A 72,089-nucleotide genomic window follows, 5' to 3' on the forward strand; every position below is an offset into this window, starting at 1 on the left:
AACAATTATATGGCAACAATTCCAACAATCTAAGTGAAATGGACAAATTTCTAGAAACACATAGTCTCCCAAAACTGGATCAGGAAGAGATAGAAAACTTGAACACCCAATAACAACAGAAGAAATTGAAGATGTAATCAAGATTCTCCCAGCAAACAAAAGCGCAGGCCTGGATGGCTTCATGGGGGAGTTTTACCGAACATTCAAAGAACTAATACTCATTGTCCTCAAACTATTTCAAAAAATTCAACAAGAAGGAAGACTTCCAAACTCGTTTTATGAAGCCAGCATAATTCTAATTCCAAAACCAGAATAAGACATTACAAAGAAAGAAAACTACAGGCCAATATCCCTGATGAACATAGACTCCAAAATCCTGAACAAAATAATAGCAAATCGGATCCAGCAATACATCAAAACAATTATTCACCATGACCAAGTGGGATTCATCCCAGGGATGCAAGGCTGGTACAATATTCGCAAATCAATAAATGTGATACATCAAATCAATAAAATGAAAAATAAAAACTACATGATCATATCAATAGATGCCGAAAAAGCTTTGGACAAATCCAGCATCCATTTCTGATAAAAACGCTCAGCACTGTGGGAATAGAGGGATCATATCTAGACATGATAAAGGTCATATATAAAAGACTTACAGCCAACATCATACTCAATGGGCAAAAACTAAAAGCATTTCCCTTAAGAACAGGAACAAGACATGGATGCCCACTTTTGCCACTCTTATTTAACATAGTACTGGAAGTCTTAGCCACAGCAATCAGACAGGAAGAAAAAATAAAATATAAGGGATCCAAATTGGAAAGAAGGAAGTGAAACTGTCATTATTTGCAGATGACATGATACCATACGTAGAAAATCCCAAAGACTCCATCAAAAATTTACTAGACTTAACAAATGAATTTGGCAAAGTAGCAGGATACAAAATTAATGTCAAGAAATCAATGGCATTCTTATACACCAATGATAAACTCACAGAAAGAGAAACTAAGAAAATAATTCCATTTACTATTGTGGCCAAAAAAATTAAGATACCTAGGAATAAACTTAACCAAAGAAATAAAGGACCTATTCGCAGAAAACTACAGGTAACTGAAAAAAGAAATAGAAGAAGATATAAAAAAGTGGAAGCACATACCTTGTGGAAGAATTAACATCATTTACATGTCCATACTACCTAAAGCAATCTATAGATTCAATACAGTCCTCATCCAAATATCAATGGCATACTTCACAGAACTAGAACAAATACTTCAAAAGTTCATATGGAACCAAAAAAGACCTGGAATAGCCACAGCAATCTTGAAAAAGAAGAACAAAGTAGGAGGGATCACATTACCAGATATCAGGTTATACTACAAAGCCACTGTAATCAAAACAGCCTGGTACTGGCACACGAACAGGCAATATAGACCAGTGGAACAGAACATAGAACCCAGAAATGGACCCAAGGCAATATGTTCAATTAATATTTGACAAAGTGGGCAAGAGCATACAGTGGAGTAAAGACAGCCTCTTCAGTAAATGGTGTTGGGAAAATTGGACAGCTACATGCAAAAAAATGAAACTAGACCATCAACTTACACCATACACAAGAATAAACTCCAATGGGATATAAGACTTAAATGTGACTCATGAATCCATAAAAATCCTAGAAGAAACTGTAGGAAACAAAATTTCAGACATTATATGCAGCAGAATTTTTACTGATACATCACCTAAGGCAAGAGAAACAAAGGAGAAAATGAACACATGGGACTACATCAAACTCAAAAGCTTCTGCACAGCAAAAGATACAATCATCAAAATGAAATGGTAACCCACTGTATGGGAGAGCATAATTGCCAATGATATATCAGATAAGGGATTAATTTTTAACATATAGAGCGTGCTCATAGAACTCAACAAAAGGAAGACAAAGAACCAATTCAAAAATGGGCAGAGGAAGTAAATAGACACCTCTCCAGACAGGACATACAAATGGCTAAGAGACATGTGAAGAAGTGCTCAACATCACCAATCATCAGAGAGATTCGAATTAAAACAACAATGAGGTATCACCTCATACCTGTCAGAATGGCCGCCATCAACAAATCATCAAAGAACAAGTGTTGGCAAGGGTGTGGAGAAAAGGGGATTCTAGTACACTGCTGGTGGGAATGCAGACTGGTGCAGCCACTATGGAAAACAATATGGCTTTACCTCAAAACATTAAAAATTGAACTGCCATTTGACTCAGTGATCCCACTTGTAGGAATATACCCTAAGAAGCCTGAAACACCAATCAGAAAGAATATATGTACCCCCATGTTCATAGCAGCACCATTTACAATAGCTAAGATCTGGAAACAGCCCAAGTGTCCATCAATAGACGCATGGATAAAAAAGCAGTGGTACATATATACAATGGAGTAATATGCAGCCGTAAGAAAGAAAGATCTCTTATCCTTTGAGATGACATGAAGGGACCTGATAAGTATCATCCTAAGTGAAACAAGCCAAACAGAGAAAGACAAGTATCATGTTATCTCACTTATTTGTGGAATATAATGAACATAACAGTTTGAGGAATGAGGTAGTGCCAAAGACGTGGAAATGGGGTACAGACTGACAATCCCCAGAAGAGAGGCAGTCGGGGAGAGATGAACCACAGAACTTATATGCATGTGTGCATGAACAATGGGCATGGACAACAAAGTTGGGGACAGGGTGCGGAGGGAAGGGGAGGGGGGAATCAGTTGGGGAAAAAGGAGAAACATCTGTAACAAAAATAAATTAATCAATTTTTAAAAAGTCAGCAATATTTAAAACAGAGTCTTAAGAATAATAAGTATCGAGACTTCTGGTCAAGATGGCATGGTTGGTAAATGCGGTATTTGCCTTTTCCCACAAGCACATTAAAATTATTACTAAACTACAACAAACTATCATTCAGAACCACCTGAATTCAAGCTGAATGGAAGTCCTACAATTATGAAATTAAAAGAGCAGCCATATCAAGACTGGTAGGAGATGCAGAGAGGTGGACAGGCTTGTCCCACACCCACATGTGATGGATAAAAATAAGGAGGCTATCTCATTTGGGAATGTCTTCCCTGAGGAGTGAGGGGTCCCCGCCCTACATCAGGTGCCCAGCTCAGGGCTCCAGTGCCAGGAATAGAAGTTTCCATAACTTCTAGCTGGAAAAACCAGTGGGAACTGAGGCTGAGGGAAGGTGCATCTGCCGGAGCTTCAAGAAGCTCTTTTTAAATGGCCCAAGCATGGACTTCCTCCCTCTAAACTCAGAGGGGAGGCAGCTTGCGGGGAACCAGAGACATACAAAGAAGAACTGAGCTGTTTGGCCTTGGGACCAGGGCTGGAGAGGCGGATTTCTCCTGGATAGACGTGCTTCTGCAGGCCATTGTTCCTTTGGTGAGCCTTTCCCAGGGGCAGCAGACAGTCCCCATATGTGGGACTCCAGCAACCTGGCTCACACTGGTAACCCCACCCTGTGATTCCCTGAGGCCCCGCCCCACCCAACTTTCAGGCCCACCCAAGCTGTTGCCACTTGCTTAACCGTGGGATTGGCCTGTCTTGAATCCTGCTTCAGAGTTTCCTAAAATCTCTCAAACAAGCAGCATCTGGTCACAGAGAGCCCCATACCTCTCGTTAAGTGGCACCAGGCCTGGCACTAGAAGCAACCAGGCTTGATACACAACTTGGCTTTTGCTGGGCACCTCCAAGCCCAGCACAAGAAGCAGCCATCAGCAGATCACTTTGTAGCTTATGCCAGGTGGCCCTGGATAGAACACAGGCAGTGGCTGACCTTGCTCCAGAGCCAGCATACCTAGTGGACAGCTTCAGACCACATCGAAATACCACCATCCAACCATCTCCACAAGTGACACACTCAATGAGCAAACTCAGTGGGTACCAGAGCCCTGATAAAGTAAGTCTTGCTCTGTGTAGTGGGCCTCTACACAGCTGATCCTCCAAGGAAGTCAGAGGCCAGTGGCCAGTGGGCACAGCCAGTCCTTGCAGCTGATCAACCTGAGTAAATCCCTCCCATTGATGTGCCAACAGCAATCAAGACTCAATTACAACAATACTGCTTATAAGAATGTTCAATGAACTTAGTGAGGGCTTCAAGAGCATAAAAAAGGACCAGTCAGAAATGATGGATGCACAATCAGAAATGAAGGAGGCACTAACTGAAATAAAGAATAATTTACGCCCTGGCCAATTTGGCTCAGCGGTTGGAGCGTCCGCCTGTGGTCCAGAGAGACCCGGGTTAGGTTCCCGCTAAGGGCACGTACCTCGGTTGCAGTTTGTCCCCGGCCCTGGTTGGTCGTGTGGGTGGCAGCCACTCGATGTGTCTCTTTCACATCGATGTTTCTCTCTCTCTTCCTCTCTCTCCCTCCCACTCTATCTGTACAAAAAATGGAAAAATGTCCTCGGGTGAGGATAAAAAAAAAAAAAGAATAGTTTACACAGATTCAATAGTAGAGTAGGTAAAGCCAAGAAGCAAACCATTGATTTGGAACTTAAGGAAGCAAAAACACCCAATCAGAACAGCAAAAAGAAAAAAGAATAAAAAAATGAGGATAGTGTAAGGAGCCTCTGGGACAACTTCAAGCATGCCAACATTTGCATCTTGGGGGTGCCATGAAGGAGAAGAGAGAGAACTAGAAATCGAAAACCTATTTGAAACAATAATGGCAGAAAACTTCCCTAACTTGGTGAAGGAAACAGACATACAAGTCCAGGAAGCACAGAGAGTCCCAAACAAGATGAACCCCAAGAGGCTCACACCAAGACACATCATTATCAAAATGCAAAAGTTTCAACACAAAGAGAGAATCTTAAAAGCAGCATGAGAATGGCAGCTAGTTTCGTACAAGGGAGTCCCCATAAGGCTGTCAGCTGATTTCTCAAAAGAAACTTTGCAGGCCAGAAGGGAGTGGCCAGAAATATTCAGAGTGATGAAAAGCAGGAACTTACAACCAAGATTACTCTATCCTGCAAAGCTGTCATTTAGAATCGATGGCCATATAAAGACTTTCCCAGACAAGAAAAAGTTAAAGGAGTTCATCACCACCAAACCATTATTATATGAAATGTTGAAGGGTCTTTTTGAAGAAAAAGATAAAATATATGAACAAACAAAATAGCAATGAATACCTATGTATTGACAATTGAATCTACAAACAAAATGAACAGGCAGAACAGAAACATTCTCATAGATACAGAGAACATTTTGTTGGTTGCCAGATGGGAGGGGGGGTTGGAGGAATGGGTGGAAAAGGTGAAGGGATTAAGAAGTACAAATTGGTTGCTAGACTGACAAACCTCAAAGGGAAGGGGGTTGGGGGGTGGGAAGAAATAAACCAAAAAACTTACATGTAACCAATGGACACAGACAACAGTGTGGGAAAAAGCAGGAGGGGGGCAGGAGTGGGGAGGAGGGGGTTAATGGGGAAAAAATGAGGAATATCTGCAATATATTAAAAAATAAACATAAAAAATAAAAATTAAGAAAAAATTTAAAAGAATTGAAAAGGAAAAAAGAAAATGTCAACATAAGAAATTTCAAATCTGTGAAAATTTTTGTGAGTTTATTTGAGCCCAAACTGACAACAATTGCCAGGAAGCGAAACCTCAACAAATTGAGATAATGCTCTGGAGAATGGCAGTTTTTTACCTTACGTTACAATCAGGAGAGGAGATGTAAGTGGATTACATAAAATCCATTGGTGATAGATTAGGGAGTTGAGAGAATGCATTGGTGGGGCGAGAATCTCTGAGACTGAATAAAAAGTAAAAATGATAGACACATGCTTCTTTTACAGGGTAGTTAACAGTCAACAATTAACATGAAAATAACAGTGAGGGATTTGTGGTCTCTGCTCTGGTGCATTGGTTGTGCCCTGAGGGGTCTGGGAAAAGGGAAGTTACCCTGACATTCTAAAGTTAGATGCAAAAAGACAATAGGCTTAATTAAGGTGAAAGTTGACCTTTGTCAAGAAAGATGCCAGCCTAGGATATGACTACACACCATAAACTGCTTTTGGTTCAAAACTTTTAATTTCAGACGATCCTTTGTGGTTATTTTAGGTCTCTGAGTTTGTAAGGCCACCATGCAGGCCTCCCCTGAGATTGTCAGGTTTAGTATGTGGCCCCTTTTCTTCCACATAGATAAGAGAGGTGAAGCTCAGAAGGGGACAGTGACACAGCTACCAAGTGGCAGAACTGGGGTGGAAACTGCTTCTCTATCATAGCACCTCACAGTCCTCCAGGCCATCTATAGGGAGGACAGCAATTAGAAAGAGCAAGTCATGCAGTGGGCAGAAGAGCCCTGCCTGGCAGTAATCTGTGGAAAATAGCCCCCCACTGTTTGCATTTCTGCAAGAAGGATCTGAGCTCAAAGGCCAGGAAACAGAAGAGGGTCATTCTTAGAAATGCTGCAGGTGTGGCCAGTGTGCCCCACCCAAGGGCAAAGGACAAGGCTAGGCCTGCTCTTGAGCACTTCCTTGAACATGAACTTGAATCCTCCAGAGCTCCCATCCCTCCGAGGTCACTCAGAAAGCTGGGCCTTTGGGCAAAGTCCAAGGGAGTCATTAGACTGATCTGACTTTTCTGTTCCCAACCTAATGGCTCAAGTATTTATCTGATGGCTAATGGCCTCACCAAGGGATTTTGCTTGCTGAGAATAGTAAGGTGGACTAGTACTTTTATGCTATTTGGAGGGGGCAAATAAGAAGGGCTGTTAAAAAAAAAAAAAAAAAAAAGACAACTTTCTCTTAGGGTTGAAAACAAGAGTAATATCCTAACTGATGAGTTCCTCAAGGAACAGGTTAAAAACAAAGAAACAAACACATATTACCTGGGAGTGTGGAAAATCTTCAGTAACAAACATGGCATCGGCACCAACTAATCAGAATATTTGCTGGCCAGAAACACCCAGGAAGGAGGTACTAGCACACACAGAGGAAAAGAGCAACATGGGATTGAGCCTTGACCAGAATCGGAGTGTTCCTTTAGGCCTCTCCTCTGAGCAGAAATCAGATTTGCTTGTTGCCTCTAGAGGCTATGAGATCTCCTGCAACAGCTGTAAGTGTACGTGATATACCTGCTAGGGGGAAGACTGGTTGAATAAGGAAATGCTCCGAGGAATCCAGAAAGCCTGGGAACATCCTGTATGGATGCAGACAGGACCTGGCCGGGACTCAGAGCCAGCTGCTGCCCTTTGCAGCCACAAGCTGGAGAATATCACCCCCGGGACCTTGGATGGCAACTTATCCCTGCCCCCCTCCATTCCATGCACTAGCAGTAAGCACACCGACTTAATACAGTGCAAATGCACATACCTGCCCAGTCAGTGTTCATACATACAGAACCCACCTATGCCCATGACCTGTAGATGCACCCTCACCTCCTCTCAAGTCATGGGGCATAAACTCACAACCACAAATTTGCTCACAGACTTAGAATCCTGCACCAAAAGCAACTAAAAGAGTCTGCTTTGACTAACTTCAATTGACGCCCCTCCACATAATTCTTAGATTTTTTTCTCTTTCTCACACCTTCAATAGAATAGGACAGATGAGGTGACTTCAGAAGCTTCCTTCTCCTTAGTGGCCCACCCCAGATTTGGAGCAGGCAGTAAGAAGCCCCTGCAGTTTCCAGAATCCGCCAGCAGGCGGTAGCCTCTCACTCCACACTGACTCACCCAAAGACAGGCCTGGAGAGAAGAAAGGGAGGCAGAGCACAAGGAAAGTTGAACTAAGAAGCTCTCAAAGTGCCTGGCCAGTTTGGTGAGCCTGCTTCCTGTCTGTGAAATGGGTTTAAGAATGAATGACGTCTGCTCCCTGCCTCCTGGGTGCTTGTACTCAAACCCTGAGCTCCCTCTGCCAGGTCTTCCCTTTTCCTGCATAACCTCTACTCATACTAAGGTCTGGGCTCCCAGTTTTCAAGGAAACCTCTCTGACCCCCACTCCCAGCCTCACCAACCAGATGGTAGGCTTTCTGTGTAATAAACTTCCTAGAGCCCTCACCGCAGTCCTGGTCAGACATTGTCTTGTGATTTTTAATAACATCCAGTTTTCCTCACCAGGTGGTAAAGAATGTGGTACATAGTAGGCACTCATTAAGCATTTGTTGAATGTTGATAAATGAATTTCTATAGCCTCTTACAAGTGATAAAGCACATTCATATACAAACCAGACATCCTCTGAGGTAGGCATTTTTCTCCATTTCACACATACATCCAAACATTTTAACTTCAGAAATCACTTGAGCCTCATTACAATACAAACGTGTGAGGAACCTAGGGATTATTACTTCCATTTTAGAAACAAAACTGAGGCTCAATATGGTGAAATGATCAACTCCAACTTGGTACTTGGAGGAGTTAGGATTTTTAAGTCTCCAGATCCTGTCCTGGAAGGTATGATCTTTAGATTCCCCCATCATCACTGTGGGCGTCGTCACCTCTATCGTGGTTATGGCCATCTCAGTCTGGCAATAAAGTGTAAGGTTAGCAAGCACACGAGCTTTGTGAGGAGACAAACCTGGGTTCCCATCCACCTCCCAGTGACCTTCAAAGCCCAAGGCACATCTGGTAAGGTTTCATGGGGGAGATGGCCTTGGCTATCACTTGAAGGGCTGGGGGAACTAGGGGAGGCAGAGAGCCAGGGAAAGGAAGTCTGGGGAGACCAGAAAAGTGAGAGAAGTGCTAGGAAATTGGAGTTTGGGTAACTCAGGCTGAGGCCTTCCTAGCTTCTGCTTCCTGAAAGCTAGTCACTTCCTCATACCCCTGCTGGGGCCAGAGGAGCAACCATGGCTCTATAGATAGCACTGTGGCAGCCACTGGCAGCAAAAGCTATCACACCCTCACCACGTACCCTTCCCTTGAGTCTCCCGTAGGCAAGGTAAGGAGCAAGTCTTCTTCACTGCTCATGTGGTGTTCTATGCAGGGGTAGGCACTTTTTTGGTTGATGGTTTAAAACATTATTTTGATTTGGTCCTTATTTATGGGCAGGTAAAATGGACTTTTCTAAGGCTTGGGTTCTGAAAATATTAGCATAGGTTGAGGGGAGGTAGAGCTACTTGCACATGGCATGAGACCTGCAATCTGACAGGCAATTTGGGAGCAGGAATGGGGTGGAGAGGGCTGTGGAGCTGAGCTGGGGGTAGCCCAGGGTCCCCTTGGAGTGGGGAAGGAGGGGAATCAGATTGGAATTCCCGGGGAAAGCAGCATTTGATATCTCTTTAAAAAATACATATGCATGCATATTTTAATATTTTATATGAAAAAGCTAAATTCCCCTTTACTCTCATCCTTATTTTTTATTTATTTATTTATTTATTTATTTATTTATTTATTTATTTATTTTAATTGAATTTGGTGGGGTGACATTGGTTAATAAAATTTTATAGGTTTCAGGTGTACAATAATTCTATAATGCAGCATCTATATATTATGTAGTGTGTTTACCATCCCAAGTCATCTCCTTCCATCACCATTTATTCCCCCTTTATCTTCTTCTGTCTCCCCTCACCCTCTCTTCTCTCTGGCAATCACCATACTGTTGTAGATAAGTGGATAAATAAAGAAAGCTGTGGTACACACTGGAATACTACTCAACTGTAAAAAAGAAGAAAATATTACCTTTTGTGACAGTATGGATGGACCTGGAGATTATTATGCTAAGTGAAATAAGCCATTCAGGGAAAGAAAACTACCATATGATTTCACTCATATGTGGAATCTAATAAACAAAATAAACTAACAAACTGGAAGCACTTGAGATCTCTGATTGGATGGTGGAGGAAGGGGCTAAGTGGTGAGCCCTCCCTCCTGATACCTCTCCCCCTCCATCCCTATGGGATCTCTCCCCTCCCTGCTTTATCTTTCCTTATCTTTCCATACCCCTCCCTCACACCTGAAGAGAGAGGAACTCGAGGCTGTGAGACAGTTTGGAGCCTACAGGCAAGGGGAGGAAATCTCATCACTATGCCAGGGTCACTGGTCCCTATCTGCACACAAGCACTTCTGCTGCCCTGAGACCTAGGGCGCCAGAATAAATTGCTGCCCACAGTGGAGAAATGGCTGCAGCCCTTGAGTGAATATTTGGCATTTCAACAGTGCCTTCGTCTTTCTTTCTTTCTTTTTTTTTTTATCCTCACCCGAGGATATTTTTCCATTTTTTGTACAGATTGAGTGGGAGGGAAAGAGAGGAAGGGAGAGAGAGAGAGAAACATCGACGTGAAGAGACACATCGAGTGGCTGCCACCCGCACGACCAACCAGGGCCGGGGACAAACTGCAACCTAAGTACGTGCCCTTAGCAGGAACCAAACCCGGGTCTCTCCGGACCGCAGGCCGACGCTCTAACCGCTAAGCCAAACTGGCCAGGGCTCTCTTTCTTTTTTAAAGAATATATCTTTATTGATTGTTTTAGAGAGAGAGGAAGGGAGAGAGAGACAGAAACACTGATGTGAGAAACATAGATCGGCTGCCTCTCACACGCCCCCATGCTCCCTACTGGGGATTAAGCCTGCAACCTGGGCATGTGCCCTGGGACCTCTTAGTCTATGGGACAATGCTCAATCCACTGAGCCACACCAGCTGGGCAACAGTGCCTTTGTCTTTCTTTTTTTCTTTTTCTTTTTTTCTTAATTATTTCAGAGAGAGAGGGAGAGAGAGATAGAAACGTCAATGAGAGAAAACATCGATTGGCGGCCTCCTGCATGCCCCCCGCCTCTGAGGATTGGGCCCACAGCCTGGGCATGTGCCCTGACCGGAAATCAAACTGGTGACCTCTCATTGCATGGGTCAATGCTCAACCACTGAGCCACACCGGCCAGGATGCCTTTGTCTTTCTTTAAAGCAATGCCATCTTAGTCTTTTTGGTTTGTTTCCACATACCACAAACGATCCTCAGATGAATTTAGCCTCTCTGTGTCTCAGTTTTCTCAGGTATAAAATGGGATTGCGATGGGGACTATGGAAGTCTGGGCAGGTGATGTGCTTGGAACAGTGCTTTGCACATAGGAAGCACTCCCTACCAGTTTGCTAATATCATCTAGCTATGTCCCTTTAAGCCAGCCACTTTCCCTTTCTGAGTCCCACTTTCTTCATCTATAAAAATGAAGGGGGTCAGAAAACTGAATAACTCCCCAGGCTCCTGCAGCTCTGATCTAGGATGCTATATGTCTGAAGTAGGGAGAACAGAGAATATTGTTCTATGAAAATATATGAAGGGGACTGGGAACCCTCAAAAGATGAATTAGCCTGCTGAGGGTCACAGCCAATTACCAAAGTTAGGATCCAGAGCACTGAACGTCTAGTTTCAGGCCACTGGGCAGGCCTGGCTGTACCCTGTCAGTACTTTTAACACCCAGGGAAGATCAGAAAGCATTTGGTTTGCATGATGGTGAAAAAATGAAAGTTCCTGCAGCCTCTAGGGCTAAGTGAAGCTTGTGCATTCCCACATAACCCAGCCATGGCCTTCCTCACTGGCCAAGTCCCTGCTTCCTGCCATATGCCTATTTCTTCTCCCAGAGCACTGATTCCCTCTAGAGAGTGGCCTGGAGCATCCTCACTGTTTGCTGGGACCTCAGCGAAGCCCTGTTCATGAGCAGATGCTACAAACACACACACACACACACACACACACTTATCTTTAAGGTGGCCTGGGCAGGTGAGGAGGCTGAGGGCCAGAAAGGCCCAAGAAGACCCAGTAAACCCTGGGCAGAAGCAGACTCAGGGATGAAATTCAGACTTCTGAGCCCCTGGCCTATGTAAAAAGGAGCCTGACTTTACAATCCTAGCCCAGGTTCTTCCCAAGCTACTGCTGCCACAGAGTGGGGAGAAGGCTGAGGGCCTGATCTGTCCCTGCAGAGGCCCTATGGGTTGTTTAGGACACTGGAAATTTCCAGTGGTCGAGGTACACTGGGAGTAGGGATGCAAACCCCTATTGAGAGCATGGCAACAGACCTAAGCTGAGGATGGAGCCAGGTTTGAGGCTTGACTCACCAATTAGTGGCTCTGTGAATTTGAACAAGAGACTTGACCTCCCTGAGCCCGTTTCCCCATTTATAAATTGAGCGGGAGGGGGCCAGGGAGGAAGAGAGAGAGAAACATCAATGTGAGAGAGACACATCAAGTGGTTGCCACCCACACGACCCCAACCGGGGCCGGGGACAAACCGCAGCCTAGGTATTTGCCCTCAGTGGGAACCAAACCCAGGACTCTCCGGTCCGCAGGCTGATGCTTTAACCGCTGAGCAAAACCAGCCAAGGCCACATAGCATTTTAGCAGTGAGGCTTTGCGAAGATAGTATTAGCTCCCACTAGTGAGTTCCTATCGTGGATTGGGTACTGTGACCAACACTTTACCTGTATCATCATATTCAATCCTAACCACAGTACTGAAAAATAGGCAGAGTATCCCACCAGGTGTGGGAACAGGGTGATCAAGCCATTGAGATCAAGACACTGGCTTTCAGGTTTCACAGATAAGTAATTAGTGGTGCCAATGATACCATTGTAATTAACTAGTTATTAATAACAGGAAAGGAGCAAAGGGAAGGCCAGGCATTATAGGCACATTCCCTGCAAAACACTGGGGAAGGGGACTGGACAAAGGAAAGATAGACACATGCCCAGTAAAGTTGGGATGACTAGGAAAGGTACTTGCCTGTCAATCACACCTAGGGACAGAGACGGTTGGTCAGAATGGGCGTGGCCACTGCAAGCCCATGAAGATTTGGGATACTTAATTCCCCGAACAAAAAAGCTCCCTCTCTGGTGCTCTTGGTTCCTCTTGGCACACTTGGCTCATAGCTCACACTTGGCTTCCTGGCATTCTCCCATGTGGCCCACGGCCATTCAGACCCCCACGCACAACGGACTGAAACTAGCCTGATGCTGTACTGGACCTGCCTCCAACATGGAAAGGAAACTCTGGACACTGGCTCTGCTTCTAGCTTTACTGAAGCCCCAGCTACACTTTTTCTATCACTAGACTAAGGGGAATGAGACTTTGGAAATGCAGGGATTTAATTGCATGCAAATAAAAATCACTCATTCTCCTGTGCAAGTCTCAAAAAATTCCTTTTCTCATGATATCATAAGAAGTCCACTCCAGCAGCACCCAGTCAGGAAGAGGAACCTGCACTTTGTCTGATATCACAGGGATTGGAACTATGACCTGACTGTTGGACTTCTTATCTTGCGATCCTGTGGAAGAGCCTGATTTCCACCCACAACTCCAGACTTTCCCCTTCCACTGAAAGTTCTTTCCTTTGTTATTATCACATAGCATGGCCTGGAGGCCAGTTTATTAAATCCCTGTTGTTTTATACCTTGCTGCAGAATGTAAGTCTTCCCTTTGGGCCCTAGGCAAGAGTTCAAGGGCTGAGTTGAAGGGCTTTCTCATGCTTCATGTGAGACAGGGTTCAGCAAACTCTGTCCCAACACCTGTTTTTATATATAAAGTTTTGTTGGAACACATCCACACCCATTCACTTACACTTTGTCTATGGCAGCATTTGCATGACAACAGCTGACTGGAGTAGCTGTGACAGAGACCAAATGGCTCATGAAGTCAAAAATCTTTACTATCTGGCCTTTCACAGAAAAAGTATGCTGATCCCTGATTTGCAACATTCAAGGAAATGTTCTGGACGTAGCTCCGGCCTTTGGCTGAAGTCCAAGGCAGCAGCAAGGGAAGTCCCTTGCCAGGCTCTCTCTCTCTCTCTCTCTGAGCACTGGCCAGTAGGAAAGGAAAACTGACTTTTCAAAGGAATCCTGGAGAGGCCTTCCATTTGAGGGGGGAGGGGTGTCCAGAGAAATGCTGGCTGAATTAGCAGCCCTTTCTAGGGCTGGGAACAAAAGGTAGTAAGTCTTTCACCGCCATTCACATTGTCATTTAGCTGGCACAGGCTCACTCTGCCAGAAAGAAATTTTGGATTAAGAAATTTCAGTTAAATAAACTTTAGGCCTGAAATATAGAATAATATAAGCGTCTCAGAAAGGCCACTCTGGCCAGGTCCCATAGTTCCCTTTGTGGCAGAGAGCTCAGTCCCATTTGGGGATACCGAGTCAGTCAGGGCGTGTAGGAGAGTCTGAAATGTTAAGCTCCAAAGTGGCTATGGCTCATTTTACACCACCTCCGGGGGCCTGAGAAGCTGTGTGTAGTCTGAGTCTGCTTCCCTAATTTCTGTCATTTCAGAGGCCGCTTAATTTCCTGATGCATTTGAAGCACCATTGTTTTTTTAGGTTCTCTGCCTCCACTCCTTCAACCTCTAGGTCCAGGACTTATGATCCAGAAACAGTTAAGTGAGTTCCTTTTTTTCCTCTGCATTTTCTAAAACAACCCCCTAGTCTGATTCTATTGTATTTATTTGGTCAAGTCAAGATATTGCCAAAGGGTGGTAACCCATATGTCCTGCCTTCTTTTGGCATGACACCAGTTCTCTTTCCCTTCACCTTCTGCCCCAAGAAGCTCAGACTTTCAGTCCTACTCACTAGCATCCAGTTGACTACATGTGCCCAGAGGATATTGGTGGCTTCTTTCCCTTCAGGTCCCCACCTCCACTGCCCAGCATCCTCCTACCAACTTAACCAAATTCAATTGGGCCTTCAGGAGACAATATTACTTGGTCAGCCTCCATTAGCCTTTCTCTGATCCCACCAGTCCACACCATGCCATCTACTTCTATTGCACTTACCAAGAATACCAAATATACCTCTATTTAAGTCTGCTCTCTAATTAGGGGAACTTCTATAGTACCATAGAAAGAGTTTGCATTCTAGAATTTGAGGTTCACATTCTAGATTCTTTTGCTGGCTGTGACCCTTTGGGCAAGTCACTTCACTTTTCTGAGCCTGTTTTCTGATTTGTAAAATGGATATAGTGGTCTTTGTTACCCAGTTCTTAGGATGATAAAATGAGTTAAAGTTTTTGTGTTTTGTTTGTTTTTTGAAGAGAACTGTAAACTGTTAAAGGGCTACTCACTTATGGATGAGTATTAAGTTGTCCTGCCTTGCCACCTCCCCCTTCTCCTTGGTTTCATGTGAAACTAGAGCTTAGGGGTTGATTAGGGAGGTAACAGATGAATCAGCATAAAGCCAGCCCACCCAGAACCTCCTTGCCTAAAACCAATTACTTTGACAACCAGTTTGCCTAAAAGTCAAAGTAATAATTTTGAAAGAAGTCATTTTGTACCAATTTTCTTAAGAGGCACTTCCAACATAATGTCATTTTTAAATCACTCTGTCACAATCTGCAGCATTTCGTCGATGATGAGATCATTTTGTACACTTGTGGATGGCTTTTTCTATTTAATCTCCTATTGAGCAGTTTTATGACTTTTTAGCAAGTTTATTGAAAACCTTCTCTTAAAATTGTATATTTCTAACACGAAATATTTGTCAAATCTATAGCATTTCCTACAAGGTTTATCGAATGCATCTTTTTAAAAAAAATCACTCTTAGCTCTTTCTTGCATCCTATATGCCTGTGAGCACCAAAGGAGTTGATTAATCAAATTAGCATGTTCCCAATGTTCCTTTCTGTTCTTCAAGGTATTGCCATTTTGACAACAAGCATGAAGAAGTGAGACAGATGGAGCAGAATTGTATTGTACTCCTTGCATTTTATTTTTCAGGCTATCTCATTCATCATGCAATTCTACTTTATGAAACAAAATGATACATACAAAATCATTACCAAATGTATTTATTGCAAGAAACATAACATTTTTCAAGAAAGGCAAACTGGCTAAAAAGTCCCAAAAGTGTTCAAAAGTACATAAAATTAGAAGACACCCACCAAGGATACAAAACAATTTTTAGTAGAAATCCTATCTTTAACCAGAATGTTATTAAGTAAATTGCTTTCTAAAAATCCTTTAAATAACCTGCAAAAAATTTAGGACACCCAAATAGATGCCATAACACTTCAAAGTGGACTGAATTTTATGTCAACCAGCCATTAAGCATAGAGATTCCTTTTGTGAGTTTGTGGCAAATTGGTTTGTGGCCATTTGACCTAGAACCAATTTGGGTTGCAGGCGTACTACCTTGCATGTGCAATATATGGGCATGGGGACAACCATGGATCTCAGGGGACAGAAATGTCTCTCCTGAACATGACCTCCATGAGTAAGGGCAAATTGTCATCTTTAACTCTTTATTATAAAGACATATTTACACAAAACAATCTTTACAAACACAATGAACACAACTAGGGGAAGGGGACAATTTTTTAATGAAAAGGGTCTTAATATCTTTGTATAAATTAGTATAAGAATCATAAACAACCACATTAAATAAGATAGCCTCCCAGACCCCCACTGTCCTCTGCTGCCCTGTGCCATCCCCCTTGTCCCCTTTTGCCCCCTTCCTTACGGGGCTGGGCAGCTGATGAGGCAGGAGATGCAGAGAGGGAGGAGGGGGAAGAAGGTCCAACCCCTGGTGGGGGCATCAGTGGCAGAAGAGGCTTTCTGGACACTGGCCAGCCCCTACTCTGAGTCAGAGGGGTGTGGGGTGATGTGAGTGCCCAGCAAGGCTCCCCAAGGTGGGCTTTAAAGCAGCAGCAGCAGCAACAGTAACGTTAGCAGCAGCAGAGGTAAAGGTGAGAGGTGGGTAGGCAAGATTGGGGTTATTGTGAGACTCGGGGGTCCTGACTCCCCCTGCCCCCAAACATACATAGGTGACTATCAGGCTCTTGTCTCCCCTTTTCTCCCTCCTAGGAGGCTTCTGAGAAGAAAACCTACTCAGACTTACACTTCCACTCTTCCTTCTCTCTTTCCCTTCCTTCCTCCCTTCCTTCTGCTCCCCCTCTCCCTCCCACAAAGGGAAGGCCACTGGGAAAGTAGGTTCAGTCAACATGAAGGGAAGGCGATTGAGTCCAATTACTTAAGGCCACTTCCCAAGCTCCTGAAAACCAGTGTTAGGGTTGGAACAGTAGTCTCAGTGCCTGAGCTCCCCTATGAAAATACGGGGGATCTAGGAGTGCTGAAGGAATGGGGTTGACTGGCTAGTTAAGGAATTTTTCAGCCCATGTTGGGGAATGAACCAGCAGAGGCAGGCCAAGGAGGTGGGAGTAGCTCTGTCCCCACCCCACTGCCACCACGGGGCAGTTCACAGTCTGCTTTCTTCTCCCCTCCCAGCCACAACCCCGAGAAAAGGCACTTAATACATTTTGAAAAGATACTAAGAGGAAAGAGGACATCATCAAGTGGGAGTTGGGAGACCTAGGTCCTCATTCTGGCTCTTCAGTGACCCTCAACAGGCCACTGTCCCTGTCTAGGCCTCTATCTTTGCAGTAGTTTGCATAAGGAGGCAGAGCTAAGTGATCTGCAAGGTTTCTTTTGGCTCGAATATTCTGTGATTCTTGGCAAAAAACTATTCTGCCTGGCTTTTGCTCCTGGGAGGATATAGAGTCACCTGAGGCCCATTATCCTCCCCTCCCGAGCAAGAGCTTGAACTAGCTGGTGAGGGGGGCAGAGTAAGTTAGGAATCAGTGAGTTGAGAGTGTTAGAAGACACAGTAAGGTGAGAGAAGCGACAGGGTACTTCATGCCCTTCTCCTTTGCCTCTTCTTTAACCAGGCCAAATATGGGGACAAGGAAGTGGCCACGAAGCTTTTCTCCAATGCTACACTCCTCCCCTTCACTGTAGCACCAACCCCCCCCACTCCATTGCCCCCCTCAAGGCACCCTGTCTGCATCCCAAGTCCCCTGGCCTCTAACTAGAGTCTCTCATTGCTCATCTCTTTACTTCCTTCTGGATGCCTGCTGAAGGGTCCAAAGCCTGGGGTCAGCTGAAACCTATTGAGGAAGAAAGTGTTTCCATGCAACCCCCAGAGCAAACCTGAGGAAAGGAGGGCTGCATGAAGGGTTGGGGTATAGGTGGGAGAGGTGGAGACTGGAACAGGGGGAGGTCCAGAGATAAGAAGGATAAACTTCCAGTGCTGGGTCTTCAAAGTCAGTCCAGAGAAGGGCCAGGAAGAGGGACTGAATGGATCCTTGGGAGAGAAAGAGAACCTCAAACTAGGGCAAGACCACGTCATTCAGGGAGGCTGGTAGGTGAGAAGAGCTGGGACCATCAGCAGCTAGGACGAGTGCAAGATGAGAGGCGAATTGATGTTAGGGCTCCAGAAAAGCAGACCAATCTATGGAGTAGAGAGAATTGCAGGGGGTAAGTACTTGAGGGCCCCTTCAGTCCTAAAAGACAAAAATGACCAGAGAGAAATCATTGACATGTCCTAGGTCAAAATAATCACCCAAGGAAAGGAGAGGAGACAGCCTTCATTCTGTCCCCTCTGCACAACCCTGAACCTAAAGCCCAAGGCCCCTGAGTTGGTGCCACCCTGTCCCAACTACAGAGTAAGAGTCAATAGGCCGGGCCTCAGGGACAGGCTTAGTTAGGCCCTGATCTCTCTGCTGCCACCTTTGATTTTTCTCTCCTTCCCATGCTCTGGGCAACTCTTCCAATTCTCTGCCTGCTACCCCTAAGGCTCTCCACCCCCCTTCTCTCCTCCTCCTCTTTGGTGAGGATCCACACTGCATACCTGTTGGCATGCCCTGGGGCACCCCTCCTCAGCTCATCAAGGTCACCTTAGACTTCTAGAACTCTCCAACTAGGCCAGTTTGCCCAACCCCAGGGTGAAGGAGAGCCAACATCCACCTCCTAGAGACCTAGGAGATTGGCCCCCAAGTGTCAAGCCCCTCTCTAGGACTCAGTCTCCTCTTTTGCAAAATGGGAGGGCGGGTGAGATGGATATTCTGTATGCCCCTATGTTGTGTGTGGTGCCAGGACTTCTTAGGGCAGGTGTCTGACCAGTGATAAGCACAGGGTCACCCAGCTTCCAGGCTGATTGTCCCCCAGCCCTTCCACACCATCCACTGACCAGAGGCTCAAGTAGCTGCTTCAGAAAGGCATGGGGCCCTTATGAGAGAGGCGTGGCCGCTGGCGGCGGAATTTTCTTCGACCTCCCTGCCAGGGTCCTGGTCCATTCCTCGACCCTCTGGGTTTCACCAGGTGGCGGACATTGCCTTCCTCCAATTCCCTCCCAGCAGAAGGCTGCAGCAGGGGCCCTGCAAGAAGAAAGCCTGTTAGCAGGAAGGATGATTCAAATGAGCAGGGGACCGCAGACCTCAGGCCCATGATAGGGAACAATCTCTCCATGAGGTGGCATTCATCATAGCTTCTCTTTGTTTTGTCTCCTATTGAAAATTTTGCAATTTTTACACTGTCCTAGGGGCAAATGGAACCCACTCTTCACATCTTGAAATTTATGGAGCTGAGTTTGTGTTCTTTTGACAGTTCTGTCATGTTTCTGTCAGGCACAAATTTGTTCTTTGTTTAGAACATAATTGGACAGGTGCCGTTTGGGGCATTATGCCTGTACTTGGCTGGACACAGCAAGCAATAAAGCCCCCATTGCACCCTTGCAACCAATACATTTAAAATACTTTAAGAATACAACATTATCAGTGAAATAAATCTCTTCCACCACGTAGATTCAAGTTATCCAGAGGGAGTCACATATGCTTTGTGATCCCTTTTCTTTTTTTCTTTGCTGAAGTATTCAGAACATAGTCATTGAGCTCCTAGGTCTTTCACTATGTGGTGGCCCACTTTTGAGTACTGGAGATCTTATACCTCACCCATGGTATCTCATCAGTGTGCAGGCATCTCCTGGGCTCACTTCTCCTGTGGCCACCCTGTGGGAGTGGCTGGGGGGCAGTGTCCTCTGACTCTTATGTGTGCCTTATGCTGGGTTCTACTCGGCCTGTGACCAGATTTAGAGGCTGGTAAATATTATATGAACGAATGAATGAATGGTCCCCTGAAGCAGCAAGTCTGTGCATGAGGAGAGGGCTGGGCTGCTGCCATTGGCACCTCCCTACCAGATGTCCTATCTCTGTTCATCCTCTTGTCACATGCATATCCTGTATCTGATATAAATTCTGGCCATTTCAATCTCAGTTGGCTTCTCTTCTGCTCTCTTGGACCCTGCTCTACATCTGTTTACATTTGGCTTAGAGTAGAAGCCTTCTGATGCCAGACCAAGCCCTGGCAGTAGACTCCAAGTGGTGCTGGGTGTTCTTGGTTTCGATGAGAGAGAAGGCATATGAGCTCTCATGGAGGTTGCAGCGGCTGGAAGCAGGCAGAGCAAGGAGATGACAAGATGGTACTGGGCAAGAGGCAGATTGGCAGGGTGCTTGTGCAATGCCTAGTACGGGGCTGGCCTGCAGAAATATGACTTCTAAGGCAGTGGTCAAAAATCCTAGCCTCTCTTCCCCAACATCATCAGATTCACCTTTAGCTATATCCCTGTCTCTTGAGCCCTAATTCCATCCATCCAAGAATCCCTACCACTAGTTTACAGTTTTTATATAAAACCACCACCACCCCATTGGCTTCTAGCCCCTAGTCCTGCCCCTGACCACTTCTCCTTTCCCTCCTCCCTGCCTTCAGCATCCTTCCTTGGTTCCTTGGCTCTTGTGATTCCTCCTCCACTTGCATACAATTTTCAGGTGTTTATCCTCCTCTTGGGCCAAAAGTCAGTGAGGTTTGTCCATAGGGCCCTCCCTGCCCAGGCTCCTGGGGCCCACTGCTCTCTACTTAGACACACCCACCCACTGCACACACATGCACACTCTAGTCTGCCACCCTCCTTCCCTGAAAAAAGTCACAGGCCCATTAGAACCTGGCTGTTTACCAGTCTCACTTCTGTACTTCTGGTAGAGATGGGTTAGTATGTCAGCTCCTCCCCTAAACCCATCACCTAATGAGAATTAAAATACAAATTACATTTGCACTTTAGGGCAGTAGGCATGGACAGGGGCCAGGAGGCTGCTTCCATTGGTCATAGAGCTATCTACCCTCTTGGTGCCATTAGAAAAGGGTCTGGGGCCTGGGAGAGGGAGAAGGGAAGGACGTTCACTAAGCCCCCTACCCCAGCTGTTTCAGCTTCTTCCCTGCTGAGGCTGGTAAGAATGATGCTGATGAGGCGTCAGTACCAGAGAAATACTTGGGGCAGGAAGGACTATTCTGAAGGCATGGCCAGGCACAGGGAAGGGCTCTAGGAGCCTTAACAATGTGAGACTTTGGTTCTTGCATCCCTACCAATTACTGGGAATGGGGTGGGCATGGGGCAATGGCACAGACTATGGCTCTAGGGGTACAGTAGGCATGGAGAAGAGAGACACGGTGTTCAGAATGGGAGGGGGGCATCATATCTAAATGCTCAACACCCAGGACTGAGTGTTGGTGGGAGGGAGGGTAGGGGTGATTGGGTCCTAAGAGGTGGAGGGAGGCAGAGAAACAGGATGGGGAATGAGGATGGTGCCTCAGACTCTGACCAAGGAGATGTCTAGACTCTAAGCCCACAGAGAACTCTCTGAGCTGATTGAGCGCTCAGCCAGGCCCTGGAGAGCAGCCACTCAGAAGCCCCTGGCATCTTGCATCCCATCAGGTGGGGGAGCGGGGGAGGGGGACTCGCTGTACTTGTAGCCGGAAGTCTGCAGCTCTTCCCGAACCCTGATCCCATCACCCACCTGTTTCCTACTTTTGATTCTGAGTCTGGCTCACCCTAAGATAAGCTGACACATGAAACCCAGGCTTTATCTTGTCCAAAGAGACTTTTAGAGGCTGTTAATTCTCATCATTGCAGAGGTCCTGGTTATACAAAAGAATTCCCTTTTATAAATGGGGGCCATTATCAGTACACTTAAATAGTTTCTTCCAACTCATTTGCTACTTAAAGGGAGGATGGAGCAATCCTCCAAAGAATCTCCAGCCTAGGGGGACTGGAGCCACTGCTCTCCAAAGTGCCATCAGCAATGAAACCCCAGCATCTCTACACTGACAACCACAGTCAGCAATGAACAGGGCTTGATTTTCAGGTAGACTGAACTCTTGGCCTGCCAATGCACAAAGAGGTATTTGTGACTTTTCAGGAACACACCAGCCTTACCAGGAATGACATACTTGTTTTTCCCCTTGTTATCAAGCCTATCTTGTGATTGCTTTAAAAGCCCACATGAGTGCTCTGGTGGGGACCCTGCTGGATATGTCCCCTCCACTACTCAGGTCCTGCATGTGTCTCCAGGATGAAGCCTTCTTTGTCTGCCCAGCTCTTCCATCCCAGTGCCCTGAGTGATCTTTTCATGCCAGTTTTGCCACACTTGGACACGTTATGTTCTGGCAGCCTGCCCCTCCACTTCAATTGCTTTAGTCTTTTGCCACCAAGAGGCCTGACTCAGGTTACCTAGATGCTTAACATATAGTAATTGGGGAAGGAGTCATGATTCCCCTGCAGGAGGGGTACAGCAGGTGTTCTCATACTATCATTGTGGCTGCAGGCTTGAGCTGGGGCCGGGGGTGGGGGGGAGAAGGAGTGAGGTACTCAGACAAAGACCAAGGACGACTTGGCCCTGGCCCAACAGCTCTCAGACTCAGAAGAGCAAAGTGTATCCCAGGTCAGGAAGCAGTGGAGTATGTGTATACTGGGTGGAGTAGGGGCATTCCAACTCAGGACAGAGTGTGTTATGGAAAAAGCATGGTTTTCAGGCCTGGGACTTTGACTGGAGACTCTGGGCCAAGGGCAAAGTGGTTCTGGGATTCCTGTTTCTGACCCAAGACAGAAGGAGGAACAGGACATGGGTACCTGGATCCTTGGCTGGTTGCCAACTGTATGGAGGTGCCCTTCCTTAGCTCCAGGAGAGATCATAGGGTGGAGAAGGCTGTGGGAGCCTTGGAAGTTTACTGTGCTAGGCTTAAGCAAAATGTGAAGGTAACAATTTTACCCAAATCAGGATAGATGGAAGAGACATGGCCTAACAAAGAAGGGTGAATTAAAGCAAGAAGTGGTAGGGTCTGGGCCAAACACAGTGTTTCCTCCCTTTGAAACCAGCTCTCCTCTTTACCAGTACTGCCCTAACAGCTGGCTCCCAAAAGGGTTCTAGAAGTGGTCAGTTGGCCAAAGGTTTCCCCATAGCCTCTGGGAAGCACCAGGTATGCAGATCAGGCAAACCCAGCTTTGTCTGGAATGCCCTCTCTGCAGCCATTCTTTCTTCCCTGAAGGCATCACCTTGGACTATTTATTAGTAGTGGTGTCAGGTGGGTGTCTTGTCTTGCTAACTGTACTGGATGATAGGCTCGTGGAGGACAGGCCCAGGTGATGTCTTTCATTCATACCTTTGCTCTCTTCCAACCATTTCCTGCCTGATAGGAGTTCCTGAGGAAAAAGACTGCTCCCTTTTTACCAAGGAGGTGGCTTACCCAGAGCTTGGGCCCGGAAAGGAAGACCACTAGACAGCTAGCTGAAGGCAGGTGATGCCAGACCCAACCAATGCTCCTTTCTGAGAAGCTAGGCAATGCTCCCAGGGCCAGGCCAGCACCATAAGACAAGAGCAAATAAAGGAGGAGGCCTACAACGAAAGAGAGATGGAGCCTCATGAGGCCCCTCAGAGGTTCCTGTGCTGTAGGCCATTATCCTGTTCTGGAGGGTCTGGAACCAAGTGGAGCCCAATGCTCTTCCTCTAGGAAACTTGCTGTCCTGCCCTCTCCTTCCCTCTGCCCCCACTTCCTTGTGACTGCAGCCCTGGCACTGGCATTAGTCCACCTGCTCTTGGCCTTTCCTTCTGTGGTGCCAGGCAGGCAGCAGTGACAGCCAGATCACAGGACTATGGCAGCTGGAGGTGGGAGCTGGCAGTCTCAGGACATACTGACACACAGAGGACGGGCAGCCCAGGGTGGGACTGCTGGGGCTTGGAGAAGACAAGGGAGAACCAGTGCCAAATATGCCAGGTGGGGGATGCGGTGCAAGTGAGGGCAAAAAGATTCACCCTCCCTGAGCTGCATGGAGGTGTCAGGTTAGGCACTGTTTTCTGGTTTGGTGCCTGGAGACAGGGGGGCTAAGGTGAAACATGCCTACTGGGGCAAAGGGGAGGCCTGAACCAAGATATTAAAGAACAGAGTCTGTGGGCCTCCTGTGCAGGAGCAGAAGAGACCAAACAGGACCTTGGAGTAAGGATGGAGAAGACCAGTCTGGCCCGGCCCTGCCCAGCTTGCCAGGGGAGGCTGCCTCTGCTCACATTCAGGCTGAAAGGAGCAACAGCCGGGCTCCACTCCTCAGCCCTGTCCAGTCCTGCCTATGCAACAGAGTCACGTCTGCTTCTTGGCACATCATCTCCAGTGGCCTGCGCCCTCAGACCAGATGAACCGGCGGTTCCTAACCTCCAGGGTGCAGAAAACCTCCAAAGAGGGAGCCCCACCCACCGGGCTCAGGTCAGTTCCCTTTACTGACCCACGAGGGGAGCGGGACATGTCCCCCGCCCCCGCCACCCTCCACCACGTGGGATGTGGAGCACGGGACACACACGCCTGAGGCCCTGAGCTCCTAGGACTGAGTGGCAACCGAAGGAGCAAAGCGCTGGCTGGTCGAGTGATGCCCGAGGCCGCAGCCAGCCGGTCCCCGGCCAGGGGCACCCTGTCAGTAGGCGGCCAGCACGTGGCTACTCCTGCCTGGTGGGTGCTTGGCTCTGGGAGGTAGAGAGCAGAAAGAGCGACAGTGGCAGTGGGCGAGCGGCCAAAGGAGCACTCACCTCCACACACCGCAGTCAGGGAGAGCCAGAGCAGCAGGAGCGCCTGCACCCAGAGCCTCAGATTCATGCTGGTCCTCCGGTTGCTGTGCCGCGGGCCTGGCCGGGAGGCGGGGAGGCGGAGAAGTCAGGCGTCCGCAGGCCAAGAAAGGCGCTAGCCACGAAGTGTGCGGGCTGATGGGCGCGGAGCTCGCGGGGCTCCGGGGCCGCGCAGCAGGCTGGCCGGTCTCGCCTGCTTGGGTCTCGCCTGCTTGCAGCCTGCCCTCGCCTGTGGCCTCTCTTCCAGCGGGCAGCGCCGCCAAGCTGGCTTCAGCGGCTCCGGGGATGGCAGCGAGCTCTCTCCAAGTGGCTGGCTGTTCGGCCCGCAGCTCCAGCTGCCCGTGGTCCAGGCTGCCAGCAAGAATGCTCCCTGCTCACTCTAGGGGCTGCATTTTGTAGCTTGTGGATTGGCCGAGAGCCCACTTGGTCATGTGGTCATCCGGCTGGAGGGGGGGCCAGGAAGAGGGAAAGGGGGCGAGCCTCCCGCACCGCCCCCCTCCCGGCACCCACTCTGCAACCCCAGCCAAGGTGCTAGAGGGAACCTAGAAGTGGCCCCACAACAAAGGCTGCACGGCTGCTCCGACAACCCACAACCGCTTTCCTAACAATGCCCGCCTTGCTGAGGCCAGAGGGTTTGGGAGACTTGAAAGGTTTCAAACACAGGAAGAATTTGGGGTGGTGGAGGGGCACATTTAACCTTTTCTCACCTCGCTTCCTTAACAGCTGTCAAGTATCCTGGGCACTCTGGGAAGGACCCGGCCCAAGCTGCCCCAACTCACCGGAAACGTCTCTGACCCTCTCCCTGCCACTCCGTCCAATGTATCAGCAAGGGCTTGACAAAGACCCACACACACTGACCCTCCTATGTCTTCTCTGAAACTTCAACTGGGTTTGTATTGAGGATGACTGCCCAGGCTAGTGCCCAAGACTGATTAATTGACCAATTACCTGGAATGCCCCAACTCAGCCCATCCAGCCCTCCTCTCGCCCCCCCCCCCCCCACGTTCTTCATTCTTGCAGCAGCACCTCAAATCACATCTTATCCAGAAGACTTCCCAGGATAACAAATACTCCAGGAGGGACTATCCCTGGGTCCCTCCTCATTGCTGGGACATGCAGCAGCTCCTGTGGTGTCCCTTTTCCTGTTTCCCATCATTGTGAGAGGAAGGCACCTTACCCAACTCCAAACAGTCTAGACTGGATTCATTTTGTATGTCCTTGGGATTCCTTTGTAAGTGGGCTCTGAAGTTGTTTGCCTTCCCAGACTACAGTCAGCTCCTACAGCCTGGGAGCTCCCAAGGGAAGAGACTGCCTCATTCATGGGACTAGGAACCCTCTAAAATAGGACCCTGTCTTCTAATTCTTCTGCATCTCTCTGAAGTCCCCAGTATCGGACTCAGCACATAGGTGGCACTCAACACATGTTGAAAGACTAAATTGAAAGATGTTTCCATATTTCAGCCAGCCAGGCAGTTTGCTTGAAGTGCAAGTCCAGATTTACACAAAAAATACATTGGACAGTGTGTATGTGTGCCATCAGAGATTAACCAAAGAATTTATATACTTGTTTGCATAGCCCATGGACACAGAAAATAGTGTAGTGAAGGCCTCCGGTGGGGTGGGAGCTGGGTGGAAGAGGCAAAAGAGGGAATGGGGGCCATCTGTAACATTGTCAATAATAAAAAATATATATTTTTAAAAGGTGTGAGAGACCATGGTACGTGTAAAATATATTTGAAATGTTAAAACAATCCAGTACATACCCAATTTATTTTATTTTTAAAATATGTTTTTTATTGATTTTTTTTTAGAGAGAGAGGAAGGGAGAGAGAGAGATAGAAACATCTATGTGAGAAACATTAATCGGCTGCCTCCTGCATGCCCCCTACTGGGGATCAAGCCTGTAACCCGGGCATGTGCCCTGACCAGGAATCAAACTGGGACCTCTCAGTTCATGGGACAAGGCTCAATCCACTGACCCTCACAGCTGGGCCATACACAATTTTATTTATGATTAGTCTCCACTGTAATTGTCAGCTCCACAAGAGTAAACTCTCCGCTTTGTTCACAGCTGTATCCCCAGATGTAGAACAGTGCCTGGGACATGGTGCTCAACACATAATTTTGAATAAATAAAAATTTCAAAAACACCCCTTTTGTCTAAATCAAGGTAGTGGGAAAGGAATAAATAGGGTTCTTGTAATAGCCTGTGGCTCATTAGCTACAGTCCTGTAGGAAAAAGGCAGAGATATGAAGCAGAGCACTTCTTCATTCATAAGGCCCAGGCTGTGAGCAGCAGGCATTGGTATCTGAGATCATTTTCCCTGTGCTATTTCCCTGGAAAGAGTCTTCCCACCAGGAGGAAAAACACCTGGCCTCTAGTCTCCACTCTTGTCTGCTGTAGGGCCATACTGTCATCACCTAAATTTATCAGGTCACATGAGAATGATCATCTCTGCCTTCCCCACTTCAGTGTTGCTATGGGATTAAATGAGATTATGTACCTGAAGCCACTGTGCCAATAGGAATGAACCCTTGTAGCGTTATTTTTAGAAACCATAATGTTCCAGCCCCTAATTGAGTAAGCCCATATACCTCCAAATGAGTGTCCCCCATAATAGGTTAATAGAAGCATTTATATGCAGTTAAAACTTTACTAGAATGTATATGGGCTATTGCTAAGTGGTTAGAGCTGCGCTTTCCCTGTCTTAGTCCCCAAAATTGCCAATCTCTGTTGGAGCTAATCCGATGAATGCACTTGATCCAGGAAGTTAATGAGTAATAGTGGTTTGAGGTTTTGCCTCCCAGGTATAGTATTCATTTTATCAGGGTCTTTGGGAGACAATGTCCTACCCCAAGGTAATATCAAGTTCCACTCTTTTGAGTAAGGAGACACTAGTGACTTTCATTTCACTGCTCTACACAGAGCTCACCTTGCTTTAAAGCCAACTCAAAAAGAGATTCCCTCTGGCAATTTACAACCTAACTTTCAATCTGCAGATCCAGCCACTGACACCTCAGAGTGCAATCCTGTTGCAGCCCATTCCTCTCTGCCTGTTTGCATAGATGATGATGATGATGATGATGATGATGATGATGATGATATAGCTTAAATTTATTGAATATATGCCATGTATCAAGCCCTGTTATGAATACCCTACATGTATTAACTCATTTAATACTCACACCTATGAAGTAGTCCTATTCCTTATCATCCCCATTTTATAGATGAGGCAACTGAGGCTAACAGATTAATAATTTCCCCAGGCCTGCCTAATTTCAAGGACCACACTTTTCCCTTACTGGGCTTCCAGAAGCAAATTCTCACTTAGCTAGGTCCATATATTCCTTGATTTGCACTTCTAACACTTAACTTACACTGTCTTGAATCAAATTAGGAAGCAGTGAGGCATGGTGGTTAAGCACATGGGTTCTGGAATAACGCTGCTCTGCCACTAAATAGGTAACTTTGGGCAAATTATTTGACCTTTCTGAGCTTGAGTTTCTCATCTGAAAAAGATTAGTACCTAGTTTTCTGAGTTGTTGAAGGATTACAGAAATCAATACCTATAAAGTACTTGGTACAGTGCTTGGTTCTCCTACTAAGGCAAGCATTGTATAAATGTTACATATTCTTATAAGTATTTATGTATATGTCTTATCAATACAATGAAAAGTAAGTCTATGTGTTCTCACCAGCAGTACTGGTGCCCAAAGCAAATAAATACCCAATAAATGTTCATCAAATGCATAAAGGAACTATATAGTCATACTAATAATCACTATGGGTTTATGATACATATCAAGCGTCCTTATTTAGATACTTTTATTTGGGCCAAATCATTACAACTTGTCTAACAGGTTCTTAGATGGGTCAATACTAACAGTTAAAAATAACAAAATTATGAACTCCCTCCACTCCCAACTGTAGTGATTGTTTTTACTGGAGTAATGTAAAAATTGGAGTGGAAAGAGGACATCTGGAGAATAATGAGCCTGGCCAGTATTCAAAGAAATCTCACAATAGAAAGAGCCCCAACCCCTCATTATGCATATGGAGAAACTGAGGCCCAGAAAGAAATAATAAATTGTCCAAGGTCATACAGAAAGTTGGTGGCAAAGTCAGGACTGGAGTCTGGGTCTAAATAACTCCCATCTCCTGTTTTTCCCTCTGTACCTTCCCAGCATAGAGATCTTACTCATTGGCTGAGCAGTGCCGCTGTGAAGGCACTCAAAATGGCTGTAGTTGGGCACGGGACCCTTTATTCCACAATCCAGCCCTCTGGAGCACCTCATAAATAGAATCTTCCCAATATGGTTTATCCAATTTATTCTCTAAGACATAAGCTAAATTAATGAGCAAAGAAGTTCAGTAACAGCAAAAAGTGTTGAAGAAGAGCCTAAAAGTTGCCCCTCTCTGGAGCTACCTAACAGGAACTTGAAAAACAGCAAAAAAGGTCAGCTGCTTAGTTGATGCCTCAGTAATTAGCTCCATGACAAATGATCTTTGCTTGGTTAAGCACCAATAGAGAACATGAATTTTCACTGTTCCACTAATAACTATTTGTCTTTCTAATTCTATTGGCTGGAGTTGAGCTTTCTTTTATTTAATTAAATTTTTGATCATCTTAATTTATTATTATTATTATTTGGGCTAGATTCTTTTTGTTGTTATTGTTATTGCTCAGTAATGCACAATATTTATTTTTTACTTTTACTGTTTGACCCCCTTTACCCATTTCTCCCAACCTCCACCCCCCCACCTCTGACAACCACCCCTCTGTTCTCTGTATCTACGAGCTTGTTTTAATGTTTTATTTTTAGATTCCACATATGAGAGAAATCATATGGTATTTGTCTTTCTCTATCTGATTTATTTCAGTTAGCATAATACCCTCAAGGTCCATCCATGTTGTCACAAATGAGAAGATTTCATTGTTTTTTATGACTGAATAATATATATATATATATTTCTTGCCCTGGCCAGTTTGGCTCAGCGGTTAGAGCGTTGGCCTGCGGTCCGGAGAGACCCGGGTTCGGTTTCCGCTAAGGGCATGTACCTCGGTTGCAGTTTGTCCCCGGCCCTGGTTGGTCGTGCGGGTGGCAGCCACTCGATGTGTCCCTTCACGTCGATGTTTCTCTCTCTCTCTCCCTTCCTCTCTCTCCCTCCCACTCTATCTGTACAAAAAATGGAAAAATATCCTCGGGTGAGGATAAAAAAAAAAAAAACAATTTCTTTATCCATTCACTGTCAATGGACACGTAGGTCATTTCCATATCTTGGCTATTGTAAATGCTGCAGTGATCATGGAGGTGTATATATTTTTTTAAGTTAATATTTTCATTTTCTTTGGATAGATACTCAGAAGTACAATTGCTGGATTGTATGGTAGTTCTATTCTTAATATTTTTGAGGAACCTCCATACTGTTGTTTTATAGTCACTGCACCAATTTACATTCCCACCAACAATGCACAAGGGTTCCCTCTTGTCCACATCCTTGACAAACTTTATTTCCTGTCTTTTTGATGATAGGTGTGAGGTGATATCTCACTGTGGTTATGATTTGTATTTCTCTGTTAATTAATGATGTTGAGTATCTTTTCAAGTGCCTGTTGGCCATCATTATGCATATTTTGGGATACTTTGTAATAAATTAATTGACCATTTATGTGTGGCTTTATCTTTGCACTCTCTATTCTGTTTTATTGATCTACAGGTCTGTTTTTTTGTTTGTTGGTTTGTTTTTATCCTCACCCGAGGACATTTTTGCACTTACCTTCAGATAGAGTGGGAGGGAGAGAGGGAGGAAGAGAGAGAGAGAAACATTGACATGAGAGAGATACATTGAGTGGTCGCCACCCACATGACCCCAACTGGGGCCGGGGACAAACCGCAACCTAGGTACATGTCCTTAGCGGGACCGAACCCGAGACTCTCTGGTCCATGGGTCAACACTCTAACCACTGGGCCAAACCGGTCAGGGCTATGAGTCTGTTTTTAATGCCACTACCATACTGTTTTAATTACTATAGTTTTGTAGCATATTTTTAAGTTAGGGACTGTGATTTCTCTAACTTTGTTCTTCTTTCTCAAGATTGCTTTTGCTAGTCAAGATTTTTTGGGGAAAATGTCTATTTATATATTCTTTCCTTTTATTTATTTATTTAGTTTAATTTTTCATTTATTTTTGTTACAGATGTTTCTCCTTTTTCCCCCATTGACACCCTCATCCTGATCCACCCCCCATCCCCAGCATTGTTGTCTATGTCCATGGTTACACATACATGCATATAAGTTCTGTGGATTATCTCTTCCCTCCTCCCTGACCCCCTCTTCTGAGGTTGTCAGTCTTTACCCTACTTCTATGTCTCTGGGTCTATTTTGTTCATAGGCTTCTTTTGTTCATTATATTCCACAAACAAGTGAGATGATGTGATATTTGTCTTTCTCTGATTGGCTTGTTTCACTTAGGATAATACTCTCCAGGTCCCTTCATGTCATCTCAAAGGATAAGAGATCTTTCTTTTTTACAGCTGCACAGTATTCTATTGTGTATATGTACCACAGCTTTTTTATCCACTCATCTGTTGATGGACACTTGGGCTGTTTCCAGATCTTAGCTATTATAAATAGTGCTGCTATGAACACAAGGGTACACATATTTTTCTGATTGGTGTTTTAGGCTTCTTAGGATATATTCTTAAAAGTTGGATCACTGGGTCAAATGGCAGTTCAATTTTTAACTTTTTGAGGAAACCCCAATAGGTTTTCCATAGTGGCTGAACCAGTCTGCATTCCCACCAGCAGTGTACTAGAGTCCCGTTTTCTCCACACACTCGCCAGCACTCATTGTTTGATGACTTGTTGATGGCAGCCATTCTAGCAGGTGTGAAGTGACACCTGATAGTCGTTTAAATTTGCATCTCTCTAATGATTAGTGGTGCATTTTTTCATATGTCTCTTGGCTATTTGTATGTCCTTTTTGGAGAGGTGTCTGTTTAGGTCCTCTCCCTATTTTTTAATTAAAATTTTTGTTTTCCTTTTGTTGAGTTGTATAAGTATTCCATATATTTTGAAAATTAACCCCTTATCTGATGTACTGTTTGCAATTATGCTCTCTTATATACTGGGTTCACTTTCCATTTTGATGGTTGTTTCTTTTGCTGTGCAGAAGCTTCTTAGTTTGATGCAGGCCCATGTGTTCATTTTTTTTCTTTGTTTCTCTTGCCTTAGGCATTATATCAATGAAAATTCTGCTGTGTGTGATGTCTGAAATTTTGTTGCCTACATTTTCTTCTAGAGATTTTATGGATTCATGAGTCACATTTAAGTCTTTTTATTTATTTTTTCTTTATTTATTTTAGAGAGAGAGGAAGGGAAAGGGAGAGAGAGATAGGAACATTGATGAGAGAGAACATCAATTGGCCACCTCCTGCATGCTCCTCACTGGGGACTTGGCTCACAACCTGGGCATGTGTCCTGACCAGGAATCAAACCAGAGACCTCTTGGTGCATGGGTTGACGCTCAACCACTTAGCCACACTGGCCAGGCACATTTAAGTATTTTATCCATTTTTAGTTTATTCTTGTAGATGGTGTAATTTGATGGTCTGACTTTTTTTTTTTTTCATATAGCTGTCCAATTTCCCCAGCACCATTTTTTGAAGAGGCTGTCTTTCCTCCACTGTATGCTCTTGTCACCTCTGTCAAATATTAATTGAACATGATGTCTTGGGTCAATTTCTGGGTTCTCTGTCCTGGTCCATTGATCTATATGCCTATTCTTGTGCCAGTACCAAGCTGTCTTGATCACAATGGCTTTGTAGTATAACCTGATATCCGGTATTGTGATCTTTCTCACTTTGTTCTTTTTTTTTTTTTTTTTTCAAGATTGCTGTGCTATTTGGCATCTTTTTTGGTTTCATATAAACTTTTGGAGTATTTGATCTAGTTCCATGAAATATGCTGTTGGTATTTTAATGGGGATTGCATTGAATCTATAGATTGCTTTGCATAGAATGGACATTTTAATGATGTTGATTCTTCCAATCCATGAACAAGGTATATGTTTACAGTTTTTTATATCTTCCTTTATTTCTTTTTTCAATGTCCTATGGTTTCTAAGAACAGGTCCTTTACTTCTTTGGTTAAGATTATTACTAGGTGTCTTAGTTTTTTTGCCACATTGATAAATATAATTTTTTTTAAAGTTTCTCTTTCTGTGAGTTCATTGTTGGTGTAGAAGAATGCCATCGATTTCTTGATGTTAATTTTTTATCCTGCTACTTTACCAAATTCATTTATTAGCTCTAGTAGGTTTTCGATGGAGTCATTAGCGTTTTCTATCTACAATATCATATCATCTGCAATTAATGACAGTTTCACTTCCTCTTTTCCTATTTGCATGCCTTTTATTTTTCCTTCTTGTCTAATTGCTATGGCTAAGACTTCCAGCATTCTGTTAAATAAGAGTGGTGAAGGTGGGTATCTTTGTCTTGTTCCTGTTCTTAAAGAAAATGCTTTTAGTTTTTGCCCATTGAGTGTGATGTTGGCTGTAGGTTTTTCATATATGGTCTTTATTTTGTCGAGGTACGATCCCTCTAATTCCCACATTGCTGAGCGTTTTGATCAGAAATGAGTGCTGGATTTTGTCAAATGCTTTTTTAGTGTCTATTGATATGCTCATATGATTTTTATCTTTCATTTTGTTTATGTGGTGTATCACATATATTCATTTGCAAATATTGAACCCACCTTGCATCCATGGGATGAATCTCACTTGGTCCTGGTAAATAATGTTTTTTGTGTATTGCTGGATCTGATTTGCTACTATTTTGTTAAGGATTTTGGCATCTATGTTCATCACGGATATTGGCCTGTCATTTTCTTTCTTTGTAGTGTTTTTATCTGGTTTTCTAATTCTACTTATGCTGGCTTCACAAAACTAGTTCGGAAGTCTTCCATGTTCTTGAATTTTTTGGAATAGTTTGAGGAGAATGGATGTTAGATCTTCTTTGAATGTTCCATAAAACTCCCCCTTGAAGTCCTCAGGGCGTGGGCTTTTGTTTGCTGGGAGTTTCTTGATTACATCTTCAATTTCCTTTATTGTTATTGGTCTGTTCAAGTTTCCTATCTCTTCTTGGTTCAGTTCTGGGAGACTGTGTTTCTAGAAACTTGTCCATTTTGCCTAGATTGTCCAATTTGTTGGTGTATAATTGTTCACAATACTTTTTAATGATCCTTTGTATTTTTGTGATGTCAGTTGTTACTTCTCCTTTGTTTCTGATTTTGTTTATTTGGGTCTTCTCTTTTTGTTTCTTGGTGAGTCTGGCTAAGGTTCCATCAATCTTGTTTATCTTTTCAAAGGATCAGATCTTTATTTCGTTGATCTTTTCAATTTTTTGTTTAGTTACTGTGTTGTTTATTTCTGCTCTGACCTTACTATTTCTTTTCTTCTGCTTGCTCTGGGTTATTCTTTTTGTTTACTTTTTATTTCTTTATGTTGTGAGGTTAGAAAGTCAATTAGGAATTTTTCTTGTTTCTTGAGGTAGGCCTGTAGTTCTATGAACTTCTCTCTCAGGACTGCTTTTGCTACGTCCCATAGATTTTGTGTTGTTCTGTGTTAATTTTTCTTGGTTTCCAGGAAGTTTTTAATTTTTTTCTTGATCTCCTTGATAATGCATTTATTGTTTAATAACATGTTATTTAGCCTCTATGTGTTTGAATGTTTTTGTGTGTTTTTGTTGTAATTGATTTTTAGTTTTATGCCATTGTGATCTGAGAAGATGCTTGATATGATTTCAATCTTCTTGAACCTGTAGGGACTTAGTTTGTGTTCTAACATGTGGTCTATCTTTGAGAATGTCCTATGTGTACTTGAGAAGTATGCGAAATCTGCAGGTTTGGGGTGTAATTCTCTGTAGATATCTTTTCAATCCATTTGATCTAGTGCATCATTTAGAGACTCTATTTTCTTGTTAAATTTTTGTCCAGAATATCTGTCCAGTGATGTCAGCTGGGTGTTGAAGTCCCCTGGTATGATTGTATTGCTGTCAATTTCTCCTTTGTAGTCCTCCAGAACTACCATAGTGTTTTTAATTACTATAGCTTTGTAACATTTAAAAAAATTAGGGAGTGTGATTTCTCCAACTTTGTTCTTCTTTCTCAAAATTGATTTTGCTATTTAGGTTTTTTGTTTCTTTGTTTGTTTGTTTTGGTGTTTCCACACAAATTTTAGGATTATTTGTTCTATTTCTTTGAAAATTGTCATTGGAATTTTGATAGGGATTGCATGGAATCTGTATATTGCATTGGGTAGTATGGATATTTTAACAATGTTAATTTTTCTGATACATGATCATAGAATATCTTTTCATTTATCTGTGTCTTCTTTAATTTCTCTCATTAATGTGTTATAGTTTTCAATATATCTATAGGTCTTTCACCTCCTTGTTTAAATTTTTCCTAGGTATTTTTTTTAAAATCCTCACCCGAGGATATTTTTCCATTTATCTTCAGATGGAGTGGGAGGGAGGGAGGGAGGGAGAGAGAGAGAGAGAGAGAGAGAGAGAGACACCAATTGGTTGCCTCCCACCTGACCCTCACCAGGGCCAGGGACCAAACTTCAACCAAGTTACATGCCCTTGATCGGAACTGAACCCACAACTTTTTGATCTGCAGACTGATGCTCTAACTGCTGAGCCAAACCAGCTAGGGATAGGTATTTTATTATTTTGATGGATTTGTAAATGGTATTTTTAAAAATTTCTCTCTCTGTTCATTATTGGTATATAGAAAGACAATAGATTTTTGTGTATTGATTTGATTTTCTGCAACTTTACTGAATTTATTAGTTGTAACAGTTATTTAATGGAGTCTTTAAAGTTTTCTACATATAATATGTCATCTGCAAATAGTGACAGTTTTACTTCTTTCTTTCCAACTTGGATGACTTTTATTTATTTTTCTTGCCTAATTGCTCTGTCTAGAAATTCCAATCCTATGGTGAATAAAAGTAATGAGAGTGGGCATTCTTGCCTAATTACTAATTTTAGAGTGTGATGTTAGCTGTAGGCTTGTGATATATGACCTTTATTATGTTGAGGTACTTCCCAGTTATACCCACTTTGTTGACAGTTTTTATCATAAACTGATATTGAATTTTGTCAAATGCATTTTCTTCTTCTATTGAGATGATTATTTAATTTTTATTCTTTATTTTATTAATGTGATGTATCACACTGACTGATTTGCAGATGTTGAACCATCCTTGCATTCTTGGACTAAATCTCATTTGGTTATAGTGTATGATCCTTTTAATGTATTGTTGAATTTGGTTTGCTAATATTTTCTTGAAGATTTTTACTTCTATGTTCATTAAGGATGTTGTCCTGTAAGTTTCTTTTCTTGTGGCATCCTTGTCTGGTTTTGATATCGGGGTAATACTGGTCTCAGACCAGAGCTGCCAACGGAATGCTTGCCATAGAATACATGCTTAAGATATATACAGCAATCAACATTCCCATTTTGGGTGTGCAACCATTTTAATTAGAAAACATGATGTTAATTGTGCAGAACCTAGACTGGAACTAAGTCTATGAATCAAAAAATGGTCATAGCCATTTGGAGGAAGAAAAACTGGCTGTTGGGATTTGTTAGACTTTGTTAGGGTTTCTTCTTCATCTAGCTATATAATTCCCTCCTCTCCTTGGTGTACAATGTCTCCTAATCCTGGTCACAAACTGGATCTAGCTCTGGTCACAGATGGAGAGCTTGTCTTACAAACTTGCCCTTTCCCCAAGGACACAAATACTTACCATTAAAAAGTATTGCTTTTGAAAAAATTAGAGAAGTAGCCATTTTGCAACATAACCACAACTACCTTAATTCACATCCTTGATATTTAATACTATATCAGTCCCATTGAATGCTAAATCCTTCCACAGGGTAACTTTCAGCCACTTCCAAATCAGCTCCAAATTGCCCAGAAATGCTTATTCCACTTATATATTTCTTCCAAATTTTTTGCAAACTACATACATTCTCAGATTCTCTTATCAGAGGTTCCCTCACAAATATACCTCATCTGACACAATAATAATGTTCCTGAAAAATATGATAATGGAATTCACATAGTCAGTGATAGCTCAAATGTCTTCAAAGAGTTCACTGTTCACTAGTGGGACAGGTCCTAAAAGGGATCCTACAAGAAGGTGAAGAATTGCTCCTCTGTCCCACCACCATCCCAGCCCCATTGAGTTGCACCCTTTCCCTTATATCCTGCCAGCTTGCTTCTGATCCTTTGGCCCCTCCCAGAGCCATGTAGGTCTCTATTTCTTTTGTTGGTCTTTCAGAGCAGTTCCATTTCCTCTGCACACCCTCTATGACGTCTCCTAGGAGCCTCCATCCTTCCTCTCCTCTAGAGTCTATAAATACTTTGGTTCCCCAGGGGAGGAATGCAAATTCCTTCCTCAAGCAGCAAGGACCTGTGAACTAAGATAGCCACACCTGAATGAACAAGCTTATCTCCAAGTTTCAGTGGGATATTATACCATTCTTCTTGCTTTTCTGGCTAATCTTATCCAGGTGGGATGTTATATGATCTCAAATCTGGCACTTTTGTATGCTGAGCCAGAACAGATTGTTGGAAACTAGGTATTGAGTCTATGACCAGTTTCATTACAGGCTTAGAGCTCAAAAATAATGATGTTAAACTCAGAGAGATAATCTGGTGCAGCTTTGCTCCATCCCAAGTTTGTACCCCTAATGTATTTTTTTAAAAAATAAAGTATTCAGAAATTGTCACCAATCACCACATGAGCTCTAACCCTGGCCACAGACAGATCTTCTTGGCTTCTCACTTCTTCATTATTCATACATTTCGTGAACACATAAAGAGTGAATTCAGTAATATACTAACCTGAAAAAGGTAACATTTTTTGGGGAAAAAAAAGTAGCCATTGTACAGCAAAATCCCATGTATTAGTTTTCTGTGGCTGCTGTAACAAATTACCATAAAGTTAGTGGCTTTAAAAAACAGAAATTTACCCTCTCAGTTTTGGAGGGCAGAAATCTGAAATCAAGAAGGCTCTATTTTTCCTTGCCCCTTTCACCTTCTGATTGCTCCATGCAGCTCATTCCTTGTCTTGGGGCTGCATCATCTTCACATATCCTTTTCTTCTTCTCTTTGTGTGATCTCCTTCTACCTCTCTTTTCTAAGGACACTTGTCACTTGATTTAGGCCCACCTAAATAATCCAGGATGATTTCATCTTGAGATTCTTAACTAAGTTACATCTGCAAAGACCTTTTTCAAATAAGTTTACATTTATAGATCCCAGGGGTTAAGACATGGGCATATCTTTTGGGGGAGCCACCATTCAACCCACTATACCTCACTGCCTCCATTCACATCCCTGCCATGCTGAAATAGAAAGAGCATGAACTTTCTGTCAATTTTACTTCCAAATATCTCTCAAATATGTAAAATCTCTGTGTTTTTGCTGTCCTGTCCTCATTCAAACCCCATCATTCCCCACACATCATTTTCCATAGCAACCAGATTGGTCATGCCAGTCTCCTATGCTTGAAAGCTTTCTGTGGCTCCCCATGGCTCTGAGGATCAAGACTCAACTATTGGCCACAGGGCACCCTGGTCTGCAAGGCCCTGCATGATCTAGCTCCCACCCACCTTGCCAAACTCCTTTTTTGGTCTTGCCCCCTCTTTCTATCTTGCAAAGCTACGCCCCTTGTTGTCACAATGCCTTTCCAATACTTTTCCCTCTTCTTGGAGAACTCTCTTCCCCACACTATCTTCTCCTGGCTAATGTCTATCATGCATTGGTTCAGCTTTAAGTTCAAATAACTCTTCCTCAGGAGATGCTTTCCCTGACCCCCAGGCTGGCTGAGATTTCCCTGTAATAACATCTTTCATAGTTTGCAATTAGATTTATGTTGAATTAATGTCTCTCCCCACCCACCTAACCCCCAACTAGACAGAGTTCCACAAGGGCAAGAGCTGTGACTATCTGGTTTCATTACTATGTCTTCAGCATCTAGCCAGTGTCTGACACATAACAGGTGTTCAATCATTATTTGAATAAACATATGAATTAATTAATTAATCAATCCATACATCTATATTCTGATCCCTCAAGTTTCTCTCCTAAAAAAAAATAGAGAAGCAATGCCTATTTCACAGAATTGAATAAGGATAAAAGTGAGATAATGGAAAGGAAGGGGCTTCATAAACCATGAGATTCCTTACTAATTTAAGGAATTATAATATTTGTTAATGTAACCAGCCTTTTATAGGAAAGGGAGGTAAACTGCACAGGGCATGGGGCAGCCGGAGAAATGAGAGTAGAGGTGAGAAAGGATTTTGAGGTCTACATTTTTTCTGGATAAGAAGAGATTTTGTGGCTTTGCTGTGTAGGATAAAATTATAAGAACGCTCACTTCCCCTGCTTCAGACTTGAAGCTATGGCTTATCACCCTACAGGATCAAAAGAAAATGCCACTTCTCAGGTATAAATATTGCCTGAAGTCAATCCAGGCATTTAAGATTTTAATTGTCTTCCTTTAAAGCATATGCTCCAAGTGCTAGCTGAGGATAGGGTGACAGCCTGGGCTGGGCCCATCTCTACCCATGCTTCCCATGAGGTGATCTATCAGCCATGACACTGGCTTAAGGCACTGCTCAGGTGACAGATGACTTTGAAGAGAGCCTCTTGGCTTTTTATTCTTTCTCTTCCTTGCCTTCTTGGCTTTTACTGCTAACAGGTGGGGAGGGTATCACTTCCTTCCTCCTGCCCCTCTAGCATGTCCATCTAAAAGGCATCCCTGGGGGCTTGACATTCCAGGTTTTCAGTTTCTTACGTTGGTTTCCCCAGACCCCATCAAGTCATAATCTCCTTTCCTGCAGGGAAAAGACACTTCCACCTCTTCCTCCATATCCTCTTAGCTCCTTGCTTTGGGTCAAGAGACCTAAAAAGGCCATTTCTCATTTCCATCTTGTCTTTCATTGTTTTCCCCATGGGATGTCTGTATTCATGGCCCTGAGATGCCTCACTGGTCTGGAATGTCCATGGCGAGCCAATCCTCTGAATCATAGACTTAGAGAAATTGGAAAGAGCAGAGCTCATTAGGCTGTCATTTCCCCAGTTTCCTCCACTGACCTGGATGTCTTCCCACTGCCTAGATGGTGTGCTTCCCTGCTCCACCGTCCCACTGGGCTTTGAGGCTTTGTCTGTCTACACAGTTCTAGAAAGGTGAAGAAAAAGGCATGAATCTGAGCAAACCAAGCAAAATCCCCAGTATTGTCTCAATTATTTGGGCAGTCTAATACAAAACACTATTTTGATACAAAGCTTTAGGATAATTCCCTCTAATAGGTGCCACAGAACTGGAGCTGAAAAGGACTTTGCAGCTTATCTGTTCAAAGACCTGCTCCTTTTTGGTTTATATCTTTATTGAGATATAATCAACATACAGTAACCTGCACAATTTGCAAACTGTGTAAAAACACTGTTACAAGCCCTGGCCAGTTTGGCTCAGCGGTTAAAGCATCGGCCTGCGGTCTGGAGAGACCTGGGTTCGGTTCCCGCTAAGGGCACGTGCCTCGGTTGCAGTTTGTCCCCGGCCCTGGTTGGTCGTGCGGGTGGCAGCCACTCGATGTGTTCCTTTCACATTGATGTTTCTCTTTCTCTCTCTGTTCCTCTCTCTCCCTTCCACTCTACCTGAACAAAAAAAATGGAAAAATGTCCTCGGGTGAGGATAAAAAACAAAAGCCAAAAACAAAAAAACTGTTATAATTTGCTATGTTATGACATACATATCTCCATGAAATCATCACTGCCATCTAGTTTCTATCACTCCCTGAAATTTCCTTCTAGCCTTTTGTAACTCTTTACTTAATTCCCTCCTCACTCTCCCCAGGCAACCATTGATTTGCTTTCTGTTACTATATAGTTCTATATAGTTTTCATTTTCTACAATTTTATGTATATGGCATAAATTAACATGCATTTTTATGCTGGCTTCTTTCACTCAAAATAATTATTTTGAGAACCATTCATGTTGTTGTATGTGTTAATGGTGTCATATGTATTAGTAGGTTGTTTCTAATTTTGTCTATTGTGAAGAATGCTGCTATGAACATTCATGTACAAATTTTTGTATATGTATATGTCTTCAATTATCTTGGTTATATACCTATGGGTGTTTCCCTGGGTCATATGATAACTCTGAGTTTAACTGTTTTTAAATTAAAGTATCATTGTCATACAATATTATATTAGTTTCAGGTGTACAACATAGTGACTTGACATTTATATACCTTATGATGTTTAACCTTTTGAGGAACCACCAAACTATTTTCCAGAGCAGCTGTTCCATTTTACAACTCCACCAGCAAAGTATGATGTTCTATTTTTCTTCATTTCACCATTTTATTATTCCTTTTTTCTTTTTATCCTCACCCAGGGATATTTTTTCCCATTTATCTTCAGATAGAGAGGGAGGGAGGGGAAGGAGAGAGAGAGAGAGAGAGAGAGAGAGAGAGAGAGAGAGAGAGAGAGAGAAATATCGATGTGAGAGAAACACATTGACTGGTTGCCTCCCACATGACCTCAACCAGTGCCAGGGACCAAACTGCAACCAACATATGTGCCCTTGACCAGAATCAAACTCGCGACTCTTTGGTCTGCGGCCTGACACTCTAACTGCTGAGCCAAACCGGCCAGGGCTTGTTCATCTTTTTATTTTAGCCATCCTAGTGATGTGAAATTGTATCTTATTGTGGTTTTGATTTGTATTTCCCTAATTACTACTGATATTGAACATCTTTTAATGGTTTTATACATCTTCTTTGGAGAAATATCTATTCAAGTCCTTTGCCTACTTTTAAAATTGAGATAGAAGTCACATAACACGAAATATACCATTTTAAAGTATACAACTCAGTGGCTATTAGTATATTCACTAAGTTTTGCAAACATCATCACCATTATCTAATTCCAGAACATATCCATCACCATAAAACAAACTCCATATTTATAAGCAGTCAGTTCCAATTCACCCCTATTTATACCATCTAGCAACCATTAATCTACTTTTGGTCTACATGAAATTACCTCCTAATACATTTAATATAAATGGAATCACATAATATGTGACTTTTTATAAATGTTTTCTTTCACTTTGTTTTTGTAACTTGTTTTCAAAGTTCATCCATGCGGTAGCCTGTTTCAGTATTTTGTTTCTTTTTATTTGTTTGTTTAAATTAATTGTTTTTTTTTAAATTGTTTTTGTTACAGATGTTTCTCCTTTCCCCCCTATTAACAGCCTCTTCCCCAGCTCTCCCCACCACCTGCCCCATTCCCAGCTTTGTTGTCTATGTCCACTGGTCATGCATATATGCATATAAGTTCTGTGGTTTATTTCTTCCCTGCAACAACCCCTCCTCTGTGGCTTGTCAGTCTGTACCCTACCTCTATGTCTCTGGGTCAATTTTGTTCATCAGTTTGTTTAGTTCATTATATTCTACAAATAAGTGAGATCATGTGATATTTGTCTTTCTCTGCTTGGCTTGTTTCGCTTAGCATAATATTCTCCAGGTCCTTCCATGCCATTTCAAAGAATAAGAGATCTTTCTTTCTTACAGCTGCATAGTACTCCATTGTGTACATGTGCCACAGCTTTTTTATCCACTCATCTACTGATGAACACTTGTGTTGTGTCCAGATCTTAGCTATTGTAAAAAGTGTGGCTATGAACATAGGGGTACATATATTCTTTCTGATTGATGTTTCAGGTTTCTTAGGGTATATTCCTAGAAGTGGGATCACTGGGTCAAATGGAAGTTCAATTTTTAACTTTTTGAGGTAACACCATATTGTTTCCCACAGTGGCTGTACCAGTCTGCATTCCCACCAGCAATGCACTAGAGTCCCCTTTCTCCACACCCTCACCAACACTTGTATGATGATTTGTTGATGGTGGCCATTCTGACAGGTGTGAGGTGATACCTCATAGATTTTTAAAATTTGCAACTCTCTGATGATTAGCGATGTTAAGCATTTTTTAAAATATGTCTCTTGGCCATTTGTATGTCCTTTTTGGAGAGGTGTCTATTTAGGTCCTCTGCCCATTTTTTAATTGAGTTCTTTGTCTTCCTTTTGTTGAGTTGTATGAGCACTATATACTTTGAAAAGAAACCCCTTATCTGACATATCATTGGCATTTATGCTCTCCCATATAGTGGATTTCCTTTCCATTTTGATGGTTGTTTCCTTTGCTGTGCAGAAGCTTTTGAGTTTGATGTAGTCCCATGTGTTCATTTTCTCCTTTGTATCCCTTTCCTTAGGTGTTGTATTAGTGAAAATTCTGCTGCGTATGATGTCTGAAATTTTGTTGCCTGCCTTTTCTTCTAGGACTTTTATGGATTTACGAGTTACATTTAATTCTTTTATCCATTTTGAGTTTATTCTTGGTATGGTGTAACTTGGTGGTCTTTCTTCATTTTTTTGCAAGTAGCTGTCCAATTTTTCAAACACCATTTATTAAAGAGGCTGTCTTTACTCCACTGTATGCTCTTGCCACCTTTGTCAAATATTAATTGAGCATATTGTCTTGGGTCAATTTCTGGGTTCTCTATTCTGTCCCATTGGTCTATCTGCCTGTTCTTGTGTCAGTATCAGGCTGTTGGATTACAGTGGCTTTGTAGTATAATCTGAAATCTGGTAATGTGATCCCTCCTACTTTCTTCTTCTTCTTCAAGATTGCTGTAGCTATTCAAGGTCTTTTTTGGTTCCATATACACTTTTGGAGTTCTGTGAAATATGTCATTAGTATTTTGATGAGGACTGTATTGAATCTATAGATTGCTTTGGGTAGTATGGACTTTTTAATGATGTTAATTTTTCCAATCTATGAACAAGGTATATGCTTCCACTTTTTAATATCTTCCTCTTTTTTTTTCAATGACCTGTAGTTTTCTGTGAAGAGGCCCTTTACTTCTTTGGTTAAGTTTATTCCTAGGTATCTTAATTTTTTTGCCATGATGGTAAATGGGATTGTTTTTTTTAGTTTCTCTTTCTGTGATTTCATTATTGGTGTATAATAATGCTGTCAATTCCTTGACGTCAATTTTGTATCTTGCTACTTTGGCAAATTCATTTATTAAGTCTAGTGGATTTCTTATGGAGTCGTTAGGGTTTTCTATGCACAATATTATGTCATCTGCAAATAATGACAGTTTCACTTTGTCCTTTCCAATTTGGATCCCTTTTATTTTTTCTTCCTGTCTGATTGCTGTGGCTAAGACTTCCAATACTATGTTGAATAGCAGTGGCAAAAGTGGGCATCCCTGTCTTGTTCCCATTTTTAAGGGGACTGCTTTTAGTTTTTGCACTTTGAGTATAATGTTGGCTGTAGGTTTTTCATATATGGCCTTTATTATGTTGAGATATGATCCCTCTATTTCCACATTACTGAGCATTTTCATCAGAAATGGGTACTGGATTTTGTCAAATGCTTTTCTAGCATCTATTGATAAGATCATATTGTTTTTATCTTTCCTTTTTTTTTTTTTATGTGGTTTATCACATTTATTGATTTGCGAATATTGTACCAGCCTTGCATGCCTGGGATGAAACCCACTTGGTCATGATAAATAATTCTTTTGATGTATCACTGGATCCAATTTGCGAATATTTTGTTAAGGATTTTGGCAACTGTGTTCATCAGGGATATTGGCCTGTAGTTTTCTTTCTTTGTAGTGTCTTTATCCGGTTTTGGAATTAGGATTATGCTGGCCTCATAAAATGAGTTTGGAAGTGTTGCATCTTCTTGTTTTTTTTGGAATAATTTGAGGAGACTGGGTATTAGCTCTTTGAATGTTCGGGAAAATTCCCCCGTGAAGCCCCCTGGCCTGGGCTTTTGTTTGCTGGGAGAGTCTTGATTACATCTTCAATTTCGTTTGTTGTTATTGGTCTGTTCAAGTTTTCTATCTCTTCCCGGTTCGGTTTTAAGAAACTATGTGTTTCTAGAAATTTGTTCATTTCGCTTAGATTGTCAAATTTGTTGCTGTATAATTGTTCATTATATTTGTTCACAATTCTTTGTATTTCTGTGATGTCAGTTATTATTTCTCCTGTTTCATTTCTGATTTTGTGTATTTGGGTTCTCGCCCTTTCTTTCTTGGTGAGTCTAGCTAAGGGTCCATCAATCTTGTTTATCTTTTCAAAGAACCAGCTCTTTGTTTCATTGATCCTTTGAATTGTTCTTTTTGGTTTCCATGTCATTTATTTCTGCTCTGATCTTTACTCTTTTCTTCCTTCTACTTGCTCTGGGGTTTTCTTTTTGTTGGCTTTCTAGTTCTTTAAGTTGTGAGGTTAGATAGTCTATTAGAAATTTTTCTTGCTTCTTGAGGTAGGCCCGTAGTGCTCTGAACTTCCCTCTCAGAACTGCTTTCACTGTATCCCATAGATTTTGTGTTGTTGTGTGTTCATTTTCATTGGTTTTCAGGAAGTTTTTAATTTCTTCCTTGATCTCCATGGTAGCCCATTCATTGTTCAGTAACATGCTATTTAGCCTCCATGTTTTCAAATGTCTTTGCATGTTCTTGTTGCAGTTGATTTCTAGTTTCATGCCATTGTGATCTGACAAGATGCTTGATATGATTTCAGTCTTCTTGAATTTGTAGAGACTTAGTTTGTGCCCTAACATGTGGTCTATCTTTGAGAATGTCCCATGTGCGCTTGAGAAGAATGTGAATTCTGCGTTTTTGGGGTGCAATTCTCTGTAGATATCTATTAAATCTATTTGGTCTAGTGCTTCATTTAGAGTCTCTGTTTCCTTGCTGATTTTTTGTCTAGAGATCTATCCAGTGATGTCAGCGGGGTATTGAAGTCTCCTGCTATGATTGTATTGCTATTGATTTCTCCTTTGAAGTCCTCCAGAAGATTTTTAATATATGTTGGTGCTCCTACATTGGGTGTATATATGCTTACCAAGCTTATATCTTCCTGTTGGATAGATCCTTTCAATGTTAGGTAGTGGCCTTCTTTGTTTCTAGTTATGGCCTTCATTTTGAAATCTACTTTATCAGATATGAGTATTGCTACTCCAGACTTTTTTTCCTTTCCGTTTGCTTGGAAGATTTTTTTCCATCCCTTCACTTTCAACCTATGTGAGTCTTTTGTTGTGAGGTGGGTCTCTTGCAAACAACATAGAGATGAGTCATGCTTTCTTATCCAATCAGCTACTCTGTGTCTTTTTATCGGAGCATTCAACTCATTTACATTTAAGGTGATTATTGATATGTATTTATTTATTGCCATTTTTGTTTAATGTGATTATATTTTTCTTCCTATTTCTCCTGCTAATTACAGCAGTCCTTTTAACATTTCTTGCAGTGCTGGTTTGGTGCTAATGTATTCACTTAGCCTTTTTTGTCTGGGAAGTTCTTTATTTGACCTTCTGTTTTGAATGATAGCCTTGCTGGGTAGAGTAGTCTTGGATTCAGATTCTTGTTTTTCATGACCTTGATTACCTCATGCCATTCCCTTCTGGCCTGTAGTGTTTCTGTTGAGAAGTCAGCTGAGAGCCTTATGGGGTTTCTTTGTAGGTAACCTACTGCTTATCTCTTGCTGCCTTTAGGATTCTCTCTTTGTCTTTAATTTTTGGCATTTTGATTACTATGTGTCTTAATGTGGGCCTATTTGGATTCTTCTTCCTTGGGGCTCTCTGTGCTTCTTGAACTTGAATGCCTTCTTCCTTCACCAAGTTAGGAAAGTTTTCTGTCACTATTTATTCAAATATATTCTCTAATCCTTGTCCATTTTCTTCCTCTTTGGGGACTCCTATGATGCGAATGTTATTACGTTTCCAGTTGTCCCACAGTTCTCTTAAGCTGTTTTCCTCTTTGTTAATTGTTTTTTCCTTTTGATTTTCTGATTGGTTGATTTTTTTCTACCCTGTCTTCTAATTCACTGATCCAGTCCCCAGCTTCTTCAACTCTGCTGGTTAGTCCTTCCCATGTGTTCTTAATTTCTGCTATGTCATTTTTCATTTCTACTTGGTTGGTTTTCATTATTTCTCTATCTTTACTCATGGTGCTGATGTCCTTACTCATGCTGTTGAGCTTCCTCAAGATCATGGCTCTGAACTCTATCTCTGATAATTTGCTTAGCTGTATTTCATTGATCTCATCTTCAGTAGAGTTCGCTTGTTCTTTCATTTGGGATTTGTTTCTTTGTTTCACCATTTTGGCTATCTCAGTGGGTTTTGGAGCCTGCCAAATTTTCTCTGGGTGTTGGTGTTCTGCTGTTTGTGCCTCCCTCTACTGTGTTTGGATGAGCCTGGGTGAGTCCATGTTAAACACCACTGTCAAGTCTTTTTTTCCTGAGTAGATTTGCAAGCCCAGGAAAGGTTCAGTTATCCTCTAGCTTTTTCCTGGAGGCTAGTAGTCTCAGTTACTCGGTTCTTTGGAATGTAGCCCTGGTGTTCCGCATAAGAGGATTTCCAGAGGGTGGGATAGATGCTGATTGGTAATGAGCCTCAATTTGCAATTTTTTGCCTCACCTGGGAATGGCTGAATCTCCAGGGGGAGGGACGCTGCTGCTTTTCCCCACAGCTCGGGGATGGAGCACACTGGCCACTGCCCTTGGTGACCGCAACTCAGCAAAAACTCTGAGTGCCCTTCAAATCCCAGGTGACCCCACAGAGTGACAACCCAGTCTGCTCTCCCTCCGCCATAGCCCCCAGGTGAGTGGCTGTGGCAATTTAGAGCTCTGCCCTGGCTCTCTGAGCTGTGGAGCAGGCTTGGTCTTTATTCCCCAAGGGCACTTCTCATAGCTAAGATTGCTGCTGTGTGTGGGCTCCCAGCCTGCCACCCTCTCCCACCTCCACAGATCCTACCAGTGTCCCTGGTTATATAGTCTTGTCCTGCTGCTTTTCTGTTGTTGTTGTTTTTTTTGTTTTTTTTTTTCTTCGAGTATTTGTCTTTATTTTAGTTGTAATTCCCGTTTGGTCCTGGGAAATCATCTGCGTAGCTTCCATTCACTCTGCCTCCATTTCCACATCCTCTATGCCTGTCTTGTGCACAGCTGGGTCGCACAGGCCTCTCTGGTGTCCCTGAACCCTGCAGGTCCCTCTGGTAACTGGATCGCACCTTCCCTTTGGGGACCTGGCTCTATGCCTATCTTATGGGCTGCTGGTTCGCATAGGCCTCTCTGGTGCTTCATCACCAAACAAGTCCTGCGAGTAATTGGGTGGCACAGTCCCTGCTGGGTTGCACAGGTTTCTCTGGTGCTTCAGCAACCCACAGGTCCCACGGTTAGCTGAGTCACACAGGCCTCTGTGGTGCTTCAGCTCCCAACTGGTCCTGCGGGTAACTGGATGGCACAGTCCCTGCTGGGTAGCACAGGCCTCTCTTGTGCCCCCACACCCTGCAGTTCCCAGGGGCGGGCAGCTGGATGGCACCAGTCTCTCTTGGGCTTTGGCTTCCCACTCCTCTTGTGGGCTACTGGACTGCACAGTTCTCTGTGGAGCCCCAGGTCCCACTGCTGGAGCCTGGGGAGTGCTGCTGCCCCGTGGGGCTCAACTCCTGCTCAGCTTTTGCTGTAGTTTTTGGGGATGTATCTCAGCTGCTGGTCTGTGCTTCTGTTGCTGGGGATGGATGTCTGCTCCACAGCCTCTGTTGCTGGGGGTATATCTTGACTCTGATCAGGCTGCTACTGTGGGAGATGGTGCTGGGCTCCTGGCTGTCTGCGGGTTCTGTGACCAGCACCTTGGCAGCTCCACTACTGTGCAGTGGTCTGTGTTGACGCAGAGTTTCCACTGGTCCGATGGTGCCAGGTGCACTGGTGGGCTCAGGTTGCTGGGCCCTAGCCACTCCCACTGCCTCCTCCCAGGGAAGACCCAGGATCTTCCAAAATAGTGGGACCTCCCCGCAGTGCGGGGAGAAGCACCCTGAAGAGCTGCTTACCATGTTAGCCAGCTGCTCCTGACCACAGCACAGGAACCTTCTGCTTTGCGTCTCTGCACTGCAGGAGTTTGGTCATCCACCTTCACGTCCACTCACACTCTCTTACACACTAGCTCTCTCTCAGACACTCACTCTCCCTCTGGTCCTGCCCGTCGCCATCTTCTGATCTCCCTTTATTGATTTTTAGGGAGAGAGGAAGGCAAAGGGAGAGAGAGATAGAATCATTGATGAGAGAGAACATCAATTGGTCACCTCCTGAATGTGCCCCACTGGGGATTGGGCCCACAACCTGGGCATGTGTTCTGACCAGGAATCAAACTGGTGACCCCTTGGTGCATGGGTCAATGCTCAACCACTGAGCCACATCACCCAGGCTCTTGAGCATTTTTGATATCCCTATTGTTAATTAATTTAGTCCAGCTATCAATGACTGTCCAATTCCATTTACCATTTTAGAAAATCTGGTGAGGAAGTTGACATTTTCTTCCTGGTCAATGATGAAAAACCCAACAGACTGTAATACTTGACACAAAGGTTCTACTAGTTTCATTTTATCAACAGGATCCATTGCTTTATTTATAATTTCAAATAAACAGTCACATGTTTCTTCGCATAGAACTTCTATTGACATATGGCCTGGCAGCATATTTATAAACCTATCATTGACTATAAGGGATAACTATATCCAAGATATACATGCCCCAACTACTTCAAAGCACTGACATATCACTTCTGAATTAGTGTACTGATACTTTTGTAGGATGTGGTACCATGATTCCACCAAGTTTGGAATGCACTGTTCCCTCATGGTATCTTTTGTTAGAATATTTCTATGATGTATGCACCACATCATGATTCACCAACTCTGAATTAAGAGCCATGAGGATTTGGAGGTACAGATCTACTCCCCTTGAATTTAGGTCCACTACTGAGAGAATATATTTTTAAAAAACACAACTGAGGCCATTTAGTGAGATATTTTGTAACAAAGAGCAAGGTGAAGACTTGGACTGCTTTATTTCTTTTCTGGTTGAGGATTCGGCATCTGAGCTTGAAGCCAATATATGACCATCTCCCTAATTAGTTAATGTTGAACAGTAGTTAGTTCTAAATATTTACATTTAACTTGATGTTCTAATACTTGAAAGCAGAAAAACTTTATGTTATTATCACTGTAAGTCATCTGGCCTGGAGCTTCTGTACACTCCTGCCAGGCATCTGGGGAGATTTTTAACTGTTAATAGTAGGCCAGAGCCCTTGTCAGAGGTCTGAATCAGCATTTGGATTTAGCCCTAAAAGAGCCTGTTCATCCATCTTTGCTGCTATATTTGGGGTTTTCTGATTACAACAGACATGCCCTCTGACCCCACAGAAGAATCTACAAACATCTTAAAGTACTTGGTCTTCAGCAACGTGCTCATCTATCTGACTGAAAACCTGCCCAAGTTCATCAGGCAAGTCATGGGGTAGTGGGATTGGTAAAGAGTTCTTTTTAAAATTTTTAACAGAATAGCCCTGGCCAGTTTTGCTCAGTGGTTAGAGTGTCAGCCTGTGGACCAATGAGTCTCAGGTTTGATTCTGGTCAAGGGCATGTACCTTGGTTGGGGTTCATCCCTGGCCCTGGTCGGGAGGCAACCAGTCGATTTCTCTTTCATATCAATGTTTCTCTTTCTCTCTCTCCCTCTCTCCTACTCCATCTGAAGATAAATGGAAAAATATCCTTGGGTGAGGATATAAATAAATGAATAAATTTTTTAACATAGGATATTTATTGATTTGAGAGAGAGAGAGACACCAAAGTGAGAGAGAAACATTGATCAGTTGCCTCCCATATGTGCCCCAACTGAGGATCAAAACCACAACCTAGGTATGTGCCCTGACTGGGAATTGAACCCACAACCTTTTGGTGCACAGGATGATACTCCAACCAATTGAACTACTCAGCTGGGGCTAACTTGGATACTTTTAAATTTTTGAGACTTGTTTTATGGCCTATCTGTCTTGGTAAATGTGCTGTATGCCTTTGAAAAGAATATGTATTTTGCTGTTGTGGGGTGGAGTGTTTAGAAATGTCAAGTAGATCAAGTTGGTTGATAGTGTTATTCATATCTTCTATATCCTTGCTGAATTTCTGTCTACTTATTCTATCAATTACTGAGAGGTGAGTGTTGAAATACCCAACTACAATTGTGGATTTTTCTGTTTCTACTTTGTTTCTTCAGCTTTTGTTTCACATATTTTGAAGCTCTCTTACAGGGCTGGGGACTATCTGGCCTGCAGGCTGTATAAGGCCCACACAATCATTTGGTCTGGCCTGCCAAGGCAACCACAGGTGAGACTTGAAATTTAATAAATCTGGAAGTTTTTTTCATAGTAACATAAATTTATATTAAGTAAATCATAATAATAACAAATTTTGAGGGACAAGCAAAGAATGTCCATTACAGGATAGACAGGATACATACAAGTACATGACCAGACAGACATGTATGCTTCTTGTAGGCTGCCGGAGGCCTGTCTGCCTGTATTGCGGTGACTCAGAGGACAGTCAGTGCCAGGCAGTCTGGGAGTGTACATGTTGTGAAATTGTTAACACACTGTGGTGAAACTATGGCAATCCAGTGATGATGAGATAAGATGCAGTTCCTCATGAGGTTGATTGATGATGATGTTGTGGACTTTGTTGTTGACACAGATGAAAACTCCAAGTCAACCTTTATCCACACGTCCACAATCAACAATCCTTGAAAAAACTGAATCTCACATGAAGATTAAGGAAATCAAAGTATCCAGAAAAGACCTCAAGAGTCAATGATACAAACGTTGGCTATATTCCAAATCCAAGATGCAGGATTAGAACAGTGATCAAAGAAAAATAATCACATAATTGGCCACGCACACACTGGATAATTACTAAAACTTAAGTGGTCTGACATCCTACAAATGGCAACTACAAAGAAATGAAAAGTTGATGCAGAGTGTTGATCTTTCCAAGAAAATGGACAAATGATTATTTTTTGTTGAAGTCAAAGGGAAACCTGTGTACTTAGTTGATGGTGATGTGTTAGCAGTAATGAAAAAAGCAAATCAGGAACATAATTACAGCTCAAAACATGAGAAACTCAATGAATTGGGAAGCCAAGTGCATCTGGATAAAATCAATGCTCTTCAGCAGAGTTTGGAATCACAATAAGCCACTTTCACTAGGTCTCATTGTGACAGAAAACATTATGCAGACAAGTGATGTAGTGAGCAAGCTAATCACAAAGAAACTGAGGCCTCATGTAGAGGGAGAGTTTGTGAAAGAGTGCATGGTGGCTGCTGTGGAGTTGTTAGCAAAGTAGAATTGTTTCAGAGTGTTAGTTTGTCTGGAAGAACCATCTCAGATCAGATTAATGACTTAGCACAAGATATTGAAAAAAACACTGACTTCAGGAGATTTCCATTTTTCTCTCTGGCTTGTGACGAGACAACAGACATAATAAATAGTGCCCAAATGGCCTTTTTTGTTTGTGGGATAACTGCAGAGTTTGACACGTGAGGGGAACTGCTGTCATTGGAAGCCATGCATAGAATTACAAGAGGTGAGGACTTGTTTTATCAATGAAAAACTTGAGCTAACATTTGAAAAGTTAAGTGGCCTTACTACAGATGGAGCTACAGCCATGGTTGGCTCACAAAAAAGGTTAATTGCATTTGTCAAGAAAGAACTGAATCATTTCAGTCTTGATCTAAGTGATGTAATTATATGCCACTGCATCCTACACCAAGAAAGTCTCTGTGCACAGTCATTGTGGCACAACAATGTGGTGTCAACAGTAGTGTCATACATAAATTGTGTCAAAAGCAGAGGATTTAACAGCCACAAGTTTAAGGAGTTACTGAATGATCTCGACTCGGAGTATGGTGATCTTGTTTATCACTGTGAAATGTGGTGGCTGAGTTGTGGGAATATGCTCATGAGGTTTTATGAACTGTGGGATGAAGTCAAGCAGTTCATATAGATGAAGGGAAAACCTGTCAGGGAACTCAATGATAGCAAGTGGCTGTGTGATTTAACGATCATGGTGGGCATTACCAAGTATCTCTCAGAGCTGAACATCAAGCAGCAGGGCCTAACTAGCTTCTCAGCTCCCTGCTTTCAAATGTGAAATCATTTGAAGTTAAATTAAGGCTGTGGAAAGCGCAACTCAAAAGGAATAACAAGGTGCATTTCCCCACTCTGGAAGGACAAAAGCCTCTACCACACTTGAATATGCTGATGAATGTGTAAAACTAATGGAGACAGTTAATGAAAGATTCAAGGATGCGAAAAGTAAACAAATGGAATTGAACATCTTTGCTACACCATTCAATGTGGAACCAGCTAATGTGCCTGATAACCTACAACAGGAAATCAGTCAGCTGCAAAGTGATGATGAGCTGAAAGCTAGGTACAACAACCTCCCACTGCTTGAGTACTATAACCGTTATATAATCAATGATGAATTTCCCACTTTGAGGAGACATGCATTGAAATATGCATCTGTGTTTGGAACAACTTACTGCTGCAAGCAGTTCTTTTCCAAACTTACCATTGCAAAGAATCGACTGCACTCCAGACTGACCAACTCAAACCTGGAAAAGCAGTTGCAAGTAGCAACATCATCGGCACCAGCTAACATCACACCACTCACCAAAAAGAAGCACTTCTATCCATCATGTTAGGGGTGAGCTAATTAAATGTCTAAAATATAGCAGGCTAGTTTTTAATTTGATAATTTTGTATGGCCCACAAATGGTGTTATAAATATCCAAATGGCCTTTGGCAGAAAAAAAGTTCCCCACCCCTGCTCTATTACTATGTGCATAAACACTTAAGATTGTTGTCCTCCTGATGAATTGATTCTTTATCACCATGAAATGACCTTCTTTAACTTGGCTAATAATTTTTGCTTTAAAATCAACTTTATCTCATATTAATACAGCCATTCCAAATTTCTTTTGATTAGTGTTAGCATAGTATATCTTTTTTCCATACTTGTACTTTTTAAATCTAGTTTTAACTTTATAGTTAAAATGCTTTACTTGTAGGCAGAATGTAATTGGTTCTTAATTTTATATCCAATCTGACAACCTCTGCCTTTTTTTTTTCCCCTCACCTGAGAACATTTTTCCATTTTTTGTTCAGATAGAGTGGGAGAGAGAGAGAGAAACATCGACATGAAAGGAACACATCAAGTGGCCGCCACCCGCACCACCCAACTGGGACTGGGGACAAACCACAACTGAAGTACATGCCCTTAGCGGGAACTGGACCCGGGTCTCTGGGGACCACAGGCCAACGCTCTAACCACTGAGCCAAACCAGCCAGGGCCAACCTCTGCTTTTTATGTGTGTATTTAAACCATTCACATTTCATTTCATTGTTGATATAGTGAAGTTTAAATCTATTTGTTTTCTACTTAGCCCATCTGTTCTATTTATTTTTTTCTTTTTCTCTTTCTCCTTTGGGACACATTTAATATTTTTCATGATTCCATTTATCTCATTTATTTGTTGTTATACTGACTACTTAAATTTTTTTTTTCTGTATTTTAGAAAGAGAGGAAGGGAGAGGGAGAGAGAGATAAAAACATCGATGAGAGAGAACATCAATTGGCCACCTCCTGCATGCCCCCCACTGGGGATTTGGCCCACAACCTGGGCATGTGCCCTGACCGGGATTGAACTGGTGACCTCTTAGTACATGGGTCAATGCTCAACCACTGAGCCACACCAGCCAGGCATTTACTGATTACTTTTAGTTTTAAACATCTTTAACTTACTTACCTAAGTTTATCTTCAAGTGATATATACCGCATCACATACACTATAAAGACTTTACAATTTTACAGGCCCTTTTCTCACCTCCCAACCTTTGTGTTATTGTTGTCATTCATTTTATGTTTACATATATAACAAACACACTACATTATTATTATTTTTGCTTAAACAGTGCACTAGCAGAGACATTTAAATACATTTTAAACATTATATATGTACAGATACAGTTACTATTTCTGGCTCTCTTCCTTCCTTTGTGTAGATCCATATTTTCATCTGTTATCATCTTCCTTCCATTTCTTGTAGTATGGGGCTGCTGGTGATGAATTATGTCAGTTTTTGTATGACTGAAGTGTCTTTGTTTGGTCTTCCTTTTTGAAAGAAATGTTTGCCTGGCATGGAATCCCAGGTTGAAAGTCTTTTTTTCCAGTTCTTTAAAGATTTTGTTTGAGTCTTCTCACTTGCATTATTTACAATGAGAAATCTTATCTTTGTTTCTCTGTACATAAAATGTGTTTTTCCTCTGGTTACTGTTAAGATGTTCTCTTTATTACTGATTTTGAGCATTCAGATTATGATATGCCTTGGTGTAGTTTTCTTCATGTTGCCTGTACTTGGAGTACTTAGATTTTGCTTAGTTCCTTGGATCTCTGGGTTTATAACTTTTATCAAATTTAGAAAATGTTTGGCCATTATTTCTTCAATAATTTTTCTATTCCCTCTATTCTCTTTTTCTCCTTCAGAAACTCAAATTATATTTATATTAAGCCACTTGAATGCTCTGTTTTGTTTTTGTTTTTTATTTTTTTTCATTTTCTTTTCTGGGTGTGTTTTATTTTGAATTGTTTCTATTGCTATGATACGAGTTCACTAGTCTTTTCTTCTGCATTGTTTAAACAGTAATTAATCCCACTCAATTTATTTTTTACCTCATATGTTGTAGTTTTTACCTGTGTAAGTTTGATTTGGGTATTTCAAAGAAATATCTTCAATGTCTCTACTTAACTTTTTGAACATATGGAATGCAATTATAATAACTGCTTTAATATCCTTGTTTGCTAATTCTAACATCTTTGTCAGTTCTGGGTTTATTTATTGTTGTTGATCCTTACCTAAGGATATTTTTCAATAGAGTAGAAGGGAGGGAGAGAGGGAAACATTGATGTGAGAGAAACACATCAATTGGTTGCCTCCCTCATGTGCCCTGAATAGGACATGGGATCAAACCTGCAACCCAGGTCTGTGCCCTTGACTGGAATCAAACCAGCAACGCCTTCGTCTATGGGCCAATGCTCTAACTGCTGAGCCAAACTGGCCAGGGCCTGGTTTTATTTCAATTAATTGATTTTTCTCCTTCTTATTGGCCATAGTTTCCAGCTCTGTCCATGCTAGGTAACTTTTTATTGAATGTCAGACATGTGAATTCTACCTTGTTGGGTTCTTTAATATGCCTGTATTTCTATAATCAGTGGTTCTCAACCAGGGGTGATTTTGTTTGTCCAGAAATACTCTTGATGGTTACAACTGAAGAGTGCTATTGGCATCTAATGAGTAGAGGCCAGGTATGAAGGTAAACATCATGCAATGCACCAGAACCCCAACAACAAAAATTATTCAGCTCAAAATGTAGTTGTTTTGAGGTTGAAAACCCCTGCTATAAACATTTTTGAACTTTGTTCTGGGATTCAGTTAAGTTTCTTGGAAATTGTTTTATCCTTTTGGGACTTACTGTTAAGATTTGTTCGATGAGAACAGAGCCATGCTCAGTCTACAGATAATTTTCCCCAATACCAAAGGAAGACTCTTCTGTGTACTCTATTCAATGCCCCAATTTTAGCTGGTTGGAAATCAGCACTATTTGCAGCTCTGTGTGAGTTTGGAGCACCTTTCCCTCAATTATTCAGTATGGTTCTCTCCTCAGCATCAGATGGTTTCCTCAAACATGCTTACGAACCTACATACAGTTTATTCCAACTCTGCTTCACCCCCAGCACACAGCCTACCTCCTCAGGACATACTAGAGATAATTCACACTCACTATTTCTACTCTCACTCCCTCCTCAGACCTACTCCTCCTTCTGTATCTCAGTGAATGATGCCAGTCCCCAAAGCTAAAATTCCAAGAGTCACGCTTCACTCCTGCCTCTTCATCACCCTGCCACGCAGTCAGCCAATTTGTTCTCACCAATGTCTCCTGCATTCTGTCCATACTTTCCATGCCCACACCCCATGCCCTAGCTTGGGCCATCATCATCTCTTGTTTGAACACTTCATAGGACAGCTCCAACTTGCATCTCCTTCCACTCTTCCTATATGTCCTCACCTCCAGTTCTGCAGAAGTTTTCATTGCTTATTAAGAAGACCATGCCTTTCACAACTCTGTACTTTTTCAAATGCTATTCTCTTTGCCTGAAATATATTCCCTCCATTCTTTGCCTAGAAAACTACTTCTCATGCTTCAAGAGCCAGCTTAAAAGTTACTTCTGTCAAGCCCTCCTTGGTTTCTTGAAGCATCTATTCACTCCTGCCCCTTTATTCTTCTACTTTGTTTTGGTCACACTTCATTAACAATGCTGGTCACATCTCTTTACCCTGCTGTCTGTTGCCCCCACTACTATTGCTTCTAGGGATCTAGCAATCCCTGTAGGCGCTTGCTATGAACTTTATTGTGTCCCTTCCCCAAATTCACATGTTGAATTCTTAGCCACCAATGTGACTATACCTAAAGATAGGGTCTTTAGGAGGTAATTAAGGTTAAATAAGGTCATAAGAGGAGGGCCCTAAACCCAAAGGACTATGGCCTTATAAGAGGAAGATCTCTCTCTCTCTCTCTCTCTCTCTCTCTCTCTCTCTCTCTCTCTCTCTGCCATGACATAAAGATAAAGGAGCTGTCTTCAAGCTAGAAAGAGACACTCACCAGAATCTGACCACCTTGGCAACCTGATCTCAGGCCTCCAGCCTCCAAGACTGTGAGAAGTAAATTTCTGTGGTTTAACACCCAGTCCATGGTATTTTGTTATGACAGCCTGAGCAGGCTACTACAGCACTTAATACATGATGAATGCACTTTTGAATGAATGAGAAAGAAACAGAAGACAGGGAGACAAAATGAATGGGGAGAGAAGATATAGTAAGAAAGCAGGAGACAACAAGAGAAGAATAAGAAAAACAAGGAAACCAGAGGAAGAAGGCAGAGGATGAAAGTAAGCTCATGAGGGAGCCAGTTTTTCAGTGGAGACCATGCCCATGCCAAGGGAACCACTGCCAAAATTGAGGTGCATGGGTTCAGGCCCAAGGGCCAGTGCTGAGCATCCAGGCACATATACTGTATTATTCCCCCTAAAGTGGTCACATTGTGCTTTTCCCAGAAGCTTGATGTCCTTCAGGAAAAAACCCAATGCCTGTGGCCCTTTGGAAGGAGGCACCTTGGCTCTTTGGCTGGGCAACAGCTGGGTGCCATCACTTCCCTGGTCAAAGAAGATCACTGTCCACACCCAGCTGCAGGAGAGACAAAGAGAGTGTTTACCCAATGGCGCCAGTGTCAAAGGATTCTGCTCTCAGTTACACAGCAAACAGCTGGTTTCATTGTGGCCACATCCTAGGCAAGGCAACCCAGAGCCTCCAGCAATGTTTAAACCTGGACCATGAGGTTGATTCCAAAATGGTGGCAGAGTGAATAGAAGCTACACAGACGATCTCCCAGGACCAAACTGGAATTACAACTAAAATAAAGACAAATCATCAGGAAAAAGCAACACAAAAGCAGCTGGAGAGGACCATATGACCAGGAACATTGAATCGAGCCAGGTAGGTCTGCGGAGGCACAAGATGGAGGGTGAGAACCCACAAACAGCAGCAGTCTTAGCTATGAGCAGCGCCCTAGGGATTAAAATTCAAAGCCAGCTCCACAGCGCACAGGTCTGGTACAGAGCACTAAATTAGCTACAGCCACTCACCATGGGCTTTGGCAGAGAGAGGGTGGACTGGATGGGAACCGTGTGGGGTAACTTGGGATTTGGAGGGTACTGAGAGTTTTTGCTGAGTTGCAGCCATGCAAGACAGTGGCCATCTTGCTCCTTCCTGGAGCTCTGGGGAGAACAAGCAGCCTCTCCCTTGGAGATTTAACTTCACCCAGCTGGGCCAAAGAAATGCAAATTGAGAAATTTCCCTTGAGAAACCCCCTTATGCTGAACACCTGAGGGAGATTTTTATTCAACTGAGAACCCAAGACTCTTCAATTAACTGAGACTAATAGCCTTCCATCAAAAACCTACAGGATACCTGAACCTTTCTTGGGCTTGCAAATCTACCAAGGAAAATGAGACTGAACAGTGGTGTTTAATGTAAGTCCTCCCATGCTCATCCAAACCCAGGAGAGAAAGCCACAAACAGCAGAACACCAACACACAGGAAAAATTTGGCAGGCTCTAAAACTCAATGAGATAGCCAAAATGGTGAAACAAAGAAACAAATCCCAAATGAAAGAAGAGACCTTTACCGAGGATGAAATAGATGAAATGCAGTTAAGCAAGTTATCAGAGGTAGAGTTCAGAACCATGACCTTGAGGAAGCTCAACAGCATGAGTAAGGACATCAACACCATGAGTAAAGATACAAAAACATTGAAAATCAACCAATTGGAAGTGAAAAACAACCAAGAAGAAGTGAAGGATGACATAGCAGAAATAAAAAGCACATTGGAAGAACTAAACAGCAGAGTAGAGGAAGCTGAGGACTGGATCAGTGAATTAAAAGACAGGGTAGAACAAAAATCAACCAATCAGAAAACCAAAAGGAAAAGACAATTTTAAAAAACAGGAAGACAGCTTAAGAGAACCGTGGGACAACTGGAAATGTAATAACATTTGCATCACAGAGGTCTGCGAAGAATAAGAAAATGAGCAACGGTTAGAGAATATATTTGAAGAAATAGTGACAGAAAACTTCCCTAATTTGGTGAAGGAAGAAGGCATTCCAGTTCAAAAAGCACAGAGAGCGCAACTGAAGGAACCCAAACAGGCCCACACCAAGACATATAATAATTAAAATGCCAAAAATTAGAGACAAAGAGAGAACCCTAAGGCAAGAGATAAGCAAAAGGTTACCTACAAAGGAACCCTCATAAGGCTCTTAGCTGATTCTCAACAGAAACACTACAGGCCAGAAGGGAATGACATGAAGAAATCAAGGTCATAAAAAAAAAGAAAAACGATCAGAATTCAAGACTACTCTATCCAGCAAGGCTATCATTCAAAATAGAAGGTCAAATAAAGAGCTTCCCAGATATAAAAGGCTAAGGGAATATATCAGCACCAAACCAGCACTGCAAAAAAAGGTTAAAACAAACAAACAAACAAACAAAAAACCTGCTGTAATTAGTAGAAGAAATAGGAAGAAAAATATAACCACACCAAAGATAAATGGCAATAAATAAGTACATATTAATAATCACCTATAATGTGAAGGGATTGAATGCGATAAAAAGACACAGAGTAGCTGATTGGATAAGAAAGCATAACTCACATATATGTTGTTTACAAAAGACCCAACTCACAACAGACTCACATAGGTTGAAAGTGAAGGGATGGGAAAAAAATCTTCCAAGCAAACAGAAAGGAAATAAAGCTGGGGTAGCAATACACATATCTGATAAAATACATTTCTAAATGAAGGCCATAACTACAGACAAAGAAGGCCACTACATAATATTGAAAGGATCTACACAATAGGAATATATAACCTTGGTAAACATATATGCACCTAATATAGCAGCACCAAAATATATTAAAAATCTTCCGGGGGACTTCAAGGGAGAGATTGACACCAATACAATCATAGCAGGGGACTTTAACACCCAGCTGACATCACTGGATAGATCCTCTAGACAACTAATTAACAAAGAAACAGAAACTCTAAATGAAGCACTAGATCAAATGGATTTAACAGATATCTACAGAGAATTACACCCCAAAACTGCAGAATTCACATACTGCTCAAGTGCACATGGGACATTCTCAAAGACAGACCACATATTATGACACAAACTAAGTCTCTACAAGTTCAAGAAGATTGAAATCATATCAAGCATCTTCTCAGATCACGATGACATAAAACTACAAATCAATTGCAACAAGAACATGAAAAGACATTTGAACACATGGAGGCTAAATAGCACGTTGTTAAACAATGAATGGGTTACCAAAGAGATCAAGGACGACATTAAAAACTTCCTGGAAACCAATGAAAAGGAACACACAGCAACACAAAATCTATGGGATGCAGTGAAAGCAGTTCTGAGAGGAAAGTTCATAGCACTACAGGCCTACCTCAAGAAAAAAGAAAAATTTCTAATTGGCCATACAACCTCACAACTTAAAGATCTAGAAAGCAAACAAAAACAAAACACCAGAGCAAGTAGAAGGAAAGAAATCTTAAAGACCAGAGCAGAAATAAACGGCATAGAAACTAAATAAACAATTCAAAAGATCAATGAAACAAAGAGCTGGTTCTCTGAAAAGATAATCAAGATTGATGGACTCTTAGCTAGACTCACCAAGAAACAAAGAGAGAGAACCCAAATATACAAAATCAGAAATGAAAGAGGAGATGTAACGACTGACACCACAGAAATACAAAGAATTGTGAACAAATACTATGAACAATTATATGGCAACAAATTCAACAATCTAAGTGAGATGGACAAATTTCTAGAAACACATAGTCTCCCAAAACCGAGCCGGGAAGAGATAAAAAAAAAAACTTGAACAGACCAATAACAACTAAGGAAATTGGAGATGTCATCAAGACTCTGCCAGCAAACAAAAGCCCAGGCCCGAGCAGCTTCATGGGGGAGTTTTGCCAAACATTCGAAGAAGAACTAACACCCATTCTTCTCAAACTATTCCAAAAAAATTCAAGAAGAAGGATGACTTTCAAATTTGTTTTATAAGGCCAGCATAATTCCAATTCCAAAACCAGAAAAAGACACTACAAAGAAAAAAACTACAGGCCAATCTCTTTGATGAACATAGATGCCAAAATTCTTAACAAAGTACTAGCAAATCAGATCTACAATACATCAAAAAAATTATTCACCATGACCAAGTGGGATTCATCCCAGGGATGCAAGGATGGTATAATATTTGCAAATCAATAAACGTGATACACCACATAAACAAAATGAAAAATAAAAACCATATGGTTATATCAATAGATGCTGAAAAAAGCATTCCACAAAATCCAGCACCCATTTGTGATAAAAATGCTCAGTAATATGGGAATAAAGAAATCATATCTCGCCCTGGCCGGTTTGGCTCAGTGGTTAGAGCATCAGCCTGCGGTCCAGAGAGACCCGGGTTCAGTTCCTGCTAAGGGCACGTACCTCGTTTGCAGCTTGTACCCGGCCCTGGTTGGCTGTGTGGGTGGCAGCCACTCGATGTGTCCCTTTCACGTCAAGATTTCTCTCTCTCTCTCTCTCTCTCTCTCTCTCTCTCTCTCCCCCCCCCCCCCGTCTGAACAAAAAATGGAAAAATGTCCTCGGGTGAGGATAAAAAAAAGAAATCATATCTCAACATAATAAAGGCCATATATGAAAGACCTACAGCCAACATCATACTCAATGGGCAAAAACTAAAAGTATTTCTCTTAAGAACAGAAACAAGACAGGATGCCCACTTTTGCCACTCTTATTTAACATAGTACTGGAAGTCTTAGCCACAGCAATCATACATGAAAAAAATAAAATAAAAGGGATCCAAATTGGAAAGGAGGAAGTGAAACTGTCATTATTCACAGATGACATAATATTATACATAGAAAATCCTGAAGACTCCATCAGAAATCTACTTGACTTAATAAATTAATTTGGCAATGCAGCAGGATACAAAATTAACATCAAGAAATAGATGGCATTCTTATACACCAATGATGAACTCACAGAAAGAGAAATTTAAAAAACAACCCCATTTACCATCATGGCAGAAAAATTAAGATACCTAGGAATATACTTAAGCAAAGAAGTAAAGGACCTATTCACAGAAAATACAGGACATTGAAAAAAGAAATAGAGGAAAATATAAAAAAGAGGAAGCACATACCTTGTTCATGGATCGGTAGAATTAACATCATTAATATGTCCATACCACCCAAAGCAATCTGTAGATTCAATGCTATCCCCATCAAAATACCAATGACATATTTCACAGAATTAGAACAAATACTACAAAAGTTCATATGGGACCAAAAAAGACCTTGAATATCCACAAGAATCTTGAAAAAGAAGAACAAAGTAGGTGGGATCACAATACCTAATATCAGGTTATACTACAAAGCTACTGTAATTAAAACAGCCTGGTACTGGCACAAGAACAGGCATATAGACCAGTGGAACACAACATAGAACCCAGAAATGGACCCAAGAAGTTATGCTCAATTAATATTTGACAAAGGAGGCAAGCATATACTGTGGTGTCAATACAGTCTCTTTAATAAATGGTGTTGGGCAAATTGGACAGCTACATGCAAAAAAGTGAAACTAGACTATCAACTTACACCATACACAAGAATAAGCTCAAAATGGATAAAAGACTTAAATGTGCCTTGTGAATCATAAAAATCTCAGAAGAAAATGTAGGAAAGAAAGTTTCAGACATCACACACAGCAGAATTTTCACTGATACATCACCTAAGGCAACAGAAATAAAGGAAAAAATGAACACATGGGACTATATCCAATTAAAAAGCTTCTGCACAGCAAAAGAAACAACCATCAAAATGGAAAGGGAACCCACTATATGGAAGAGCATAATTGCCAATGATACATTAGATAAGGGGTTACTTTCCAAAACATATAGAGTGCTCAAAAGGAAGACAAAGAACCCAATTAAAAAATGGGCAGAGTACCTAAAAAGACACCTTTCCAAACAGGACATACAAATGGCCAAGAGACATATAAAGAAATGGTCAACATCACTAATCATCAGAGAGATGCAAATTAAAACAAAAATGAGGTACCACCTCATACCTGCCAGAATGGCTGCCATCAACAAATCACCAAACAACAAGTGTTGGCAAGGGTGTGGAGAAAAGGGGATTCTAGTACACTGCTGGTGGGAATGCAGACTGGTGCAGCCACTATTGAAAACACTATGGTGTTACCTCAAAAAATTAAAAATTGAACTGCCATTTGACCTAGTGATCCCACTTCTAGAAATGTATCCTAAGAAGCCTGAAACACCAATCAGAAAGAATATATGTGCCCCTATGTTCATAGCAGCACTATTTTCAATGGCTAAGATCTTGAAGCAGCCCAAGAGTCCACCAGTAGATGAATGGATAAAAAAAGCTGTGGTACATATACACAATGGAGTACTATGCAGCGGTAAGAAAGAAAGATCTCTTATCCTTTGAGACAACATAGAGGGACCTTGAGAATATTATGCTACGCGAAACAAGCCCATCAGAGAAAGACAAGTATCACATGATCTTACTTATTTGTGGAATATAATGAACATAACAGTCTGAGGAACAGGGTAGACCCAGAGATGTGGAGGTAGGGTACAGACTAACAATTCTCAGAAGAGGGGTTTATTGGGGAGAGAAGAGATAAACCTCAGAACTTATATGCATGTACACATAACCGATAGACATGGACAACAAAACTAGGGACGGCGTGGGGGTGGGGTGCGGAGGAGAATGTCAATGGGGAAAAAAAGGAGAAACATCTATAACAAAAATAAATTAATAATAATAATAAAGAAAAACCTGGACCGTGAGATTTTTATGAACTGCAACCTAACAGGTGGCTTTTAAAAAACTCTCATTCTGGCAGTATGCCCCCAAACTAACACAAAGTTTTCTGTCTCCTAGGGCTGGTGCAAATTAGTTTCAGACTCTGCCATCCACTGCAGCAGGCAGTAAGGTGTTTCCTGGTGGGGAACCCAAACTGAAAGGTGGCAGAGCAGCAGTGTATGCTGGGCCCGGGTGGCCAACAGGCTCCTTCCGCTGTTGCCCTTGGGCCTGCAACTTCCTCTCTATGTCCTGGGATCTGCCCTCTGCACCTCAGCCCCAGCCAGAGGCCTTTGTCTCCCCAGACTGGGTGTGGGCTGCATGCCCACAAGTCCTGCCTTGATGCAGGGTTCCCTGGAGCAGTGCTTTCTGCGATGAGAATGTCATGGCCCTCCCCACCCAGCAAAGCCCATAAGATCAGGGCTCCTAACCAAAACAAGGCCAACATTTAGAAACCAAATCAATAATAGAATTGAAATACATTTGATCACTTGAGGGGAGTGAGGGGGGCTGGTAGAGAGAGTTGCAGGGAGCTGTGTCTTTGAGAGGGTTCCCCTGGGGCAATCATCAGTGCTTGCAATGTTGGCACTCATTACTAGGCCCATCCCCAAGTTTAGTTGGGTACAGGGACATGACAGGGCCATGAGGACTGGTTCTTTGTTCTATTGTTCCCGCTGGGTCCAAAAGGACTCCTAGCCAACATTCTGTTTTCCCAGCTTTTCCAGTGAAATGGAGACCTTTACTCTGCTGTTGCTATTCAGGAAGGGGTTTTTGTTCATACTTAAGACCTTATTTACAGTATCTATACTAGAATATCAAACCACATCCTGGCAAAAAGCTAAGCCAGTGTTTAGGTTGGGACTCATAGAGAAGTGGAGATTTGCTCCCACCCAAGCAACTACATACTGCTGTGAAAACTGGGAGCACCTCAAAGTCCACACTTTCCTGCCTGGCTCCTTGGCAATATTTTTCAAACATTATCACCTGGACAAATCATGTGGGGTCCTTGTTAAAATGCAGATTCTGATTTAGAAGATCTGAATGGAGCCTGAGATTCTGCATTCCTCACAAGCTGCCAGGTGATATAGCTGTTGCCCTGAACCACACCTGGAGAAACAAGGGGTAGAGCACTGCTCTTCACTGCAGTGGCACATTAAAATTACTTGGAAAGTCATGAATACCTGAACGTCACTAAAATAGTTAATCTTAAGTGTTCTCACTACAAAAATAAAAGGTAACTGTGTGAGAGAGAACCCATATAACCAGGGATGAACAAAGGACACCATATTGATCCTGGTAGAAACTATGGAAGCATGAGAGGGTGGGGTGGGAGCCCATGGACAGCAGCTGAGGGCTGTTTTAGCTGTGACGGGTTCCCTAGGAGTAATCAGGGCTAAAACCCCAAGCCAGCTCCACAGCACAGAGTGCTGGGACAGTGAAAGGTGCCCGCATAACATCTGGCTGATCACCAGAGCTGAGGCTTTGTCTGGCAAGGAGAGGCACAAGGAAAAAAAATGGCGGAGCACTAAATTTGCTACAGTCACTCATCTTGGGCTCTGGCAGAGGGAGGGCAGACTGGACTGGAACTGCGTGGAGACTCAGGGGTTCAGAGAGCTGGGAGGGAGGACATTGGGAGTTTTATGCTGAATCACTCTCTCATAGGACATTAGCCATATTACTCAAAAAGCCCCTTCCCTGCCCTGGCCGGTTTTGCTCAGTGGTTAGAGCGTTGGCCTGTGGTCCTGAGAGACCCAGGTTCGGTTCCCGCTAAGGGCGCATACCTCGGTTGCAGTTTGTCCCCAGCCCTGGTCGGTTGTGCGGGTGGCAGCCACTCTGTGTGTTCCTTTCACATCGATGTTTCTCTCTCTCTCTCTGTTCCTCTCTCTCCCTCCCACTCTACCTGAACAAAAAATGGAAAAATGTCCTCAGGTGAGGATAAAAAAAAAAAAGCCCCTTCCCAGAGCCCCAGGGAGAAGTGACAACCCCTCCACAGGAAATTAACACCACCATGCCAGGCTAGAGAAATGTAAATTAAGGATAATTAACAGCTGGAGTCTGCCAGCAAGCAAGTGCTCACTTGCTGGAAATCCTCTTACCTGAAAGATTTCTCATTCAGCTGAGGGCTACAACCCAAGGCTCATCAAGTAACGGAAACTAAGAGCCTCCAGGCAAAAGATAGAGGATACCTGAATCTTTGATTGGCCTGAAAATCTACTCAGGAAAGTGAGACTTGACAGTAGTGTTTAATGTGGGACCTACCACACTCATCCAAACCCAGTACAGGGAGCCACAATTAGTGGAACACCAACACCCACAGGGAAAATTTGGCAAGCTCCAAAACCCACTGAGACAGTCAAAATGGTGAAACAAAGAAACAAATCCCGAATGAAAAAACAAAAGAATTCTACAGAAAAAGAGATAAATGAAATGCAATTAAGCAAGTTATGAGAGGTAGAGTTCAAAGTAATGATAATGAGGAAGGTCAACAGCATGAGTAAAGATATAGAAACATTGAAAATCAACCAGTTAAAAGTGAAAAACCACAAAGCAGAAATAAAGAACACATTGGGAGGAATAACCAGCAGAGTAGAGGAAGCCAAGTATCAAATCAGTGAATTAGAAGACAAGGTAGAAAAAAATCACCCAATCAGAGAACCAAAAAATAAAAATAAAAAACAGGAAGACAGCTTAAGAGAATTGTGGTACAATATAACATGTAACAACATCCACATTATAGGAGTTCCAGAAGAAGAGAAAATGAGCAAGGGTTTGAGAATATATTTCAAGAAATAGTGACAGAAAACTTCCTTAACTTGGTGAAGGAAAAAGGCATACAAGTTCTAAAAGCACAGAGAGCCCCAGGTAAGAAGAATCCAAACAGGCCCACACCAAGACACATAATAATTAAAATGCCAAAAATCAAAGACAAAGAGAGAATCCTAAGGCAGCAAGAGATAAGCAACAGGTTACCTACACAGGAACCTCCATAAGGCTATCAAATGACCTCTCAACAGAAAGACTATAGGCCAGAAGGGAATGGCATGAAGTAATCAATGTAGTGAAAAACAAGGATCTAAATCCAACTACTCTATCCAGAAAGGCTATCATTCAAAATAGAAGGTGAAATAAAGAGCTTCCCAGACAAAAAAAAAAAAAAAAAAAAGCTAAGTGAATATATTAGCACCAAAGCAGAACTGCAGTCAATGTTAAAAGGACTGCTGTAATAAGCAGAAGAAATAGAAAGAGAAATATAACCATAATAAACAAAAATGGCAATAAATAAGTATATATCAATAATAACTGTAAATGTAAATGGATTCAACTCTCAGATAAAAAGACACAGAGTTGATGGAATGGATAAGAAAGCATGACTCATATATATGTTGTTTACAAGAGACCCACCTCACAACAAAATTTTCACATAGGTTGAAAGTGAAAGGATGGAAAATTTTTTTCCAAGCAAACAGAAAGGGAAAAACAGCTGGGGTAGCAATACTCATATCTGATAAAGTAGACTTCAAAATGAAGGCCATAACTAGAGACAAAGAAGGCCATTACATAATATTGAAAGGATCTATCCAACAGAGAGATATAACCTTGGTAAACACATATACACTTGTTATGGCATAAATTTGGTCGGCGGGAAGAGACAGACTGCAACACACTTGGAGGATTAGAAAAGAACTGTTTAATGATGCACACCAGTGCTGTCTCAGTGGAGTTTTCTCCAAATGCTGAGCCCTGAGCCTGGGTTCCAGCCACTTTTCTACAAGATGAGCCTCCAGTCATATGGGGGTCTTCTAGATCTGCTGTAGTTTAGGCATTGTCAGATGTATAGGAATTACATTACAAAAGCCAAGGGTGGGGTCTCTGCTTGCTTAAGGGATTGCACCTGGCTTGCCTTCTCACAAAAGCCAGGGGCAGGGGTCTTTGCACTGAGGGATAGGGGGATTATCTGTGTCTGGCAGGGGCAGGAGATCTTATCCACCTTGCTTTCTCATTCCCCACCTTTGATTCTCAAGCTGTTTCTAGCAGACTTAGAGAACATCTTGGACAGGGGTTCCCTTAGTGCTGCATGAAGAAGAGGGGCAACAATCTCTCTGACTGCTTCCTGCTGAAATAGGGGCATTGAAGGGGAGGGATGCAGCGACTAGAGTTCTTCACCGTCCAGAGGCGAGTAGTTGGGGGTCCTTATCTGAAGCATTATTTGGAGCTAAGTGAGAGGAAATGAAACAGGTTAGCATTTTTAGAATGCAAGGGCCAAACAGGAGTGCTATGAAAAGCATTAAGAGAGGACCATCCAATGGGAGTACCCAAGATGCCCAGTATTCATTCCTTTAACTGCTGGGCCATGTCTCTATTTCTGATTGATTAACATAAGAGCAACATTCCTCACTTAAGAAGAAGCATAGTCTTCCCTATTCAGCAATCAGTAGGTCTAACCCCCTTCTATTTTGTCCTGTAAGGCTACTGATAGAGTTCAGTGGTGGGATCAGTCCAGTGGGTGATGACCCTCAATTCTACTGATGGAGTCCTCAGGTACTTGCTGTAGACCAATCAGCAGGTTTCACTATCCTCTTAAGGGTGACCTGCAGAGGATTGTTCTGGCTGGTGGTCACTCTCCAGGCAGGTTGGTTGTCATGTGGTAGGTGAGCTGCCTTCACCCCTGAGTGGTGGAACCAGGTATTCAGATCTGCAACCTTAGGAGCTGTGAGAGTGGTTAGCATAACTAAATAGGGCCCTTTCTAGGTTGGTTTTAGGGGTTCCCTTTTCCAGTCTTTTATCCAGATTTTGTCCCCTGGTCTGTGGGGGTGTACAGTTACTCCCAGGGAAATGGGTCTTCTATCGATTACCCACTTATGTAGTTGTTTTTGAATTTCCAAATTTCCCAGTTCTTTTATATCCCCTTTGAATTTAATCAGTGAGGGAGGTCTCTCGTATAAGATTTCAAAAGGGGAGAACGCTATCTTTGTCCAAGGGATACAACATACTCACAGGAGAGCTAGGGGCAGTATATCAGTCCAGGGCAGGTTGGTTTCTTGACATAGTTTTGCCATGGTCTGCTTAAGGGTCTGATCCATGTGTTCTACTTTCCCTAAGCTCTGGGGCCAGTAGGCTGTGTGAAAATTCCATTGGATGCCTAGAGTTTTAGCTACCTGCTGTACTATTTCTGCTACAAAGGCTGGGCCATTGTCTGATCCTATAGTCAATGGCATTCCACATCTCGGGATGACGTCTCTCAGTGGAGCTTTGGTTACTTCTCTTGCCTTTTCTGTATATGTGGAGTAAACTTCAACCCAGCCTGAGAAAGTACAGATGAAAACCAGGAGATATTTATTTCCTCTACTGGGTCTTATTTCCAAGAAATCTACCTCTAGATCTTCAAAGCGTGCTTGGCTGCAGTGCTGGATCCCGGCGGCCCCAGTAGGGCCTTGTCTGGCATTGTTTTGAGCACAGAGGAGACAGCATTGGAAGACTGAGGCACAGAAAAATTGAAGTCAAGCAATCATGTAACACTGGCTTAATAAGGCTTCTAGGGTGTTTTTTCTTTTTTCAGATGGGTGAGTTCACATTGTAAGAGGACTAACCGATGGACTAATTGTTCTGGCACGCAGATTCTGTGGTCTGGGAGGATCTACCATCCTTCCTTTGTTATATTTCCCCCTCCTGTTGTGCCCATTCTTCTTCCTGAGCCATGTATTTTGGGGTTTGCAGGTAGTTCTGCTGCCCAACAGGTTTCCTTCTGACACTGAGTCTCTTCCCATTTGGTGTCCCTTGCAGTGGATGACTGCTATCTCTCTTGGTTCCCAGACCACCTCCAATAACTTTAGGATTTCACCTTGGTTTTTATTCCTTTCCTCCCTGCAGTAAGGAGCCCTCTTTCCGTGTGTATAGCCCATGTATATGTAGAGTGGCAAAGGCACAGCGTGAGTCTCTGACAGGAAGTCACAGGCAAGTGCAGAGGAGCCTCTGGCTTGTCTAAGCCAGGAAGTCAGTGATGAAGTGGGCACTGCAGGGGGAGGGGGGTGGGCAATGCCTCAGGATCCACACAAGCCATTACAGAAGCCATGACATGAAGAGAGGTGCTTCCAGGCACATTTAGACCGACACAAAGAGCACAGCTCTGAGCGGGGTCACACACAGTGCCCACATCAGCCATGCCCAGGGTGTTACAGGTAGAGACCACACACAGGTCATGACGGATAAACAGCAAAGTGATCTGGGTTTGAGTCCTCAGGGGTGTTGAATCCTCACTGCCAGGCACAGAAGCTGTGCAGGGTCTGGGCGGCTCTGGGTCCCACCTGGGACCCTTCCTCTCCTGGCCCTAGAACCACCAAGCTGACAGGGTTGCAGATGCTCAGATGATTGAAGGCCTTGGCTGCAGCCGCCATGACTGTGAGCAGGTAGTGCTTCAGCCCTGCACTATAAAACGCTTCCATCTTGTCATCTGCCACCTCCAGGGTCTCCACATATCTACTCAGGGAAGCAAAACACTTGGCTTTTTAGGGGCTGGGCCTGGGGTTCCCAGGAGGAGTCTTGACGCTGCACATCAGGCCCTGGTCACTGGTGGGACTCTTCTGGAGTAGGATTTGAGCCTCAGGACTCCCTGCAGTTAGGGATGGTGCCTCTCTCCTGGGGCTAGATGTGGAGTTTGGTCCCCTGATACTGCAGCACCCCTCACAGGGCTCCCTCATAGGTGCCCTGCTCCGCCCCACCCAGAACTCAGATGCCTGGACCAGGTACTGCACTGTCAGCCCATTGACCCACACACCTGGGTCTTGCTCCAGCTCTAGCAGCAGTGTCTCCCCAAAGGCAGGCAAACTGTACCACAGCCTAGCAGGGATGTCCAAACCAGGCAGGATGCTGCTGCTGAGTTTCTTGGGAAACACCATCTTCTCCTCCTCCTGGGAGGAAGGGGCCAGCCAGCCTGCCACAGCTGGGTCAATTTGCTTTGAAAGGTAAGCTATCAGTCTCTGCCAAGGCCCAAATTCCTGGGTTAGGACTCCCGGGGACATCCAAGATTTCTAAGGCTGGTGCCTCCATGAGCTTGGTAAATGCTTTCTCAATCGAGGACCAAGACAAGGGGCACCTATTCATCTCTTTTCAGGGCCTCATATAAGGGTTTAGCCAGTTCTGAAGATTCGGGTATTCATATTTGACAGAACCCTGCTGTTCCCAGGAATACTCAAATCTGTCCACGGGAAATGGGAACCAGGATAGCACAGACCCTGTTTCTTTTTGGCCCCTAGCATTCATTTGCCTTGGGTGATCTTGAAACCTACATCTGGCTGGTAGTGGCTGGGTGGAGCAGAAGTTCCTGGTTTTCCTCGTTGGTGGTTGGGGTGCTTATTGTTCTACCTCTTGCATGCTCCCCACTAGGGATTGGGCCCACAACCTGGGCATGGGCCCTGACTGGAAATCAAAACAGGACCTCTCAGTTCATGGGACAATGCTCAATCCACTGAGCCACACCAGTTGGGCTGAGGGCAAGAGAGAGGCCAGCAGCAGCTGGAGCAGCCACACCAGCCCAGGGAAGTCACAGTGAGGAGCAGCAGACAGGGTTGGGCTTCCCACAGCCAGCTCCCTGTCCAGCCCCTCCTGGGATGTGGGTCTGGCTGGGACTTGGTAGGGTGAAGCTGGGCATCACATCCTTCATACCCTGGCTTTATGGAAAGCTCCTCTCTGCAACCTGAGGCTCAGAGTAGTGCCAGGGTCAGAGGCAGAGTTTCAGAGGGGCTGGGGACCTTCAGACGGGATAGAGAAAACTTGCCCCTTGGCTTGGGAGAGGTGCCTAGTGGCCCGGCTCCTGCAAACCCTCCTCTCCTCTGTCTTTGTC

The 72,089-nt window shown here is 42.9% G+C and overlaps 1 protein-coding gene across 1 annotated transcript; it reads right to left on the reverse strand.

Annotated features, from left to right (window-relative positions):
* Nucleotides 1-18,947: 18,947 nt before the first annotated feature.
* On the reverse strand, nucleotides 18,948-24,701 carry APLN (apelin). The gene is made up of 2 exons (XM_036270038.1): nucleotides 24,635-24,701; nucleotides 18,948-19,114 (listed from the first exon to the last, which is right to left on the reverse strand). The coding sequence occupies exons 1-2, from the start codon at nucleotides 24,699-24,701 to the stop codon at nucleotides 18,948-18,950; spliced, it is 234 nt and encodes a 77-aa protein (XP_036125931.1).
* Nucleotides 24,702-72,089: the final 47,388 nt, after the last annotated feature.

The sequence above is a fragment of the Molossus molossus genome, unplaced genomic scaffold, assembly GCF_014108415.1.
Source record: "Molossus molossus isolate mMolMol1 unplaced genomic scaffold, mMolMol1.p scaffold_m16_p_2, whole genome shotgun sequence".
In the NCBI taxonomy this organism is placed as follows: domain Eukaryota; kingdom Metazoa; phylum Chordata; class Mammalia; order Chiroptera; family Molossidae; genus Molossus; species Molossus molossus.

Coding starts and splice junctions, on each gene's coding strand:
- APLN (XM_036270038.1), bottom strand. CDS start 24,701: ATGAATCTGAGGCTCTGGGTGCAGGCGCTCCTGCTGCTCTGGCTCTCC. Junction 19,115..24,634: donor CCTGACTGCGGTGTGTGGAG/GTGAGTGCTCCT, acceptor TTCTTCTTGCAG/GGCCCCTGCTGCAGCCTTCT.